Source organism: Hordeum vulgare, chromosome 6H (genome assembly GCF_904849725.1).
Source record: "Hordeum vulgare subsp. vulgare chromosome 6H, MorexV3_pseudomolecules_assembly, whole genome shotgun sequence".
Classification (NCBI taxonomy): Eukaryota; Viridiplantae; Streptophyta; class Magnoliopsida; order Poales; family Poaceae; genus Hordeum; species Hordeum vulgare.
The window spans coordinates 535,686,086-535,758,174 of record NC_058523.1 but is presented as its reverse complement, the minus strand read 5'-3'; positions in this window follow the sequence as shown (position 1 = coordinate 535,758,174).

Sequence of the window (72,089 nt, the reverse complement as noted above, 5' to 3'; positions counted from 1 at the left end):
CCGGTGATAACTACATCGTCTGGGTCTTCTGTTGTTTTCAATGGACTTGGCGGGTTAGGCGTTTCCATGGTTTCCTTGGGCGAGCTGGGGAGATCCACTTGATCTTCAAGCTTGTCTTGGTCTGGGTTATCCTAGATTGGCACCGATTTTTCAATAGGCTCCGAAGCTGTAAGGGGAGTTGACCCGCCGGTTTTCCTTTTCTTCGCATGTGCCCTAAAAAGAGAAGGGGGTGTGTTTAAAGGAGTTGATGTTACCACCATCAGAACAAAGGTAAATATTGTCAAAGGCTTACCCGGGGACACGGATCATTGGTGGAAGTGCCGACATCACTGAGTCGCCAGATGTGGGAGGAGAACTCTGCAAAAATTATACTTCGAAGATATGAGCGAGTTACAAACGTGATCCAAAAGGACCTGAAGAAGTGTTATTAAAAGATACCTCATTTTGCCTTTTCTTGTTTCTTGTTGGTAACCCGGACACCAGGTCTCCAGAATGACTTCGAGTTTTCCGATTTCAGGCATGTTGTGCTTTCTTTAGAAGGAAATTTGGATCCAAGCAAGCATTTGGGTGTGAGAAGGGAACTTTTCCCACAAATTCGCCTGGACGGCTTAGGTGGAGAAGAAGATGAGTCGGAGGAAACAAAAATTACCTCTACGGAGTCTTCCTAGCTTTCATTGTCCTCATTCTACACAAAAGATATAGGTGTAAACACAAAACTATCAGTAAATGGATGGCGAGTTAAAGAAGATGGATTTTTTACCTCTGAAAGTACATCGCCGACTTGGGATTCATCGGCTTCCGATGGCTCTGTAACGGCGGCTTTGCCCTTGCCCTTGGACTTATTCTTTGGAGGCGGCCTAGCTTGCTTCATGGCCGACTTCTTTGGCCTCTTGGACCAGAATTTATCACATTTCTGAAATGGCATATTTTATAAGAGGTCATAGTTCAAGTAAGACGAAAGGAATAAAAACAAGAGGCGGGTTAAGTTATTTTACCTTTGGTGCCGGGTTGATCTTGCAGAACGGCTTAAGACCTATTTTGCTGCGGGTTCGCTGGTCAACTTCTTAATGATGGTTACGATATCACTCTCTGTCAGAGCCGTGTGGAAGTAGCACTGACGGTGATCTAGGGTACCGTCAAAATCACACATTAATCCGTCCCGGCGACTTAAAGGGAGGATGCGCCATTCGACCCAGCAGCGGATCAAGTCAACCCCAGTAAGGCCGTTGTTTGTTAGAGATCTTAACTCGGACAATACTGGGATAAAGTATGACTCCTCTTCTTCGGTGAGCTTGTCTGGGAGTTTAAAATTTGTTGGAAGGCGATCTGCCCTATAACCGAGAAGCTTGTTCTCGCCCTCAGGCGAAGTCTCCCGACAGTAAAACCAAGACTCGCCCCAGCCTTTGGGATGGCTTGGCATGGCGAGTGATGGGAATGGACTATCCCTACGGCGCTGAACATTGACACCTCCAAGCTCCAGACTAGGGCCATTATGAAATTCTGTTTGGCGATTCAAGTGGAAGAAGTACCAGAATAAAGGAATTGAGGGTTCCATCCGCAAGTAAGCCTCACAAAACACTTGGAACTGGCATAGATTGCTTATCGAGTTGGTCCCTAAATCCTGGAGGCATACATTCATAAAGGTCATGGCATCTCTGAGGAATTTCGATCCGGGCGGCTTAAAGCCCCGTTACGGGTGTTCAACAAAAATAACTATCTCCCCTTCCTTCGGATTGGGGACTTCTTCTCCTAACCCGGTGCGCCAACCGATAACCTCTTGAGGGTCCAGATTCCCTGTTTTCACATAGTTATTAAGTATGGCATCATTGACCTTGGGTGGGAGCCAGTCACTTTTGAAAACAGTGCCCATGCTACAAAGGGATAAAATTACGGGTAAATCAACACGCCAAGCATCTACGGAAAATGGTGAAACTAAGTTCATTTGACTCGCCAAACAATTTGCCTGATGGCTGAGGGAGTTTTTTGACCCGCCAACGAAGGTCCGGGTCAGGCTGCCAGGGCGACTTATGAAACTTTTACTACTTAAAGGAGAGGCGTTTCAGAGCATCAGTAGTATTTTGACAAGATGGTGAAGCATGAGATTATAAACAGATTTCACTTGACAAGCGATAGATTATGGATCTACCGGACAAACAGAAATGAATGCGAAAAAGGTCTGATAAAGCGGCCTGCGACTAAGATGGGAGCAATACCGTTGATCTGGTGAAACCTTTTCTAAGTATGCAAGTCAAGACCGAACAAATAAAGGTATGAAAAACATTGTTGTGCTCGTTATCATCACCGCCAACTAATCAGGAATTACGAAGCCGTTCGGGAGGTACCAAGAACACAGTAGGTATGAACCTCGAAAGAACTTGGATCCGCTCTCAATGGCGGAAAGCTGACCTGATGGATATGGCTGGAGACGTCCGAGGAGGGGTTCGCCGCGAGCGTTGCACGGATGGCGACGAAGATCTCGGGCGGACGCGAAGATCTCGGGCGGCGACGAGGTGCTCGACGGCGACAAGGTGCTCGACGGCGGCGAGGCGTTCGACGGCGACGAAATGCTCGGCTTCAACGAAGTGTTCGACGGCGACGAAGTCTTCGGGCGGCGCCGAAGCTTTCGAACGACGACGAAGTCTTCGGGTGGCGGCGGAGCTTTCGGGTGGCGATAAGGTTTTCACTGTGACGGCGAGGAAGAGAAGGGTGACAAGACGGGTAGGTGAAATGCGCCCAGTCCCTTCCTCCCGCCTATTTATCAGGTCGGGCGCTAGAATCGAGGCGACACGAGCGGGAACTGCCAAAAGATAAAGATTCGGCATGATGGCGCCCCGAAATTTTTGGGATAACGATATCGAAGGATCCGTTGGGGATTACGTCATTATCCTTTCCGGGATTCAAGGGATAAGAAGGTGCCAACAAGAAGTGGTTTGGTGACTCAAGTTTTTCCGCAACAGATGGCGGTTTAAGTGCATGGTGCATAAGAGGAGGGAAGATGAATCGCCCCTAACTGAGTAAGGATATTGGCGTGAAGGAAATTCAAGTCAATCTGGGGCCTAATGTTGGGGATATTATCTGTTGGATAACCCGCCCTAGTTGGGCCAAGTCACCAAAGCTGGCGACTCATCTAAATGTGGTTCGGGCCTTGGCCTGGTAAGGCCGAAAGTTGCATGGCGGTTTCAGACTTTCGGAAGGTGTCCATAGTAGGGAAGGTCTCCAAGCCTTGGAAAGATGGCGACTTAGAGATTGCAAGAGTCACGATTTGTGTAAAGGAAAGGACCCTTGTAAACCCTAAGGACTCGACCTGTATATAAAGGCGAGTCCCAGGAGAGAAGAGGGCAGGTTAGAAATCATCGAGTGCTAGGTCAGGCGAGTTATGCCCTCCTTGTAATCGAAACTCCATCAATACAACACAAAGCATGACGTAGGCTTTTACCTCCTCACGAGGGGCCGAACCTGGGTAAATCTCTGTCTCGCTCCCGTTCAACCCCTTTGAGTCGCCACCAAGGTGCGATGGCTCCAACACTAAGTCCTTTCACGAGGACATCTGCCGTGACAAAACCACGACACACGTACTTGTGGCACTTCCGCCTTGGTCATATCGGCGTTAAGCGCATGAAGAAGCTCCATACTGATGGACTATTAGAGTCTCTTGACTTTGAATCATTTGACACATGCGAACCGTGCCTCATGGGCAAGATGACTAAGACTCCATTCTCAGGAATAATGGAGAGAGCAACCGACTTATTGGAAATCATACATACTGATGTGTGTGGTCCAATGAACGTTGAAGCTCGCGGTGGCTATCGTTATGTTCTCACTCTCACCGATGATTTGAGTATGTATGGGTATATCTACTTGATGAAGCACAAATCTGAGACATTTGAAAAGTTCAAGGAATTTCTGAGTGAGGTCGAGAATCAACGTGGCAGAAAAATTAAGTGTCTACGATCTGATCGTGGAGGAGAATATTTGAGTCACGAGTTTGGCACACACCTAAGGAAGTGTGGAATCGTTTCACAACTGACGCCGCCTGGCACACCACAACGCAACGGAGTGTATGAATGTCGTAATCGCACTTTATTAGATATGGTACGATCTATGATGTCTCTTACCGACCTACCGCTATCATTTTGGGGCTATGCATTAGAAACTGCAGCATTCACTTTAAATAGGGCACCGTCTAAACCCGTTGAGACGACACCGTATGAACTATGGTTTGGCAAGAAACCTAAGTTGTCGTTTCTTAAAGTTTGGGGCTGCGATGCTTATGTGAAGAAACTTCAACCAGAAAAGCTCGAACCCAAAGCGGAGAAATGTGTATTCATAGGATACCCTAAGGATACTATTGGGTATACCTTCTATCTTAGATCTGAAGGTAAAACCTTAGTTGCCAAGAACGGATCCTTTCTAGAGAAAGAGTTTCTCTCGAAAGAAGTAAGTGGGAGGAAGGTAGAACTTGATGAGGTAATTACAACCCCTCTCGAACAGGATAGTAGCACAACGCGGGAAGTTGTTCCTGTGGCGCCTACACCAACTGAAGAGGAAGTTAATGATGATGATCATGAAGCTTCGGATCAAGTTACTACTGAACCGCGAAGGTCCACAAGGGCACGCTCCGCACCAGAGTGGTACGGCAACCCTGTGATGGAAATCATGTTGTTAGACAACGGTGAACCTTCGAACTATAAAGAAGCGATGGCGGGCCCGGATTCCAACAAATGGCTTGAAGCTATGAAATCCGACATAGGATCCATGTATGAGAACAAAGTATGGACTTTGGTGGACTTGCCCGATGACCGGCGAGCTATAGAAAATAAATGGATCTTCAAGAAGAAGGCTGATGCAAACGGTAATGTAACCGTTTATAATGCTCGACTTGTCGCAAAGGGTTTTCGACAAATTCAATGAGTTGACTACGAAGGAGACTTTCTCTCCCGTAGCGAAGCTGAAATCAGTCCGAATCATGTTAGCAATTTGCCGCCTTTTATGATTATGAAATTTGGCAAATGGACGTCAAAATAGCGTTCCTCAATGGGAACCTTAAGGAAGAGTTGTATATGATGCAACCAGAATGTTTTGTCGACCCTAAGGGTGCTAACAAAGTGTGTAAGCTCCAGCGCTCCATCTATGGGCTGGTGCAAGCATCTCGGAGTTGGAACATTTGCTTTAATGAGGTGATTAAAGCGTTTGGGTTCATACAGGTCTACGGAGAAGCCTGTCTATACAAGAAAGTGAGTGGGAGCTCTGTAGCTTTCCTCATACTGTATGTGGATGACATATTATTGATGGGGAATAATATAGAGATGTTGGAGAGCATAAAGGCCTATTTGAACAAGAGTTTTTCAGTGAAGGACCTTGGAGAAGCTGCATACATATTAGGCATCAAGATCTATAGAGATAGATCGAGACGCCTCATAGGTCTTTCGCAAAGTACATAGCTTGACAAGATATTGAAGAAGTTCAATATGGAAAACTCAAAGAAAGGGTTCTTGCCAGTTTTGCAAGGTATGAGATTGAGTAAGACTCAGTCGCCGACCACGACCGCAGATAGAGAGAAGATGAGTTCTGTCCCCTACGCTTCAGCCGTGGGCTCTCTAATGTATGCCATGCTATGTACTAGACCTGATATAAACCTTGCCATAAGTTTGGTAGGGAGGTACCAAAGTGATCCCGGTATGGAACACTCGACAGCGGTCAAGAATATCCTTAAGTACCTGAAAAGGACTAAGGAAATGTTTCTCGTTTATGAGGTGACGAAGAGCTCGTCGTAAAGGGTTACGCCGACGCCAGCTTTGACACAGATCCGGATGACTCTAAGTCACAGACCGGATATGTATATGTATTGAATGGTGGGGCAGTGAGCTGGTGCAGCAGCAAGCAAGAAGTCGTGGCAGCATCTACATGTGAAGCGGAGTACATAGCTGCTTCAGAAGCGGCTCATGAAGGAATTTGGATGAAGGAGCTCATCACCGACCTTGGAGTGGTTCCAAGCGCGTCGGGTCCAATGACACTCTTCTGTGATAACACTGGGGCCATTGCCATAGCCAAGGAGCCCAGGTTTCACCGGAAGACGAAGCACATCAAACGCCGCTACAACTCCATCCAGGACCATGTCTAGAGTGGAGTAATAGATATTTGTAAAGTACACACGGATCTGAATATTGCATACCCGTTGACTAAACCTCTTCCACGAGCAAAACATGATCAACACCATAATGCTATGGGTGTTCGATACATCACAATGTAACTAGATTATCGACTCTAGTGCAAGTGGGAGATTGTTGGAAATATGCCCTAGAGGCAATAATAAAATGTTTATTATCATATTTCCTTGTTCATGATAATAGTCTATTGTTCATGCTATAATTGTATTAACGGGAAACGGTAATACATGTGTGAATAAATAGATCACAATGTGTCCCTAGCAAGCCGCTAGTTGGCTAGCTCGTTAGTCAATAGATGATCATGGTTTCCTGATCATGGGCATTAGATGTCATTGATAACGGGATCACATCATTGGGAGAATGATGTGATGGACAAGACCCAATCCTAAGCATAGCACTAGATCGTATTGTTTGTATGCTAAAGCTTTTCTAATGTCAAGTGTCTTTTCCTTCGACCGTGAGATTGTGCAACTCCCGGATACCGTAGGAGTGCTTTGGGTGTATCAAACGTCACAACGTAACTGGGTGACTATAAAGGTGCACTATGGGTACCTCCGAAAGTGTCTGTTGGGTTGCTACGAATCGAGATCGGGATTTGTCACTCCATGTGACGGAGAGGTATCTCTGGGCCCACTCGGTAGAACATCATCATGAGCTCAATGTGACTAAGGAGTTAGTCACACGATGACGTGCTACGAAACGAGTAAGGAGACTTACCCGTAACGAGATTGAACAAGGTATGGGTATACCGACGATTGAATCTCGGGCAAGTTCTATACCGACAGACAAAGGGAATCGTATACGGGATTGATTGAATCCTTGACATCGTGGTTCATCCGATGAGATCATCGCGGAGCAAGTGGGAGACACCATGGGTATCCAGACCCCGCTGATGGTTATTGGCCGGAGAGGTGTCTCGGTCATGTCTGCCTGTCTCCCGAACCCGTAGGGTCTACACACTTAAGGTTCGATGACGCTAGGGTTACAGGAAATTGTTATACGAGGTTACCGAAAGTTGTTCGGAGTCCCGGATGAGATCCTGAACGTCACGAGGAGCTCCGGAATGGTCCGTAGGTAAAGATTGATATATAGGACGGATGGTTTTGGACACCAGAAGTGTTTCGGGCGTCACCGGAAACGTACTGGACCACCGGAGGTGGCCCCGGGGGTCCACCGAAGGGGGGCAACGACCCCAAGAGGCTAGATGGGCCAAGTGCGGGAGGGAACCAGCCCCTAGGTGGGCTGGTGCACCTCCCACACCCATCCCAATGCGCAAGTGGTGGGGAGAGGGGGCAACCCTTGGCGCAAGTGGGCCTTAGGCCCACCAGGCGATGCGCCACCCCCCTCCCATCCTAGCCGTCGCCCCCCTTTCCCATCTGGTGGCCGCCGGCCCCTAGGGAGGGAACCCTAGGGGTGGCGCAGCCCTCCCCCCTCCTCCTATAAATAGAGAGGGGTTTTGGCCATTGAGGGACACGGTTTTCTCTCTCTCTCGGCGCAGCCCTACCCTTCTTCCTCCTCCTCTGTGCCGGTGCTTGGCGAAGCCCTGCGGGGGACCTCGTCTCTCCATCGACACCATGCCGTCGTGCTGCTGGAGTTCTTCCCCAACCTCTCCCTCCTCCTTGCTGGATCAAGGTGCGGGAGACGTCACCGGGCTGCATGTGTGTTGAACGCGGAGGTGCCGTAGTTCGGCACTAGATCAGAACGCTGCGAGTACGACTCCATCAACTGCGTTCTAGCAACGCTTCCGCTTAGCGATCTTCAAATGTATGAAGATGCTCTTACCCCTCTCTCGTTGCTGGTCTCTCCATAGGAAGATCTGAATATGCGTAGGAAAATTTTGAATTTATGCTACGTTACCCAACATTTTCATCATTGGTTTGAGTTTATCCCTCTACATCATGTCATCTTGCTTAAGGCGTTACTCTGTTCGTCATGAACTCAATACACTAGATGCATGCTGGATAGCGGTCGATGTGTGGAGTAATAATAGTAGATGCAGAAAGTATCGGTCTACTTGTCTCGGACGTGATGCCTATATGTATGACCATTGCCTTAGATATCGTCATGACTTTGCGCGATTCTATCAATTGCTCGACAGTAATTTGTTCACCCACCGTAATATTTGCTATTTTGAGAGAAGGCTCTAGTGAACACTATGGCCCCCGGGTCTACTTCACACCATATTTTCAGCCTTACTCTTTTACTTTGTTGCACTTTCCACCTTCAGATCTCACTTTGCAATCAATCTTGAAGGGATTGACAACCCCTTTATAGCGTTGGGTGCAAGCTCGTTTGTGTTTGCGCAGGTACTCTAGACTTGACGAGATTCTCCTACTGGATTGATACCTTGGTTCTCAAAATGAGGGAAATACTTACTGCTCCTGTGCTGCACCACCCTTTCCTCTTCAAGGGAAAAACCAACGCAAGCTCAAGAGACGACAGAAGGTTTCTGTCGACGTAGCATGGGCCTTCAAATATCTTAAAGATTGACTCCGGAGTAAGGTGCAAGGGTGGATTGAGAACACCATGTCCCCTGCAGGCAAGGAAGTTCTGGTCAAAGCAGTTGCTTAGTCGATCCCTCTTTACTCTATGTCATGCTTTAAACTGCCAAGAGGGTTATGTGAGCTCCTCAACATGTTAATTAGAAAGTTCTGGTGGGGATCTAAGGATGGCAAATGCAAACCACATTGGGTTCTTGGGAGACAATGACACAACCCAAAGGCATGGGTGGACTAGGATTCAAAGACTTTGAACTCTTCAACTTGGCCATGCTGGCTAAGCAAGTGTGGCGTCTACTGCAAGAACCTTATTCCTTGAGCGCTCGTATGTCGAAAAGCTTATATTACCCAACCATTGATATTCTATAAGCATCACTAGGAGGGCACCCGAGCCAAATCTGGAGATCCATAATTGAGGGTCGTGATGTCCTCAAGCAGGGATTGATGAGGTGAATTGGAAACGACACAACCACCAGCATATGGACACACAATTGGCTTCCTAGGGATGAGATGCTCGAGCCATATGGGTGTGTGTCTATGAACCCACCCTAGCTTGTCTTAGAATTGATAGACCCTACCTCAGACTCCTGGAATAGGCAAAGGGTAAATGAAGTTTTCATGCTGATGGACGCAAAAGTAATCGTGGGCATTCTGTTATGCACCCGCAATATAAATGACTTTTGGTGCTGGAACTTTGAGAGACATAGCTCCTTCTCGGCGAAATCTGCTTATAAAATGTTGGTGGCGACTAATCAACGACGATAGGCATGGTTGGATGGTTCTCCTGGAGCTTCAAGATAAAATGCATAGGAAGGTATTTGGAAGAAACTGTGGCAAACCGAGGTACCAGCCAAGGTGTGTATGTTCCTGTGGAGGCTATCAAAACACTTGCTACCTATAGAGGATGTGCGAGCTCGTAGGCATATGTCAGTCTCCATCTCATGTGGCTTATGTGGGATGCAAGATTCGTGGAAGCACTCTCTGTTACAGTGCACAATGTCGAGGAGCATATGTGCGCTGGTGGACAAAGATCTTGCAAACAAAATGCTGATGATCGAGGAGCCAAATGCAAAGCAATGGTTGTTTACACTAGTGGAATCTCTGCCACATGACCAATTTGTGCTCCTGTCAATTACATTGTGGTCGATCTGGTCTACATGGTGTAAGGCGATCCACGAGGGAATTTTCAAGAGTCCTCAAGCTATACATAACTTGATTAAAAGATACCTTGACGAACTAAACATAATCAAGCCAAATATGAATCGTTGGGTTGCAACTGTTTCTAATGGACTGCAGGCAGTCCCGCGCCAACCTAAAGCACCTCCCGTGGGGTATGCTAAGATACATGTAGATGCCGACGTCAGGCGAGGAAGGGGGTTCTGCTGCAGCTGTGTGTTGGGACAATAACAGTAACTACCTAGGGAGCTCCGGCCTAGTGGTGAAAGGCGTTGATGATCCAGGTTCGCTGGAGGCGATGGCTAGCAGAGAGGCCATAGCACTGACCAAAGACCTTCTCCTATGGAATTTTGTGGTTGCCTCTCATTGCAAGCAAGATGTCAAGGATATTATGTGACAGCCCAAGACCGAAGTTCCAGAAGATTCCCCTCTTTTCCGTTCTTGGCATGTGTTTATTTTTTATTTGTCGCATCATCATCACATCATGCGCATCATCTTCATTGCATCGGTATCCCGTTGCTGCCAGCTTTCAAAAGTTGCATCCGTTATTAGTTGCCGGTTCTCTCCGTGTTCGTCGTTGCCCATTCTGAGCCCAACCACACTCGCACCCGCCCGCGACATTGTTAAAACCTTGTTTTTAAAAGTGTGTATAAAACTTTCTCTGACTGGGTTGGAACTTGGTGTGCGGTCTTATTTAGTTATAGGTAGGCCGCCTGCCAAATTTCGTCGCAATCGGAGTCCGTCTGATACCCGAACGGTCGACCGTTGCGACACCGTATTCGGTCTATCGTCAGACGTTTTTCGATGTTTTAAAATTATGTTCCGGGTGTCGTTTTCCCTCTCATATCCGGCTAACCTACTCTACACAGCCACTTAGCCCGTCCCCGCGTTCGAGACTGTTCGATTCCGATCGCACGGTTGAAACCGGGGCGAAAAACTCCTAAACCTAGCCCCCCCATTGTTATAAATAGACCCCCATGCCATTTTTTAGACATCAATCCCCGCTCTCCTCGATTTGCATGCAAACCATAGCCTCCTCTCTCCTCCCCACCGCATCCTCCTCCTCGAGCCGCCGGGCCCGCCCGAGCCCAGATTCGGCCCTCCCCGGGCCCGGGTCGAGCCACCGCCGCCTTGCCCGAGGCTGCCCCGAGCCGCCCCGATCTGCAACAACCGGCACCACCAAGGACCGCCGCCCAAGCCGTCCCTCTCACCGGCGACCACAGCCAGCCGCTCCGTCGGAGTGCCGCCGCCGGCGAACGTCTTCCCAGGCCAGCTCCTCGCCCCCTCCTCTCTGATGTCGTTCTTCTTCCTCTCCTTAGCCCCTTGCGCCTCTTCCTCGCAGAGACGCCGCGCCGATCTCCTCGCCCCGGCGCCGCTTCGAGCCGCCACCCTCAGGAAGGGGGGCCCCGCCTCCAGATCCATCGATCCCGGCCCTCCCCGGAGCCCCGGCCGTCCTCGAGCCCCCCTCGCCGGAGTAGCTCCTCCGTCGCTGTGCCCTGCTACGGGAGCGAATGGGAGGACGAGCCTCCCGTGCGTTGACCGCTCGACTGGGCTGGCCTCCCCAGCGCCCCGTCGGCCTACTCCAACCGCCCGCGCCGAGCAGGCCCAGGCCAGGCGCCGGCCTGCCTCGCCCCGACCGCGACCCAGCTCCACCGCGTCGGCCCACGCGCCCTCGGCCTGCCTCTTCTCCGCCCTGGGCGATGACCCACTAAGGTGAGGCCCCACAACCCTATCTCCCGCTCTGGGAGGCATTTAGGATCCAGCGCCACCCCGTGTGTAGCCCATTAGTAATCAGATTCGGTCCGTGTAGGTTTTATTATTTTTCGGCGATTTAATTCTTTTTCAGAAAACTGCATGTTTTTTAAATGGCCGTAGTTATTAAACCGTGCATCGGATCACAATGTTTTATATATGAAACTTGTGTAGTTTTTTGCGTAGATTCATAATTTGCAACTTGCATGCATGTTTGAAGTGATTTGACTTGCCATATGCCTAGAAACGCGTGTTGTCCTAATGGGTTGCTTTTCCCGTATTAATTTTTGTGTGTGTCCGGATTGCTCAAACCCCGTAGATGAAATGCTCATGTTTTTAGGGACCTTTTGCCATCTATTTTAGAGTAGTTGTTTCCATTTTTGCATGTAGGTTTCGTTGCTAGTTTATTATATCGTGTTTAGGACATATTCTCGCATATTCGTGTGGCGATATTTTTATTTTGTAACCCCTTATGTTATATATGTTTTCGGGGTAGAAAATCCATGGAATTTAACTGTGCATTTAGTTTTAGCTCTTGAGCAAGTTAGTACGCGTGATATTTTGCCTTGTTGCCCTCTTGTCTATTTTGTGGGATTTAATCCGTGCATGATATGAATGAGTTGTCAATTAGAGATATGCCCTTGGATGTGTAGGCTAGCCTCTGGTAATTTTGGTAGCAATAGAAATCCATGTTTATGTGTTGTTTGCTTGTTCTCAACATGCTAGAAAATAATGCTGATTTGGAGATGCTGAAATATTCCAAGTCTGAAATCTGTTACATCTTGTTGATGTCTTGTCATTAGTTTATCTGGTGATATGTAGCTCTTTTGAGGTTGGTGCAATGGAGTTAGTTGTAGTCCTTAAGATTCTCTAGCTTGTTGTCAATTTTCATGTTATTTGGACCCCTGTTGCTTACAGTTTTGCTGCTGTTAATATGCCTTCAGATCAAAAACTGCACTGTCAAAACTGATATTTTTCACTAAGTCTGAAACTGTGTGTGGGATGCCATTTTGTGAGTTCCTTTCCTAGTGATTCATGCTTCCATGCTAGGTGTTATTAGTTGTATGTTGTAGTGCATCTTGACCTCTACTGTCTCATGCCTTGGTTGAGCATTTTGGATTTGTGTAGCTAGTTGTTCGAGGGCGTAGAAAATGCTATGTGGCTCATTTTGGCAGATTGTGACTAATTCTTGTTTAGCTCGTAGTTGTTGAACCGTTGCTCCGTTTTGATCGTGTCCTATATGAAACTTGCTTAGAATCTTGTGTAGTTTCATATTTTGTTGTTTCCTTCTTGGTTTGGGATGCTTGTGACTGTCGTTGCACACATATTGCATTCATGCCATCATATTTTTGCGGTGTTCGTATCTTTTGAATCATAGCTCCGTTGGAGATGTCCTCTATGTGTAAATTGATTGGAACGACGCATAGAATCACGTGAACCTATTTAGTTTGCTGTTTAACAAATATTAAAACATGTTAGTTCAGATCTGGACAGAATTATAAATTAATGTATGAGGTCAGTTCGGAGATGCTATATGTCATTTCCGACCTCATTTAATATGCCTAGATAGGTAGACTAAATACGCTTCACCTCTTTCCATGTTTAACCAACATTTAATACTGTCGTGTACCTAATCGAGATAGAACTAAATAATTCGTATGTGGAGTTCCGTCAATATGCAACTCGTTGCATATTGAACTTCACTTAACATGTAGCGTTTGATTGTTGTGAATTGTCATGCCATGTCTTGCATATATTCAAATGATCATGCATCATATGTGGATTGCATATTGTCGTGCATGTGCCGTGGTGAATATCATGTATTGATACTTGTTTCTGGTTTCCTTCGTCTCGCTAGAGTTCCGCAAGCGTATCGGAAAGTGAGGACCCGTTCGACTACGTCGGTTCATTTGCTTCACGGAGTCGTTCTTCTTCCAAGAGGGATCTCATGCAAGATGACCATTTCCCTAGATACCATTATTATCATTGCCATGCTAGTTTTATCGTTTCTATCACTATGTCTCGTGGCCTACCACCTGTTAAATATCAGCCTATCAACATTGCCATGAAAACCTTCAACCTGAGCACAACCTAGCAAACCACTGATTGGCTATGTTACCGCCTGCTTAACCATTTGATAGCGTTGCTAGTTGCAGCTGCAGTAGCTGCCATGTGCCCACATGGTTCTTTGTTATATCACCCTATTAATGCTATTTAATTTAATGCACCTATATATTGGTAAAAGGTGGAAGGCCCGGTCTTTCTAGCCTGGTGTTTTGTTCCACCTTTTGTTGGGTAACGTAGCATAAATTCAAAATTTTCCTACGCCATATTCAGATCTTCATATGGAGAGACCAGCAACGAGAGAGGGAAGAGTGCATCTTCATACCTTTGAAGATCGCTAAGCGAAAGCGTTGCTAGAACGCGGTTGATGGAGTCGTACTCGCGGCGATTCAGATCGCTGTGTGATTCCGATCTAGTGCCGAACCACGGCACCTCCGCGTTGAACACACGTGCTGCCCGGTGACGTCTCCTGCACCTTGATCGAGCAAGGAGGAGGGAGAGGTTGGGGAAGATCTCCGGCAGCACGACGGCGTGGTGTCGATGGAGAGACGAGGTATCCCGGCAGGGCTTCGCCAAGCACCATGGGACAGGAGGAAGAAGAAGAGCAGGGCTGCGCCGAGAGAGAGATGGAAAACCGTATCTCCAAAGGCCAAAAACCCCACTATATATAGGGGGAAGGGAGGGGTGGCGCCCCCTTTAGGGTTTCCCCCTTGAGGGGGGCGGCAGCCCTAGATGGGAGAGGGGGTGGCGGCCAGGGAGGAGAGGGGTTGACGCACCCCTAGGTGGGCCTTAGGCCCACCAGCGCCTAGGGTTTCCTCTCCCTCCCTCTCTGGTGCGCCTGGGCTGAGTGTGGAGGGGGGGGTGCACCAGCCCACCTAGGGGCTGGTTCCCTCCCGCACTTGGCCCATGTAGCCTTCCGGGGCTTGTGGCCCCTCCCGGTGGGCCTCCGGAACCCTTCTGGTGGTCCCGGCACTGTGCCGGTGGTGCCCGAAACATTTCCGGCGTCCAAACCCATCCATCCTATATATCAATCTTTACCCCCGGACCATTCCGGAGCTCCTCGTGACGTCTGGGATCTCATCCGGGACTCTGAACATCCTTTGGTAACCTCGTATAACAATTCCCTATAACCCTAGTGTCATCAAACCTTAAGTGTGTAGACCCTACGGGTTCGGGAGGCATGCAGACATGACCGAGACACTCTCTGGCCAATAACCATCAGCGAGATCTGGATACCCATGCTGGCTCCCACATGTTCCACGATGATCTCATCGGATGAACCACAATATTAAGGATTCAATCAATCCCGTATACAATTCCCTTTGTCTGTCGGTATAGAACTTGTCCGAGATTCAATCGTTGGTATACCTATACCTTGTTCGATCTCGTTACCGGTAAGTCTCTTTACTCGTTCGGTAGCACATCATCCCACGACTAACTCCTTAGTCACACTGAGCTCATTATGATGATGTTCTACCGAGTGGGCCCAAAGATACCTCTCCGTCACACGGAGTGACAAATCCCGATCTCAATTCGTGCCAACCCAACAGACACTTTCGGAGATACCCGTAGTGCACCTTTATAGTCACCCAGTTACGTTGTGACGTTTGATACACCCAAAGCACTCCTACGGTATCCGGGAGTTGCACAATCTCACGGTCGAAGGAAAAGACACTTGACATTAGAGAAGCTTTAGCATACGAACAATACGATCTAGTGCTATGCTTAGGATTGGGTCTTGTCCATCACATCATTCTCCCAATGATGTGATCACGTCATCAATGACATCTAATGTCCATGATCAGGAAACCATGATCATCTATTGATTAACGAGCTAGCCAACTAGAGGCTTGCTAGGGACACATTGTGATCTCTTTATTCACACATGTATTACTGTTTCTTGTTAATACAATTATAGCATGAACAATAGACGATTATCATGAACAAGGAAATATGATAATAACCATTTTATTATTGCCTCTAGGGCATATTTTCAACACCTTTGCCCCCTTAGTTTCGGCTACCGGTGTTATATTTCATAATTGAGCGCTCCTAACACGATCGGGGTTGTTATGGGGACCCCCTTGATAATTCGGTTTAGATTAAAGCTAGTCTGGCAAGGCCCAATTTTGGTTTTCCATTCGCCTAATAACCTAAATAATTGCATAGGAACTTTCCGAACCCCGAGGATAATTAATCAACCCCGGGCCAGTGCTCCTCATGAGTGTTGGTCCAAAAAGGGCAGACTGTGGGGCCACCACGGGGCAACTCGAGGTTTGGTACCTGTAGGCTTTCCCATCCGGTCGTGTCCTGAGAACGAGATACGCGTCTCCTATAGGGTTCGTCGACTCGTCGGGCGGCCTTGCTGGATTAGTTTTACCTTTTACAAAATATCTTGTGCATCGGGATTCCGGTGATGCTTTGGGTAATCTCAGGGTTGAGGTTTTCCACTAAGGAGTCTGACGAGATCGCGAGCTTCATGATCGAGGATTTCTATGCGGCTTGTGGTAATTTGTGATGGACTAGTTGGAGCACCCCTGTAGGGTTAAATCTTTCGGAAAGTTGTGCCCGCGGTTATGTGGCAACGTGGAAACTTTGTTTAACACTGGTTCTAGACAACTTGAAGTTAACTTAATTAAAATATGCCAACTGAGTGCGTAACCGTGACTGTCTCTTTCGCGAGTTCCTTCTCCGATGGAGGACACGATGGGGTTATGTTTGACGTAGGTAGGTGTTCAGGATCATTCAGTAGTTCACGTCCGCTATGCGTAGATCATCCCCCTCTTTATTCTTGTACTCGTAAGTTAGCCACCAAATAAATGCTTAGTCGCTTGCTGCAGCCTCACCACTTAACCATAACTCACCCATTAAGCTTTGCTAGTCTTGATACCTTTGGAAATGAGATTGTTGAGTCCCCTGTGGCTCACAGATTACTACAACACCAGTTGCAGGTACAGGTAAAGGTTACTTGATGCGAGCGCGTTGATTGTTCATTTGGAGTTTCTTCTTCTTCTTCATCGTTCTAGGATGGGTTCCAGGCCGGCAGTCTGGGATAGCAAGGATGGACGTCGTTCTCTTTTCTCGTTTGTTTTTCGTCCGTAGTCGGACCCTGCTCTTCTTCGTGATATTCATGTATTGTACTGATGTGACTCTGATGTAGCATGTAACGATATCCATTCTTGCGAAACGACGAGTGCGCTTCTATCTCTGACGAGGCCCTCGTGCCAATTTAAGGATAGGATCGCATCTTGGGCGTTACATATTAACAACAACTCCCGAGGGCAATATGGTGCAATAGTTAGTGAGATTAATCTCCGAGTTGCTCAATTTCAGTGTATTTTTTCTTTTGAGAGTCATGTTGTGAATTATGAAGCATATAGCTAAGCCAGGTTCGCCTTTACGAGAGGTCTGGGACGCCACGTCTGGTTTGGCCAACCCCATGACCAAACTTGTATCCCACTTTCTGTAGGCCTTGAGTAATAAAACTAGCTTTTCCCCCTAAAAAAGCTATGACACGCCAAACTCTTCATTTGTTTTCTCTCACGAAGGCTTTACGACATGCAGATTTCACCAAGCTCCTTGTGACATTATGCACCATCAACCACAAGTGAATTTTTCAAGAGATACTCCTTGAAGGAGTTTTAGATGGGCAAACCAAACACACAGTTGATATCACCCCTTGCAGTCCCTGTTCGACGCCAAAGGTGGATCCCGCCACCTAATGAAGCAGCAAAGATTAGAGTGGACGATGTTGCGTCACGTGAATTGTTGGAAGGTCATTCAGTGCGGTTTGTAGAGATTCCACATGCAAGTACTTGAGGGCTTCATCGGTCAAGTGCTTTGGGATCACTGGTCCGTCTACCCTGAAGGCATTGGCTTGCAGAGAAGCACTAGATCTAACTTTTGATCTTGCGTTAACAGATGTCCAAGTGGCCTTTGATTGCCAATGCATGGAGAACGACATCCTAAGAAGCACATGCGGCATGCATGCAAGTACCATCGAGGATATCAACCTTACGAATTTTTGTCTAAAAAAATAACTAGCCGAATGTTATTGTCAAAAAAGACCACATGGGGTATGAAATGAGAGAAAAGACCACCATTTTTCGTGGCGGCAGGCGCGCCAGGTGACGCGTGGCACCTGCCGCCACGGGCCGAGGCGGCTGGGCCCCGCCGCCACCCGGCGAGGCGGCCGGCCGGGCAGGTGGCACCTGCCGCCACCACTCCAGGCAGCATGCTGTGCATGGCAGCAATGTATGACGCCGTAATGGGCAGCCACCCATGCATGCATGCATGTACGTGTACGAGCTCGAGGCATGCATGTGAGCATGGACAGCCTGCCGCCTGGAGTGGTGGCGGCAGGTGTCACCTGCCCGGCCGGCCGCTTCGCCGGGTGGCGGCGGGCCCCAGCCGCCTCGGCCCGTGGCGGCAGGTGCCACGCGTCACCTGGCGCGCCTGCCGCCATGAAAAATGGAGGTCTTTTTTCTCATTTCATACCACATGTGGTCTTTTTTGACAATAACATTCGGCTAGTGGTCTTTTTGGACAAAAATTCCAACCTTACATCAATAGATATACTTCGGTGTTCCTTCATCTTCGAAGGAAGAGAAACACATATTGAGGCACATAACCTCGCTAAACACATTTTAGGTCTTTTACGATGCCATGCATGGCTTCTTAATACTACAGACCCAATTTGTATCCCTATGAAATTGTTTAATGATTAATAAAGTGGAGTGTGCTTAAACTAAAAAAGGTTATCTTATAGCAGATAAGGCAAAAGCCCAAAAAGAAAAAAGAGACTGATCTTGATGTCAACGTTGATTTTTCCAACGAAATGAAGAAGTTTTGGAGTCGAGCAAGCGTAGATTTAATATGTTGATGGAAGGTGTGTGGGATACGACCCATATCACATTCTGGTGCTCGAAGGTGTGGGATACGACCCATATCACAGTCCGGTGCCATAGCTTGCACACAGGCATAGGTGTGTCCCTCGCGGAAGCAGAAAACACGTTTTTTATTTTATTTTCAAGAGGCGTCTTCACGTAAAGCAATATGTGTCTCTCGCGGAAGCAAAAAAACGTGTTTCTCATGCAATTTATTTTCCTCGAAAACTTATAGAAAATTGGAAAGAAAGCAAAAAATACAAAGAAAAGCATCTAAAACACAAAAACGCACACAGAAAAATAAAAACAATAAAATCATGAGGAAGTGACTAGCACATGACACATGGTGGCGCGCTCTCGGCCCACCAAAAATCACCCTTGCATGGCTCCGGAAGGGGTAACCCATGGTTAGTTGCTTGTCATGTATGCTGCTTCTAAAAAGATAAAAATAAAGATTGTGCCAAGCCGGTACTCATGTCCCGCCTTGAGGCCCAAGCACAATCATTTAGCCCGGTTGGTACATGGCACCTCACGTGTCGGGCGGGTGTTCTTCTAGAGCCGCCCGTGAAGCACGGTTTGTTTGGCCAGCTATAGTTGAGACCAACTCAAGCAGAGTCCCAATGATGGTTACATAGTGATTTTGAACCAAAATGACACTTATCATAGCTCCAAAACGGCCACATAATTCTCTCTATTTGAAGATTGGGCGAGGTGATATGGCGCTCCCACCAACTACTCAAATATTGATGTCATGAACATTTTAGAACACGTGTTTTCTTTCACTACCGCCCACATTCCTGCACCCCTCTGTATGGTGCCATCGCCACCACTCGGACCATCGTGATTTTGCCCCGATCGTCTTCCCCGAACCATTCTCCTCCCATGCTTCGCCAGAGGACTGCTGTGACAAGTAGCGATTGAGCGAGAATCTCAATTTTGTGTGTAGAGTTTTAAAAATGGAATCTCGGTGGCTTGCATTCGAACACTGTTGTAGTAGGACTAGTTGAAATGATGGATTCTCCTCGTACATTGCCATTTCTCTTTCAAATCTTTTTTTACGAACTCCTCTCATGTCAAGTTTTATCTAACCCGATATCTCTTGACATTACCAACACGTTTTAGCCATTCGCTATGCACTTGAGTTTCTGCAGGTATGCGCTAAATATGTTCAAACCATCTGAGACGATGTTGGACAAACTTCTTCAATCAGTGCTACCTCAACTATATCTCGTATATCATTGTTCCAGAGCCGATTCTTTCTTGTGTGGCCATACATCCATCTCAACATGTGCATCTCCGCTACACTAACTGTTGAACATGTTGCCATTTTGTCGGCCAACACTCAACACCATAACATTGCGGGATTGCCTTAACAGTCTTGTATGTGCCTGTGGGACTTGCTACAAAACAATCTTCAAAAATTTCTTGCACGTGGCACACATTCCAAGATACCACGACTTTTTACCAACAGGCTCAAAACATGCCCTACAACACAGCTTCCTCGAAAAAATCACTCAGACAGCCCTAAACAATAAATACATTTATGCAGGCAAAATGGAAAGCAGTGACAAACTACTCCCGCACCCTTTAAAGAAAAACTACTCCGGCACATCTTCACATACGCTGACAACATTACGGTGATCATCTTTGCAAAGAAATTCCAACGCAACACTCCGACCATCGGCAATACGGTCCTCCGACTTGACGCGCGCTCGCATAGGTTCAGCTGTTCTCGGCCATGGATCGATCTTCAATGCTTTAAGAACCATAGCATTGTGGAGAATATGAAGCACCAGCTCCAGTTGATCTTTCTCACCGATGAATCCGCTTATATTCACCAAACTGAGATGTGAGTGTGGGCATGAAGGGAGACTCCTCAGCTCACCGTCTTCATGACGGTACCGTTTGTGTAAAACACAGTCGATCACCATCTAAGCATGGGAACCATTTTGTTAGTACCACAATCAGGAATGACCAAACAAACTTGTACAACTTATACAAGAAAAGAAACAATATCAACTTAAAGGAGAGAGATAAAAAAAATTTTAAACGAGGCAAAAGATTTGCCAATTTCATTAATTAAGGAGAAGGTTTAGACAAAAGCCGGCAAGCGGCGAAAAAGAAAAGAACTACTCCCGCCACATTAGGCGACTCAAGTGCTTGGCTCCCGCCAAAGCCCAGAGATGAGCCTCAGCTTTAATCCTGTTGATGACGATGGAGGTTGTTGCCGCCGTGTTCCTGAAAATTCTAGCGTTACGCTCTTTCCAGATTTCCCATGAGACAAGCATCATAACCGATGCGATGGCCTTCCGGTTTGGACCTCCAGCAGTCGTCGCCTTCTGCCAGCAGGCACTGACTGATTCTTCATGCCTCCATATCATTGATGAACGGTCTTGGATGCCCAGCCAGGCAGTGATCGCGTTCCAGACCCGTTCAGAGAAACGGCATTGGAATAGTAGATGAACGGCGGATTCATGCACTTGCTTGCAAAGCGGGCAGAGCCCGCAGTTTGGCCACCCCCGCCGTATCAGGCGGTCAGCCGTCCAAACACGGTTCTGAACAATTAACCAGGAAAAGAATTTGCACTTTGGGGGCGCCCAGTTCTTCCAAATCATGGCCACATTTGGGCTGAACGTTAGCCCCGCAAATTGGGCCATGTACGCCGACTTGGCGGAGTATTCCCTGCTGGTTGTGAATTTCCAAGTTATAGTGTCTTGCGTATGTTGCGTGAGAGTCACAGCAGATATCATCTCCCAGAGAGCAGCAAACTGTTGAATATGAGGAAGAGTGATGCCCTGTTGGAATTGTATGTGGCGAATCCAGAAGTTGTTATCCAGCGCTTTTCTCACAGTACATGCCCTTCTTTTAGAAATAGCAAAAATCTCGGGCGCAATATCCTTGGGCCGAAGACCAAGCAGCCAGGATGATTCCCAGAAACTCGTTTTGGTCCCATCACCAACGGCCACCGTCGTGGCAGCGGCAAAAAGGTGCTTGTCGCCGTCCGAACAAGGCGTTTCCATACCAGCCCAACTTTTTTCCGGGTCGGCCCACTCGAACCACAGCCAACGAAGGCGCAGCGCTGCCGCGAATTTCTCCAGATCTAGCACGCCAAGACCCCCGTAAATCTTGGGCTTGCAGACTAGGTTCCAGTTAACCTTGCATTTGCCGCCTGACACTTTCTCACAGCCCGCCCAAAGGTAGGCTCGTCGCAGACTATCGATCTTCTTCCTGACCTCAACAGGGAGATCAAGGGGTGTGAGGTGATAAATCGCGATGGCTATGAGGACGGCCTTGACGAGGACAATGCGCCCAGGGGCGGCAACGTGCTTGGCCGACTAGGGGGTAGTTTGCTAGCCACCTTATCCTCCAAATATTGAAAATGAATGCGTTTGAGCCTCCGGATCGAAAGTGGAAGGCCAGATATCTCATTGGGAAGGTGGTCCGTACCGCTGGGAAGGCCTGCAGGATATCGTCAAGATCAATGTTTGTGCATCGAATGGGCGCCACTAGGCTTTTGTTGCAGTTGGTGACCAAGCCAGTGACAACCCCAAAGGAGCTGAGCGTGGAAGCTAAGAACTGGATATCCTCTTTGATTGGCGCCATAAAAATGGCCGCATCATCCGCATATAGAGAAGCCCGGATTGGGCGTCTGCGGATAGGTTGCAAATTCCCTTGGTCGGTAGCCTTTTGGAGTATGTGATGGAGCGTATCGATGGCAAGGACGAAAAGAAGGGGAGAGAGGGGGTCTCCCTGGCGTAGACCGCGGCCATGCATGATAGGGTCACCCGCAACCCCATTGAGCAAGACTCTGGAGGAGGCCGAGGAGAGGAGGACTGAGACCCAATCACAGAAACGGCTTGGAAAGTGGTGGTGCCTTAATAAATCCATCAAATAGTCCCATCGAACCGAGTCAAAGGCTTTCTTGATGTCTAGCTTGAAGAGCAAGGTTGGGGAGTTGGTGCGGTGGAGACGCCGCGCCAGGTTGCGGACGTACATAAAGTTGTCATGAATGCTTCTTCCTCTGATGAAAGCGCTTTGCGTGTTGGAAACAATTTCTGACATATGAGGAGCAAGGCGGGAAGCCATCATCTTTGCAATTATCTTTGCGACCGCATGGATGAGGCTTATGGGTCTGAAGTCGGAAATGTCCTCCGTCCCGTCCTTTTTGGGGAGGAGAGCAATATTCGCCGAGTTGAGCCAGTGTAGGTTAGCGACATGGAGTGTTGAAAAACTGTTTATCACTTTCATCAACTTAGGCTTGATAATGTCCCAGCATTCTTTGAAAAAAATCCCGGTGAAGCCATCCGGGCCCGGGGCTTTATCGCTAGGAAGATCATTGATGGCAGCCCTGACCTCCTCCTCAGAGAACAAAGCCCCTAATCCTGAGAGATCTGTCGTAGCCGGTGGGATGCAGGACCAGTTGAAGTCCTTGTCTCGTGTAGGCCCCTTTCCCATGGTTCTTGTAAAGTGTTGTTTGATGATCTCTTTTTTCTGTTCATGGTCCGTGACCCAGCCATTGTTGTGCTTGAGCCGGTGAATGAAGTTCTTCCTACGTCGGTGGTTAACCCTGAGGTGAAAAAAACATGTGTTCGCATCTCCCTCTTTGAGACCGTTTATTCTTGAGCTTTGCTTTTTCCTTGCTCGTTCAAGGACCGCAAAGGCCACCACTTTTCTTTTGAGCTCCTTTCTCAGGTTCCGCTCATCCAAGCTGAGTGGCCTTTGATCTTGTGCCACGTCAAGCCGGAGGATGATCTGAAGGGCCATGTGCAGTTGCACCTTATGGTTGGAGAAGAGCGATTTGCTCCAAGTTCGGAGTCGCTGGCTCGCACGTTTCAACTTGTGAAACAGGAGCTGGTATGGTTCAGTATGCCTTAGCTCCTCGTTCCAGGCATCCTGGACCGTCTTCTTGAAATTTGGCATCTTAACCTAGAAATTTTCAAAGCGAAAAGATTTCGGCCGAATAGGCCCCTTGTCACACGCGAGGAGAAGCGGGCACTGATCGGAGAGTGAGGAGGAAAGGGCATGAAGGATATGGGCGCCGGACGCAATATCCCAGTCTTCGTTGCAGAAAAAATTGTCCAACTTGCTCAAGGTTGGGTTGGCCTGCTCGTTGCTCCAGGTAAATTTCCTATTTTGGAGGTGAATTTCTTTTAGCTCACATGAGTTGAGCGTATTCCGGAAGCGCACGAGGCGACTCCGATCAACATTTGAGCGGTTTTTGTCTTGGGCCCGATAAATTTGGTTGAAATCACCCGTAACCAACCAACTCGTACCTTGCTGAGGTTTCAGTTGCACCAGCTCCTGAAAGAATGCATCTTTAAGATTGCTACTGGTAGGGCCATACACCGTTGTCAGCTTAAAAGCGGTGCTGGTAGCGAGAAGGGTGATTGTTGCAGAAAGGTTGAAGGATCCGGTGGAAATGTTGTCCATCCTTATGATGTCTTCATTCCAAAGCAGAAGGATACCACCCCTTGTGCCTTCGGCGGGCTTTTCCGCAAAGCATTTCAGCCTCTGGCCCCCAAGGAAAGCAGCAAGGAAGGGATCAACCGCAGCCAGCTTGGTTTCTTGGAGACAAACGATGTTGCATGATGTCGCAGCGATTGTTTCGTGTACAGTAGCACGGCGGTTTGGACAGTTAAGACCACGAACATTCCAGTTTAGGATAGAAGGGAAGCTCTCATTCATTGATAACATTTGGCACATCAGGGTTACATGAGAACTCGGCACAACGGGCCAAACTACAGTCAGGTGCAGCGAGCAGGGGATACAGGATCGCGTGATGGTGGTAGCTAATCATAAGAACAGGGATACATCGATGGATAGCCGGTCTGCGGCATCAGGCAGACGTCGCTGCGTCCTCACCTCCCAGGTCTTGAAGCTCTGGTCCGGCCTCCCCCCATGATCCAGGAGGGCCTCCTCAACTGCCGAGGCGAGGTCGCAGTCGAGCCTGAAGAGGGCGCGCAGCACGGCGACAGCAATGTCCGGCAGCTGGCCGCGGAAAAGGGCCACGAACTTGGAGATAGCAGCTTCAGTGATCATCTCTCCTTCCTCCACCACCCCCAGACGCTGGCAGAGGAGTCTCTCAGCCAGCAACGCAATGGGCATGTCTCTGTTCTTCGCCTGGAGCCGTGGACTATTGCGAACGAGGTGCAGCCCCGTAACTCCTCCCAGAGTTTTCCTCCTTGCGACAGGGGGCCTCGGTGGGGTAGAGCAGGGCGTTGGCAAGATTGCCGGAGACCGGGCAATGAACAGCGGAGAGCACTCCGGGCCGTCCGTCAGCAGAGAAGTGTCGATGGCAGCAGGAGCCCCGTCGGCCGTAGGGTCCGGGCAGTGAAGAGGTGTGCGAGGGCTTGGCAGCACCGGGCTGCTGCAGTGGTGCTGGGGAGAGAGCCCAGCCCAGCCAGGGGGAGCATCAGGAGTCACCTGCGATGCCAGGCACGGGGCAACGCGACGCAGCCAGACCGGAGATGCCGAGGATGGCCTCAGTTCGATGATGTCGCTGGAAGTGGTGCGTGGCGAAGGTGGTGGGGACCTTCCCCGGCTGTCCTCCGTGTGCACGTGGCCATCAGGAGCACAGGGGCGAGGTCGCCCCTCCAAGGCAGCCTCACGGTGACGAGCACGCCGGCCTGCAGCAGGAATGACCGCGCCGTCAGGTAGGCGTTTCTCCTTGGTCACATCGACCGACCTGGCGTCCGGGATGGAAGCCGAATGACGGCGTCTGTCGTCATCCGGACGGCTACGGGAGTGGCGGTCATCACGACGCCGATCATCGCGTGGGCTGCTGCCACGGTCTTCGCGTCGGGGAGCTCTCGAGCGACTTCGGAATAGGCGGTCGCGCCAGGAGGAAGGCCGGCGGTCACTGCGTCTCCCGCGATCATCATGGTCACCATCCCTATCACGATCCCCATCTCGTCGGTCGCGGTCATCACGAGAGCCAAGGAGGTCGTCAGTCTCTAGCCGATCCCGCGAGCGTGACTCGCCGTCCACAACTCCCAGACGCCACTGGAGGAGAGGTAGCGCGCGCGGACGCCGAGGGATCGACCCATCAGCATCAGGAGAGAAGTCTTCTATTAGGTCCATATGGATCAGAACACGACATTGCAGTCCTTGGCGCCCAACAGCAGGGTTGGGGGCACTGGTAGCCGGAGGTTGGTTGCAGGTGAAGGTAGCCTGAAGGACTTTAGGGATCTTGCTTGGGTCAGCCGACCAGGCCCAAACATTCAGGGTGGCGGCATCTTCACACCGGGCGGAGGCGATGTCGAAGCAGTGGAGGAAGGTGTTGGGTCCCAGGACCTGCGCCGCGACGGCGTCGTTCCAGGCGTTGAGCGGCACATTCTCGATGCAGAGGTGGACGTGGAAGTTGGCTTGAACGATGTCGGCGTGAGCATTGAGCCTCCACTTGGCAATGTGGATGTCCAGGTTGCCGTAGTCAGAGCTGTAGTAGGAGAACCGGCCTGGGGCAGCAGCAGCAATGTCCCTGTGGTGCGGGTAGTCGAACCTGACTAGGAAATCCTCAGGGAAGAAAGGGACCACCCTGATGAAGCTGCGGTCGACGCCTGCGGAGGAGGCGATGGCATCTCTGATGACTGAGGCGTAGACCGAGGGTCGGTTGCCCCCCAGCCAGACCACAGCCGCGAGCTCGGAGAGGCTGGCCGCCTGAGCATCCATGTCAGCCGTGGAGGTGATGACCGCGTGGCACTCCGCCGGCCGCAGAGCCGGGTCTCCAATCCGAGGCATTGCAGGCCCCTGGAGCAGAGGCGGAGGCGAGAGATAATCATATACATGACCTTTTAAAGCAATCCCAAATAAGTTTTTGTGCCATGACATGCCACACCGAACAGAGACACTAGATATATAGACATATACTACCTCCTTTCTAGATTATGAGGCTTGCACGTATCCCTAGATTTATAATTTGATCAAGTTAAAATAAGTTGTATAGTCTAAAAATTATATCATTAGAAAATAGACGGTTTGAAGTTTCTAATGACATATTTTTTGTGATATATAACTTGTATTACGATGGCCTATTTGTCAACCTAGGGATACGCGCAAGCCTTATAAACCGGAAAGGAGGTAGTATATATAAGCTACACGGGTGGCATGTAATTTGCCGGACCAATTAATCAGCCAGCTCTATCCATGTTAGAGATAATGGATTGTTATATGCTACAGTTTCGAATAAACTATGGCTTGAAATGTTGTGGTAACGAATCCTTGTTAATATTTACTGAATATTTTGCCCTTCCCTCCCTCGCCGAGTTCAAATGTTGGCAGATGCTTACTATTCTACTTTGCTCTGTATGTACGTTGTTTCTCGAGTATTTCTTATTCTTCATGATAGCTAAATAAGTAAATACTACAGAAGGTTGCACAGACTGGTGTTGCGCAGATAGTTAAATAAGCATGCTTGTCATTCTTAGCTTTATTCTATGTTTTTGAGGGAAGCCATCATGCCTCACTTCAATTATTAAATTAAAAGCACACTTACATCATTAATTAACAGCCGCATAATGAAACTAGGGGAATCATCCACCCAAACATTAGGGTGAAGTCCACTCTCTTTCGCTAAAGTATGAGCAACATTTCACTTGCATCCCCAGGACAATAAACATAAACAACTTTAGTAAGGCTAGAAGACTAAATGCATATATCTTGAAATATAAGTGCTGGTGCCTTTGCCAAGTAACCTCCTACAAATTGTTCACAACCCCCATAAAGCCCGACTGGATAACATATTTTTGGCATCCCAGCTGGTTGGCAAGATGTAGCCCCTGAAGAGCGGCCAACGCTTCAGCCGTTGGAGCATCCAACACAAAATTTAAGCTCTGGTTTGCAGCAGATAGGAAATGTCCCTTTTCATTGCTTATAAAACAGGACCAGTGGATCCACCGGAATGGTTTGAATGAATCTGTGTGTTTCAGTTACACAGCAGGTCTATGCAGCAGGAATTTAGTTCAATTTTTTAATGGATCTGTAGAACACTGCAGAAGTTTCTTTTGCGCACTTGATCATGTTTCGGGCTTTTTTTTTATCAGGATGGACTCAGGCTTGATAGTTGAAGCTCAGGCTTCTGTAAGCCCAGTGGAGAACCCAGCCTGGCCCAGATGGCCAGTCCTCATTCGAAGCAGAATGAACAGGTTATCAAGCACCACTGCAGCTTCTAGTTGCTGTTCGGCTTCTTGGTATTTCATTTCTCACAGAACTAATTTTTCTCTTTGTAAACTTTACGTTGTCTGTTTATCTCGTAGACGTACTACTACAATATACTGTTATAGAAATATTACTAGTTAAACCATGTCTAGTATATCTATTTAATCCAAAAAGTTAAGTACATGGAAATACTACCAATGAACTCATGTCTACATACAAGTGGAGAACTGAAAACTGAAAAGGATAAGCTTACATGCAATTCTAGTTTTTCCATCAAAGGGGCAGCCTCTAGGAGATAACCAAGGACGAGGATAGAAGTTATCCTTTTTGGATGGTCATAAATAGTCCAGTTTAATATCAAATGATGCAGAGAATGAAATTTGGAAAGCCTGCTCACTGAATCAACCCTCTGCATACAACAAATATGAAGACAATATAAAATAAATATGAACATAGCCAATGAAAATACAAAACGGCAGGGGAAATGTAAACCTCAAGTAGTGTGCAACTTAATGTGAGCATCTCAAGATGGGGGAGAGTTGTTGGGAGTTCATTGAAGATGAATCCTAGAGCAGAATGGCAAGTCAATAACTCAATCGACAGTTGCCTTAGGTTCAAAGGTGCAGCAAACTCCATTGGTATCAATGAGCCTCTATAGTGGAGTGTTGGCACTCCAAAATCTAACGCCATGTCTTCAAGTAGTGGGCAACTCACAACAAGCAAAAACTTAAGGCGATCCAGGCAATGCGGAATCCTTAAACTGGTAAGCATCTTACAGTTGGTAATACGGAAGCACTCTAGATGATTGCCTTCAGACAGCAAACGTTGAACATCTTCATTGGTGATATTAACTTCTCGCAGGCAAAGCTTAGTGAGATTCTGAAATCCCCTGTAACCAGCAGGCGGTTTTAAAGAAACAGACCAAAGCTCCAGATGGCGCAATTTTGAGTTCTTTGTATCAAGAACCTGAAGAGGGAAATTATATCTTACTATTGTGGGCCCAAAATCCAGTCCATATAATTCAAGAATGAGACCCTTCGCCTTTGATGCAATGGTATAGTTGATCAATCTATTGATATGACCCGCATATCTATCACAGAGATCATGCCTAATTCTGATGACCTCGGTCCCTACACCCTCGTGTTGCTGGAGAAGTGCACCAACACTCTTAATAAATTTGCGCCTGTTGAGTGTCATACCTCCTGCAGTATACCAGGCTCGTTCCTTGTCGGACTCTGACAAGACCGTATAATGACTAAGGTTGCCCGTAATGATAGTATCATAGGTAGTATCATACATGTCAACTAGGCATTTTCAATGAGGTGGCATAGAATTAAATGAAGAAAGAGAGGGTTCATATTAAATGATGTGCTGCTATGTGTCTTGCATGGCAATAAATGAACTACACTATGATACTAATATATGATACTATGCATTACGGATGTGGTATCATACACTAATATCATATGCATGATACTAGTATATGATACTACCCATTACAACCAGCCTAAGATCAATATAGGGGCGGCACAACCAAACATGCCGCCACTCACTCCACAAGATGCTTGTCCTGGCAGCTTCCTTCAATGACAATTTAGATGTGATAGAGCTCAAAATGTCCTATAGCACAGAGTGTGATCCAACATCAGCAAGACAAAAATAACAATGAGAGGATTGGTCGTTTTCTTCAGTTAATTTTTTTCTTTTTTTGGGGAGGAAATAGTTTGTTTCAGCTTACCTTGGGTAGACTGCTGATTCCAAGCCTGCGTTTCGTTCTCTTGGCAGATGGTCTCTGCAGGCTACCTGGTGGAAATTTCCTCTTGGTATTTGATACTGGGCTACAGTGAACCATCCCCATTGCTAAAAAGTCGGAAACTGTCCAAAAGACCCGAAGGTAGATGGATACTGGAGGGGATTGAACCTAATAGCTAGGTTGCCTAGAGGAAGGGGATTGAACCGGCCTAGGCGGCGTGGATGCGCAGTGTTGCCGTAGGCCGTGGGGCTCCTGCGACGAGGAAGCGAACGCGGCCGTCAGAGGGGTGCCACCGGCGAGTCAAGGTATAATCGATGGCGCGACCACGGACAAGGAACAGAGGAAGGAAGAGGAATAGAATCCTGAGTGAAGCTCGTGGCCGTGTTGGAGCTGGACTTTTTTTTCTTCTTCGACGGAGTGGAAGCTGAACTTCTATTTTTTAGACAAATTGAACTTTTTTATATGAAGGACTCGTCCCACCTAAAAATCTCTTCCTTTTTGAAAAGGAAAGTTAAAAATCTCTTCGTGTCCTACTTGCTACTCTTTCTTTTGTGAAAAGAATATTCGATCTATTCACCGTTGATTGCAATTTTTTGTTGGTTACTTAACAAGCTAACCGCAAACATCATGACAGTACAAAAAACACAAAAAATAATAATAATAAATACATCGATGTTCGTAGACCATCTAACAACATTTTCTCCCATACAGAGCTTCAAACTGGGACATTTGAACACTTTATTGGTAATTGTTGTCGTGGGAGAATTCTTCGTAAGGACGGGTGTGCCACCATTCGCCGTGAGGGTGCTCATCCTTAGATTACCTACATTCTGCGACAGATTATTTACCTATCGCACATGTGATGATCGACTTGGGCCGGTCCATTACATAGATTTCACATTTCGGAGCCGGTGTGTTCAAAAAAAAATTTCTTTAGTTTTGTGAACTTCTAGGAGGTTCATGAACTGTTTTTTTATTTCTTTCTTATCCTTCTTCATGTTAATTTTTTATTTTCTCTCCTTTTTCCCCTTTTGTGTTTTCTTTTCTTTTTCCATTTTTCAATTTTATTCTATAAGTATTTTTCCAAAGAATGTTCATATATTTAAAAAAACTTTGTGATTTTCATCAATTGCAAAAAAATTCAAAAAATGTTTTGTTTTAAAATTTGTTGACAAATTAAAAAATGTTTGTTTTTGAAGAATTTTCCAGAATTTAAAAATGTTATCACTTTTAGAAAAAGAATTCACAAGTTCAAACATGTTCATGTTCTCAACTTTGTTTCACAAATTCAAAAAAAATATTTGGAACTTGGGAAAATGTTCACATATCCAAATAATAATTGCTTTTTTGTACATTTTGTTCCCATTTTCAAAGAACCTTCCATGTTTTAAAAAAAGTGTGGAATCTTAATAATTTCTTGTCATTTTTAATACTGTTTGAGGTTTCAAAAGTTTTTATTGTTTCGTTAGAAAATGTTTGAATTTCAAAAGTTGTTCACATATTTCATAAATTGTTTGTAGTTTCATAAACTACTTGTGTTTTTCAAAAATATTTGGCACTTCACATTTATTAAAAGAATCAAGAAATGTTTTATTTTTTTTAGAAACTACTTGTGTTTTTCAAATATGAACACTACTAGCGGCAAGTAGCACGTGTCAGGATTGCTAGGTCACTAATTTTCCAAGAATTTCACGTTGCTTACTGAAAAAACAAGTGGCTTCACACCTGGTGGGCCGACCCAGTTGTGCGCAGAGGTTGTGAGTTCCCATTCATAAGAAACATGGGGCCTCCTGTACATCGCCTTCAGCGTCAGTTACTGCAACTGGCGCTCACGCGCCATGCTACTGGGCCGGCCCAATAATCCGAGGAAGCTTCTTAAAACATACTGTAGCAGAAAAAGGTAAAAGGTTCACTCATCGTGTAGATAATCTGAGACTAGCGGGATTCGAACTCCCCACACGAGCGCTGATGGTTGTAGGTCCTATTTGACCCTTCCTTTAGTTAAAATATATACTCAATATATACTATTTTCAAAAGAAAGTATAAAGTAAGAAAATAATTCTAAGAAACAATGAAAACAGCCACAAATTTGAGAAGGAGTTTCATACAAATTGGAAAAGGTTCGTGGAAATGGAAAAGGTTCGTCGGTTTTTAAAAGAGTTCTTCATATTTGAAAAAAATAAGTTCATCAAATTTTTTAAAGTCCATCAATTTTAAAAAGTAGTCCACAAAAATTGAAAAGTGTTCATAAAAATTTGAAAAAACAGTTCATCGATTTTAAAAAAAGTTCATCATTTTTTGAAATAGTTCATTAAATTTTAAAAAGGTTCATAGATTTTGAAAATTAGTTCATCAATTTTAAAAAAAGTTCATAAAACTAAAAAAATGCCTTCAATTTTTAAAATAGTCCATCCAATTTGAAAATTTTCATTCAATTTTTAAAATAGAATACCATGAAAAAAGGATACCATGTTTGTCCCCAAACGTTTGCCTTAGTGAAGTTTAAGATGTATTAAATTGAGCAATGAAAAGTGTACTATTTGCAAGTTAGTTATCGTTAGAAAATAATTTATTTATTTATATTTTGCAGATCATATTTTTTTCACAGAATTTATTGATAAAGCTAAGAAACCCAGGGTAATAATATTTGCAAAATAAAATCATAAGAGCAACTAAAATTTATTTAGCTATAACATATATTACATTTTTATTTTTATTGTCATCTTTAATCTGTTTCAGCTTGTGCGTGTGTACCATACCAGCCAATTCCAGTTTTGAACTACCACAGACTTGTTTCATAGCTTTCAGACTACACCATCACATGTTTATCTCTCTCTCTCATCATGATGCGTACTTGCTAGTTCCTACTACTTGTAGTGCCACTCTACTCTAATGCTGCATACATCATGGGAGTCTAGAAATGTCTGGATAATGGCAAGCTACAAAAAGGCGATGAGAATCAGGTGCACGCCTAGACACTACTACTACACATGAGAGTCGCAGGCTCCCAGCACAGGGAAAAGCCTCAGCCAATCCCTGCATTAACTTTTACCTCGTTTCTTGTTTTTTGATATGAATAAAGGAATCAATCAATAAAAGACATGTGACATGTATGTTTTTAATGACTTGAGATAAACTAGCATGACATGCAGTGGTCAATTCATTGCATGCAATGATACTAATTATTTCCTCCGTCACGGTTTAGAAGGCACAGTTAAACTTGCGTGTGTTTTCAAAATAAACAAGGTTTAAGGCGTGAAAGCAATTACTCCTATTAATTAGTACTACTCCCTCCCTCCGTCTCGGTGAATAAGTCATCTTACGAAAACCAAATAATTCAAAAACACTTAGGCACGATGCATTAACTTTCACCTCGTTTCTTGTTTTTTGACATGAATAAAGGAATCAACCAATAAAAGACGTGGGGCATGTATGCTTTTAATAACTTGACATGAATAAAGGAATCAACCAATAAAACACTTAGGTTCGTTTATTCTTTCAGTTTTCCTTTTCTTTTTTGTACTTGAAGCAAAAACATTTTTCGAATTTGAAGAACAATTTTGAAAAATTGTGAACAACTTTGGAAGCACGAGCAATTTTTTAAATCACGAACATTTTTTGAATCTTTAGAACAAACATTTAAGAAGGAGAACAATTTTGAATAACCCTGAACAAACTTAAAAGCACGAACATTTTCTGAATTTTGAGAACAAATTTTGAAATGGAGAATAATTTTGAAAAATCCAGAACAAATATGGAAGCACGAGCAATTTTTAAAGCATGAACATTTTTTGCATCTTGAGAACAAAACTTTGAAACGGGTAACAATTTTGAAATAACCCGAACAAATTTGGCAGCACGGACAATTTTATAAAGCACAAATATCTTTTTAATCTTGAGAATTTTTTTGAAACCAAGAACAATTTTGAAAACTCCTAAAATTTTGGAAGCACGAACAATTTTGAAAGAACAGGAACAAGTTTATAATTCGTGAAATTTTTTTTAAAATTGTGATTGGGTTTTTCAAAATGAGAGCATTTTTGAAACACGAACATTTTTTGAAATTTCGAAACAAAAATGTGAAAATGGGATCATTTTTCAAAATGTGAACATTTTTTGAATCTGCGGAAAAAATTGAAACTGCAAAGGTTTTTCAATATTTGAACAAATTTCCAATTCTTGAACCAAATTATAAAAATGTGAAGATTTTTTGAATTGTGAACAAAATTTAAAAGATTAGGAACATATTTAGAATTCTTGAACGAAATTTTAAAATTTTGATTGGGTTTTTGAAAATGAGGGCATTTTTTAAAACATGAATATTTTTGGAATTTATAAAAAAAATTGAAAATGGGAACATTTTCCAAAACATGAACATTTTTCGAATCTAGGAACAAATTTTGAAACCGCGAAGATTTTTCAAATTGTCAAAAAAATTAAAACATGAACAAATATCAAATTCATGGAAAAAATTAGAAAAGTGTGAACATTTTTTGAATTCTGAAATTTTTTTGAAACATCAAACATTTTTTCAATTATGAGCAAATTTTATAACATGAGCAGATTTCAAATTCGTAAACAAAAATAGAAAATTGTGAATATTTTTTGAATCACAAAGAAATTTTGAAGCAGAGAACATTTTTAGAATTGTAAGAAAAATTATAAATTATGAATAATTTCTGAATCTGTGAACAAATTTTGAAACTGAGAACATTTTTTGAATTGTGAATAAATTGTAAAACATGAACAAAAGTGAAATTCATGAACAAAATTATAAATTGCGAACACTGTTTGAATTATAAGAACATTTTTCGAAAATATGGAACATTTTTATAAAATCAACAACATTTTTTGAAAATCCAAAACATTTTTGAAATAGAAACAAAAAAAGTAAGAGAAAGAATAAAGGAAAAAAAAGGAAATAATCGGTTTAGGGAACGTTCTAGAACTTTCCGAAACAAAAAAACCGAGTGGAAACCTTACCAAAATCGGGGCGTTCCAACCTGCTCAATGGGCCAGCCCATTTAAAATCGCTCTGCTCCCCTTCCTGTGCAAAGCCCCGACACCGTTTCGCACAGAGGGACGAATAGGAAATTCCGGAAAATTGCTTAGCACATAACGATCATGAGGATGGCATAATTCTAGAGAAGGTGTGCCTTCGGCTTTGGCTAACAAAAACCATCATTGATGGCTTTACATGCAGAAATGCGAGGGAACGTATTCTAGCTTTGCCCAAGGCCCCTGAAATTTCAAGGTCGGGCCGGTTTATAAGGCCATCGAGACATATTTGTTCATCAGTGAGTGGCGGTTGTAATATTTGAAGATTGTTTTCTTTATGAGTTTCAAGCATTGTAATAGAAAAAGCGAATTAAGTAGCTCATAAGCTCACTAGAGTAGCAAAATATTTCAGTACAATGGAATGGATCGAGGGGCCCTCAGAAATATTATACCTCTTTTTATTGTCTATGTAACCATGCTTTTTAATTGATAAAGTTGATGATGTTTAAAAAAAACTTCCATAGTGCATTTATAAGATCATACAGACCTTCTTGTTTTACGTGCCTTGCATCTTGCCTGCTTCAACCACTGCTCGCGGCCATTGACCTTTCCATTTCAATGATCAACGCCTCCCCTTCCCTGTATGCCCGTCGGTGGCCTCCTCCTAAACCTAAGAATGGTTTCATACTTGAACCATACTTGAACCATACCCATTCATTTATCTCTTAAAACCATACTTGAACCATACTCATTTAGTTTCATTTTTAGCCCAACCAAAACCAAACCCATTATTTTTTCCACCCAAACCAATTTAAGCCCAAAACAGAACCATGGGTTTAAAGTTTAAACCCAATACATAACCATGAGTTTGCTTTAATGTACATATGATTGCACAAATTGACATGTTAAGAAACAAATAATATAGAAAAGGCATAAGTGCATCTACAACAGTTTAAAAACAAAGTAATCCTTGAGATACAGTTAACACACAGTAAGAGACAAAAAGAACATGCCCATGGCTGATAAGCTCACTAACAAGTGAACTTAAAATCAAATTGCTTAGCGAAAGCACAAGAAAACACTTTCGATTTTCATCTATTGTTTCTCCATAATAAATAATTACATAGTGCATTGCAGCATGCACGCGGATCAAAGATACTCGTTCTCGGTCGTAGTTGATTATTGCATATAACTAATGCCTAGAAACCGGTTTGGACCCATAGTTTATAACCGCTAATAACCAAACCGTTTAAACCCATAACCAACTATACCCAAACTGGTTTCTCCACATACCCAAACCAAAACCAAACTAAAAAAATCTCAGCCCAATAAAACCTGAACCAATCAAACCTAAAGTAAGAACCGAACCGTTACACCTCGTTTTTTAATAACCATTCCCACGTTTACCTCCTCCCCTTGGCCTACGTGGTACCGCCCATCATGTCATAGTGTCATATTCAGGGGCATCAAATATTTGAAATAACTATAGAGCATTTTGCAAGTTTTTTATTTAGCAGTGTACAATCAAAGTCATTCACATGTACAATCATACATTTATCTCTATAAACACATACACGTATATCTTATCTTTATAAGCACCGTCGAAAGACTGAGTCGGTACATTATCTTGTTTTGCATGATTAATACACTACGGGAATCAGGAAGTTTGTCGTGAGGTACTAATAGACGGCAAATGCATGTATACATACGACAAACATTTTGCCGTGAACCAACAGACGACAAAGCTTGACGGCATACTATGAATGGACAAAGAGGTACTTTACCGTCAGCTTTCCATCAGGCGGACGACAATTTTTTTACCGTTAGTGTAAACTCTTTGCCGTCTGCAAATTTAGAAAGACGACAAAAAAAGCATTTGACGGAACCGGATGCCAAACAGACGGAGTTAGTGCCTTTGTCGTCAGCCATGAGACGTTAAAGAAGAAGGCTTTGTTGTCAGCCTCCACATGCACCAGAGGGCAAAGAAGAAGCCTTTGCCGTCAAGCACGAGACGTTAAAGAAGAAGGCTTTGTTGTCAGCCTCCACATGCACCAGACGGCAAAGAAAGGGGTATTTTTTTAAACCAGGAGCTTTGTTCCTAAGAGATTCGGTCAAGACAAGCCGTGCATGGTCAATTTCATTCGAGTTAGCTATTTTCAGAAATTTATTCTTCAACATGTGTGAGGTACAATATGCAAACAAGACATTGCTCTGCTCGCCCCGCCCCATGACCCCGACGCTCGTCGTGCCGCTCTTCCGTCCTGGGATCGCTGCGCCGCCGCCTAGCCATGGTGGCCGCGCCGCCGCTTGCGCCCAGCCGTGCTCAGCCGCAACTCTACGGAAATGCCGTCATCACGCCTTGCTCGTGCATGCTTCTTCTCGCTCAGGCGCGCTCGACCGCCCGACCACATGATACGTCCATTTTGCATCATGCTTTTATATCAATATTTATTGGATTATGGGATTTTAATACACATTATGGTACAACATTTATGTCTTCTCTCTTATTTTACAAGGTTTACATGAAGAGAGAGAATGCCGGCCGCTGGAATTCTGGACTGAAAAAGGAGCAAATCTGAGAGACCTATTTTGCACAACTCCAAAAGTCATGAAAAATTACGGAGAACTGTTTTGGAATATATAAAAAAATAATGGGCGAAAAAATACCGGAGGGGACCCACCAGGAGGCCACAAGCGAGGGGGCGCGACCTACCCCCTGGTCGCGCCCTGCAAGCTTGTGGGGCCCTTGGCAGGCCTCCGGGGCCCATCTTATGCTATATGAAGGGTTTTGACCTGAAAAATTATCAAGAGAGAGCTTTCGGGACGAAGCGGCGCCGTCTCGAGGCGAAACTTTGACAGAACCAATCTAGAGCTCCGACGGAGCTATTTCGATGGAGAAACTTCCCTCCCGGAGGGGGAAATCGAAGCCATCGTCATCACCAACAATGCTCTCATCGAGAGGGGGTCAATATCCATCAACATCTTCATCAGCACCATCTCCTCTCCAAACCCTAGTTCATCTCTTGTATCCAATCTTCGTCTCAAAACCTCAGATTGGTACGTGTGGGTTGCTAGTAGTGTTGATTACTCCTTGTAGTTGACGCTAGTTGGTTTATTTGGTGGAAGATTCTATGTTTAGATCCTTAATGATTATTAATACTCCTCTGATTATGAACATGAATATGCTTTGTGAGTAGTTACGTTTGTTCCTGAGGAAATGGGATAAGTCTTGGTATAAGTAATCATGTAAATTTGTTATTCGCTCGATATTTTTGATAAGATGTATGTTGTCTCTCCTCTAGTGGTGTCATGTGACGTCGACTACATGACACTTCACCATTATTAGGGCCTAGAGGAAGGCATTGGAAAGTAATAAGTAGATGATGGGTTGCTAGAGTGACAGAAGCTTAAACCCTAGTTTATGCGTTGCTTCGTAAGGGGTTGATTTGGATCCATATGTTTAATGCTATGGTTAGATTTATCTTAATTCTTCTTTCCTAGTTGCGGATGCTTGTGAGAGAGGTTAATCATAAGTGGGATGTTTGTCCAAGTAAGGGCAGCACCCAAGCACCGGTCCACCCACATATCAAATTATCAAAGTAACGAACGCGAATCATATGAGCATGATGAAAACTAGCTTGACATAAATTCCCATGTGTCCTCGGGAGCGCTTTTCTTTATATAAGAGTTTGTTCAGGCTTGTCCTTTGCTATAAAAAGGATTGGGCCACTTTGCTGCATCATTGTTACATTTGTTACTTGCTACCCGCTACGAATTACCTTATCACAAAACTATCTGTTTGCGATAATTTTAGTGCTTGAAGAGAATACCTTAGTGAAAACTGCTTGACATTTCCTTCTACTCCTCGTTGGGTTCGACACTCTTAATTATTGAAAGGACTACGATAGATCCCCTACACTTGTGGGTAATCAATACTCTTTTCTGGCACCGTTGCTAGGGAGTGAAGCGCCTTTGGTGAGTGGAACTTGGTAAAGAAAAAATTTATATATCGTGCTGAAATTTACTGTCACTTTTCACTATGGAAAATAATCTTTTGAGGGGCTTGTTCGGGGTATGTTCACCCCAACCGGAAGCACAAAGAGATGCTCCTCAACCTGGTGCACCTAATAAATTTTTTATTATTAAATTCCTTTGAGTATGATAGAAAAACTGCTAGCTAACCCTTATGCAGGAGATGGAACACTACATCGTGATTTGCATATAATCTATGTGGAAGAGGTTTGTGGATTATTTAAGCTTGCAGGTCTGTCCGAGGATGATGTCAAGAAAAAGGTCTTTATCTTTGAAGGAAAAGGCATTGACATGGTATAGGCTATGTGATGATATTGGATCATGGAACTACAACCGACTGAAATTGGAATTTCATCACAAGTTTTATCCTATGCATCTGGTTCATCATGATCGGAATTATATTTATAATTTTTGGCCTCGTGAATGATAAAGAATCACTCAAGCTTGGGGGAGGCTTAAGTCAATGTTATATTCATGCCTCAATCATGAGCTCCCGAGAGAAATTATTATTCATATTTTTTATGCTCGGCTCTCTCGTAATGATCAATCCATGCTCGACACTTCTTGTGTTGGTTCCTTTATGAAAAAAGATATTGAATTCAAATGGGACTTATTGGAAAGAATTAAATGCAACTCTGAAGATTGGGCACTCGACGAAGGTAAGGAGTCAGGTATAAGCCTTAAGTTTGATTGTGTTAAATCCTTTATAGACACCGATGCTTTTCGTGATTTTAGCACTAAATATGGACTTGACTCTGAGGTAGTAGCTTTATTATGTGAATCCTTTGCTACTCATGTTGATCTCCCCAAGGAGAAGTGGTTTAAATATCATCCTCCCATTGAAGTTAAAGTGGTAGAACCTATTAAAGTTGAAGAAGAAACAATTATTTATAATGCTGATCCTGTTATTCCTACTTCTTATATTGAGAAACCACCCTTTCCTGTTAGGATAAAGGAACATGCTAAAGCTTCAACTGTGGTTCGTAAGAGTTGTACTAGAACACCTATACCTCGTGAGCAAATTAAAGTAGAACCTAATATTGCTTGGTTAAAGATCTCTTGGTTGATAAGATTGATGGGCATGTCATTCATTTCTGTTATGAAGCTGCTAGAATTGCTAGACCTAGTACTAACACTACTGAAATTCATAAATTTGCCGTCTGCCATGGCGGACGGCAAAGGGGGGAACCACTGACGGCAAAGGCTTTGCCGTCAATCAGCAAACGGCAAAGTAGACGGAAAAAAAAAATCCGGTGAAGAGGTTCTTTGCCGTCTGCTTTTTTAAAGCGGACGACAAAGAATCTTTGCCATGAGGGGGGAGATGGCAAATTAAATGGGACGACACATACACCAACGACCCCGTTAAGTGTTAACGGCAGGCCTCCTCTCTTTGCCGTCTGCCATCCCCCCTTTGCCATGAGGGGGCAGACGGCAAAGGGGGGAACCAGCCCCCTCTCTCCCCCCTCTTTCCCTGTGCCATCCCACCTTTGCCATGTGGGGGCAGACGCAAAGAGGGGAGAGAGAGGGGGCTGGTTCCCCCCTTTGCCATGCGGGGCAGACGGTAAAGAGGGGGAACCAGCCCCTCTCTCTCCCCTCTTTGCCATCTGCCATCCCCCCTTTTGCCATGTGGGGGCAGACGGCAAAGGGGGGAACCAGCCCCCCCTCTCTCCGCCTTTGTCGTGTGCCATCCCCCCTTTGCCATGTGGGGGCAGACGACAAAGGGGGGAACCAGCCCCATTTTAATTTATTTCTTATTATATCCAGCATTTTTCACAATAATCAGGATATATATATATATATATATATATATATATATATATATATATTTTACATAAATAAATTTCTTTCCGTACTCATAACCATATTAAAATAACTTTCATCCATAGTACATACATATTATGCAAGTTGAATCCGTACAAACCATATATTACACCAATTTCATCCACATGCATACAAAGTTTCATATATATCCATATACTACAATAATTTCAATACAAGCTTCCGTGAAGCCATGGTACAAGAAATCATCTTTAAGCATTCCATCAATATAATCCAAGCTTCCCGTGAAGTGAATGTAATCTGCAAAATGACAAATAAGAAAGTTAGAAGAATAATACTAGATGAAGAAGTATATAGGTTATTTCGGAGAGAAATTAGCTAAGTATAGGCCATTTAATAGCTAAGTTAGGTGGAATAGGTCATCATGGAGATACATAGCCTTATTATGTCATTTAGGAGAGAACTTAGCTAAGTATAGGTCATTCTAGAGCTAACTTGGATAAAATATGTCATTTTATAGCCAACTATGATTATTAATCCATTTTGACCTTACTATGTCATTTTGGAGCTAAATTAGTCATTTTAATGAGCTAACTCAGGTTCTTATGATGTTTTACCTAACTATGCTAATTATGTCATTTTGGAGGATAATTAGCTAAGTATGTCTTTGTTGGGGAAAATAACCTACGTAGAAGAAGAAAGAGAAGAATCAAGAAGAGAAGAAGCAAGAAGAGAAGAAGAAGGAGAAGAAAAAGAAGAAGAAGAAGAAGAAGAAGAAGAAGAAGAAGAAGAAGGAGGAGAAGGAGGAGGAGAAGGAGAAGAAGAAGAAAAGAAGAAGGACAAGAAGAAGGAGAAGGAGGAGGAGAAGGAGAAGGGGCTTCTCTCCTCCTTCTCCTTCTCCTTCTTCTTCCTCCTTCTCCTTCTTCTTCTTCTCTTCTTCTTCTTCTTCCATCCTTTCATTTTTCCTTTTTATTCTCCTCTTGTCCCCTTCTTCGGGCTAAATTAGCTAAGAATGCCTTTTTGGAGCGAATTCTGTCATTTCGAGGATAATTAGATAAGTATAGGTCATGTTTTATTAAATACACCATTTTGGAGCTAGCTAAGTTAATTATGTCATTTAGGTGGAAGCCTAGCTAACTATAGGTCGTTTCGGAGCTAACTTGGGTAAAATAGGTCATTCTGGGGCAAACTATGCTTATTAAGCCATTCTGCATCTAGCTAGGCTAATTATAGGCCATTTAATACCTAAGTTAGGGGGAATAGGTCATCTTGCAGCTACGTAAGCCTTATTATGTCATTTAGGAGAGAACTTAGCTAACTATAGGTCATTTTTTATTAAATAGGTCATTTTGGAGCTAACTAAGCTAATTATGTCATTTTGTAGGATAATTAGCCAATTTAGTCTTTCTTGGATGAGTCTAAGCTACGTAGAAGAAGAGAAAGAGAAGAAGCAAGAAGAGAAGAAGAAGTAAAAGAAGAAGAAGAAGGAGGAGGAGGAGGAGGAGAAGGAGAAGGAAGAGGAGAAGAGGAAGAAAAGAAGAAGGAGAAGGAGAAGGAGGAAGAAGGAGGAAGAAGAAGGAGAAGGAGGAGCTCCTTCTCCTTCTTCTACTCCTTCTTCTCCTTCTTCTTATCCTCCTCCTTCTCTTCTTCTTCTTCTTCTTCCTTCCTTTCATTTTTCCTCTTTCTTCTCCTCTTGCCCCCTTCTTCGGGCTAAATTAGCTAAGAATGCCTTTTTGGAGTTAATTATGTCATTTCGAGGATAATTAGCTAAGTATAGGTCATGTTTTATTAAATAGACCATTTTGGAGCTAACTAAGATAATTATGTCATTTAGGTGGTACCCTAGCTAACTATAGGTCGTTTCGGAGCTAACTTGGGTAAAATAGGTCATTCCGTAGCAAACTCTGCTTATTAAGCCATTTTAGAGCTACCTAGGCTAATTATAGGCCATTTAATACCTAAGTTAGGGGGAATAGGTCATTTTGCAGCTACGTAAGCCTTATTATGTCATTTAGGAGAGAACTTAGCTAACGATAGGTCATTTTTTATTAAATAGGTCATTTTGGAGCTAACTAAGCTAATTATGTCATTTTGTAGTATAATTAGCCAATTTAGTGTTTCTTGGATGAGTCTAAGCTACGTAGAAGAAGAGAAAGAGAAGAAGCAAGAAGAAAAGAAGAAGTAAAAGAAGAAGAAGGAGGAGGAGGAGGAGGAGGAGGAGGAGGAGAAGGAGAAGGAAGAGGAGAAGAAGAAGAAAAGAAGAAGGAGAAGGAGAAGGAGGAAGAAGGAGGAAGAAGAAGCAGAAGGACGAGCTCCTTCTCCTTCTTCTCCTCCTTCTCCTTCTTCTTATCCTCCTCCTTCTCTTCTTCTTCTTCTTCTTCCTTCCTTTCATTTTTCCTCTTTCTTCTCCTCTTGTCCCCTTCTTCGGGCTAAATTAGCTAAGAATGACTTTTTGGAGCTAATTATGTCATTTCGAGTATAATTAGCTAAGTATAGGTCATGTTTTATTGAATAGACCATTTTGGAGCTAACTAAGCTAATTATGTCATTTAGGTGGAACCTAGCTAACTATAGGCCGTTTCGGAGCTAACTTGGGTAAAATAGGTCATTGCGGAGCAAACTTTGCTTATTAAGAGAGTTTGGATCTAGCTAGGCTAATTATAGGCCATTTAATACCTAAGTTAGGGGGAATAGGTCATCTTGCACCTACGTAAGCCTTATTATGTCATTTAGGAGAGAACTTAGCTAACTATAGGTCATTTTGGAGCTAACTAAGCTAATTAAGTCATTTTGTAGGATAATTAGCCAATTTAGCCTTTCTTGGATGAGTCTAAGTTACGTAGAAGAAGAGAAAGAGAAGAAGGAGTAAAAGAAGGAGGAGGAGGAGGAGGAGGAGAAGGAGAAGGAAGAGGAGCAGAAGAAGAAAAGAAGAAGGAGAAGGAGAAGGAGGAAGAAGGAGGAAGAAGAAGGAGAGGAGGAGCTCCTTCTCCTTCTTCTCCTTCTTCTTATCCTCCTCCTTCTCTTCTTTTTGTTCTTCTCTTATTCTTCTTCTTCCTTCCTTTCATTTTTCCTCTTTCTTCTCCTCTTGTCCCCTTCTTCGGGATAAATTAGCTAAGAAATCCTTTTTGGAGCTAATTATGTCATTTCGAGGACAATTAGCTAAGTATAGGTCATGTTTTATTAAATAGACTATTTTGGAGCTAACTAAGCTAATTATGTCATTTAGGTGGAACCCTAGCTAACTATAGGCCGTTTCGGAGCTAACTTGGGTAAAATAGGTCATTCCGGAGCAAACTATGCTTATTAAGCCATTTTGAATCTAGCTAGGCTAATTATAGGCCATTTAATACCTACGTTAGGGGGAATAGGTCATCTTGCAGCTACGTAAGCCTTATTATGTCATTTAGGAGAGAACTTAGCTAATTATAGGTCATTTTTTATTAAATAGCTCATTTTGGAGCTAACTAAGCTAATTATGTCATTTTGTAGGATAATTAGCCAATTTAGCCTTTCTTGGATGAGTCTAAGCTACGTAGAAGAAGAGAAAGAGAAGAAGAAGTAAAAGAAGAAGGAGGAGGAGGAGAAGGATAAGGAAGAGGAGAAGAAGAAGAAAATAATAAGGAGAAGGAGAAGGAGGAAGAAGAAGGAGAAGGAGGAGCTCCTTCTCCTTCTTCTCCTCCTTCTTATCCTCCTCCTTCTCTTCTTCTTCTTCTCTTCTTCTTCTTCTTCCTTCCTTTAATTTTTCCTCTTTCTTCTCCTCTTGTCCCCTTCTTCGGGCTAAATTAGCTAAGAATGCCTTTTTGGAGCTAATTATGATATTTCGAGGATAATTAGCTAAGTATAGGTCATGTTTCATTAAATAGACCATTTAGGAGCTAACTAAGCTAATTATGTCATTTAGGTGGAACCCTAGCTAACTATAGGCCGTTTCGGAGCTAACTTGGGTAAAATAGGTCATTCCGGAGCAAATTATACTTATTAAGCCATTTTGGATCTAGCTAGGCTAATTATAGGCCATTTAATACCTAAGTTAGGGGGAATAGGTCATCTTGCAGCTAGGTAAGCCTTATTATGTCATTTAGGAGACAACTTAGCTAACTATAGGTCATTTTTATTAAATATGTCATTTTGGAGCTAACTAAGCTAATTATGTCATTTTGTAGGATAATTAGCCAATTTAGCCTTTCTTGGATGAGTCTAAGCTACGTAGAAGAAGAGAACGAGAAGAAGTAAAAGAGGAAGGAGGAGGAGGAAGAGAATGAGATGGAAGAGGAGAAGAAGAAGAAAAGAAGAAGGAGAAGGAGAAGGAGAATTAGGAAGGAGGAAGAAGAAGGAGAAGGAGGAGCTCCTTCTCCTTCTTCTCCTCCTTCTTCTCCTAATTCTTATCCTCCTCCTTCTCTTCTTCTTCTTCTTCTCTTCTTCTTCTTCTTCCTTCCTTTCATTTTTCCTCTTTCTTCTCCTCTTTTCCCCTTCTTCGGGCTAAATTAGCAAAGAATGCCCTTTTGGAGCTAATTATGTCATTTCGAGCATAATTAGCTAAGTACAGGTCATGTTTTATTAAATAGACCATTTTGGAGCTAAATAAGCTAATTATGTCATTTAGGTGGAACCCTGGCTAACTATAGGCCGTTTCGGAGCTAACTTGGGTAAAATAGGTCATTCCGGAGTCAACTATGCTTATTAAGCCATTTTGGATCTAGCTAGGCTAATTATATGCCATTTAATACCTAAGTTAGGGGGAATAGGTCATCTTGGAGCTACGTAAGCCTTATTATGTCATTTAGGAAAGAACTTAGCTAACTATAGGTCATTTTTTATTAAATAGGTCATTTTGGAGCTAACTAAGCTAATTATGTCATTTTGTAGGATAATTAGCCAATTTAGCCTTTCTTGGATGAGTCTAAGCTACGTAGAAGAAGAGAAAGAGAAGAAGAAGTAAAAGAAGGAGGAGGAGGAGGAGGAGGAAGAGGAGAAGAAGAAGAAAAGAAGAAGGAGAAGGAGAAGGATGAAGAAGAAGGAGAAGGAGGAGCTCCTTCTCCTTCTTCCCCTCCTTCTTCTCCTTCTTATCCTCCTCCTTCTCTTCTTCTTCTTCTCTTCTTCTTCTTAATTCCTTTCATTTTTCCTCTTTCTTCTCCTCTTCTCCCCTTCTTTGGGCTAAATTAGCTAAGAATGCCTTTTTGGAGCTAATTATGTCATTTCGAGGATAATTAGCTAAGTATAGGTCATGTTTTATTAAATAGACCATTTTTGAGCTAACTAAGCAAATTATGTCATTTAGGTGGAACCCTAGCTAACTATAAGCCGTTTCAGAGCTAACTTGGGTATAATAGGTCATTCCGGAGCAAACTATGCTTATTAAGCCATTTTGGATCTAGCTAGGCTAATTATAGGCCATTTAATACCTAAGTTAGGGGGAATAGGTCATCTTGCAGCTACGTAAGCCTTATTATGTTCTTTAGGAGACAACTTAGCTAACTATAGGTCATTTTGGGGCTAACTAAGCTAATTATGTCATTTTGTAGGATAATTAGCCAATTTAGCCTTTCTTGGATGAGTCTAAGCTACGTAGAAGAAGAGAAAGAGAAGAAGTAAAAGAAGAAGGAGATGGAGGAGGAGAATGAGATGGAAGAGAAGAAGAAGAAGAAAAGAAGAAGGAGAAGGAGAAGGAGAAGTAGGAAGAAGGAGGAAGATGAAGGAGAAGGAGGAGCTCCTTCTCCTTCATCTCCTCCTTCTTCTCCTTCTTCTTATCCTCCTCCTTCTCTTCTTCTTCTCTTCTTCTTCTTCCTTCCTTTCATTTTTCCTCTTTCTTCTCCTCTTGTCCCCTTCTTCGGGCTAAATTAGCTAAGAATGCCCTTTTAGAACTAATTATGTTATTTCGAGGATAATTAGCTAAGTATAGGTCATGTTTTATTAAATAGACCATTTTGGAGCTAAATAAGCTAATTATGTCATTTAGGTGGAACCCTAGCTAACTATAGGCCGTTTCGGAGCTAACTTGGGTAAAATAGGTCATTCCGGAGTCAACTATGCTTATTAAGCCATTTTGGATCTAGCTAGGCTAATTATAGGCCATTTAATACCTAAGTTAGGGGGAATAGGTCATCTTGGAGCTACGTAAGCCTTATTATGTCATTTAGGAAAGAACTTAGCTAACTATAGGTCATTTTTTATTAAATAGGTCATTTTGGAGCTAACTAAGCTAATTATGTCATTTTGTAGGATAATTAGCCAATTTAGCCTTTCTTGGATGAGTCTAAGCTACGTAGAAGAAGAGAAAGAGAAGAATAAGTAAAAGAAGGAGGAGGAGGAGGAGGAAGAGGAGAAGAAGAAGAAAAGAAGAAGGAGAAGGAGAAGGATGAAGAAGAAGGAGAAGGAGGAGCTCCTTCTCCTTCTTCTCCTCCTTCTTCTCCTTCTTATCCTCCTCCTTCTCTTCTTCTTCTTCTCTTCTTCTTCTTACTTCCTTTCATTTTTCCTCTTTCTTCTCCTCTTGTCCCCTTCTTCGGGCTAAATTAGCTAAGAATGCCTTTTTGGAGCTAATTATGTCATTTCGAGGATAATTAGCTAAGTATAGGTCATGTTTTATTAAATAGACCATTTTTGAGCTAACTAAGCTAATTATGTCATTTAGGTGGAACCCTAGCTAACTATAGGCCGTTTCGGAGCTAACTTGGGTATAATAGGTTATTCCGAAGCAAACTATGCTTATTAAGCCATTTTGGATCTAGCTAGGCTAATTATAGGCCATTTAATACCTAAGTTAGGGGGAATAGGTCATCTTGCAGCTACGTAAGCCTTATTATGTCATTTAAGAGAGAACTTAGCTAACTATAGGTCATTTTTTATTAAATAGGTCATTTTGGAGCTAACTAAGCTAATTATGTCATTTTGTAGGATGATTAGCCAATTTAGCCTTTCTTGGATGAGTCTAAGCTATGTAGAAGAAGAGAAAGAGAAGAAGAAGTAAAAGAAGAAGGAGGAGGAGGAGGAGGAGGAGGAGAAGGAGAAGGAAGAGGAGAAGAAGAAGAAAAGAAGAAGGAGAAGGAGAAGGAGGAAGAAGGAGGAAGAAGAAGGAGAAGGAGGAGCTCCTTCTCCTTCTTCTCCTGTTTCTTCTCCTTATTCTTATCCTCCTCCTTCTCTTCTCCTTCTTCCTTCCTTCCTTTCATTTGTCCTCTTTCTTCTCCTCTTGTCCCCTTCTTCGGGCTAAATTAGCTAACAATGCCTTTTTGGAGCTAATTATGTCATTTCGAGGATAATTAGCTAAGTATAGGTCATTTTTTATTAAATAGACCATTTTGGAGCTAACTAAGCTAATTATGTCATTTAGGTGGAACCCTAGCTAACTATAGGCCGTTTTGGAGCTAACTTCGGTATAATAGGTCATTCCGGAGCAAACTATGCTTATTAAGCCATTTTGGATCTAGCTAGGCTAATTATAGGCCATTTAATACCTAAGTTAGGGGGAATAGGTCATCTTGCAGCTACGTAAGCCTTATTATGTCATTTAGGAGAGAACTTAGCTAACTATAGGTCATTTTTTATTTAATAGGTCATTTTGGAGCTAATTAAGCTAATTATGTCATTTTGTAGGATAATTAGCCAATTTAACCATTTTGGAGCTAACTAAGCTAATTATGTCATTTAGATGGAAGTCTAGCTGTTTTTTATTTAAACACTAGAAATAACATACCATTATCATCATCACGGCGGTGAAGCATGGTGGCTCTGGCTTGTTTCACATGGAGAAGGCTGCCCTGGAGAAGGCTCCACTGTAGAAGGGTCGTGCGGTGCGTTTCGGGAGATATTCTGCACCAAACATCGTTTGAATGTGTCGTTAGCATGAGGACACTCTTAAGATCACCGCACTGAAATGAAACTCACCGTCCCCGCCACGTTAATGACTGGCATCGGTGGAGGGACTTGGCCGCTCTTCTCGCACATAGACTGTACATTTGGTTTCGACAAGTCAATGAAACGGACATTCAAATGCAAGATTTGAAATAACATGAAGAAGAAACTTACCACGAAGAGCTCGTATATGGCCCTGTTAGACGCATCATTCCGTGCCCTCTCCGCCTCCACCAATGCAGTCGTCGTCTCCTCCAGCTCCCTAATCTCCTTATCCTTCTCCGCCATAGCCACCTGCATTGCCTCTCTCTTTCTGAATAGCAGCCTGCAACACAACTCATTGTTAGCAATGTAATCATATTGGTTCCAACGCACAACATAATGCGGAAAGATAGCTGATTCCATTAAACTAACCTCGATGGCGAGCTCGATTGGCCGTGGACGACGTGTTATCTCCGGACAAGAGCTCGTTTGGCGTGCCTTTATCTGCCGGAGAGTGCTAGCACAACGTATAAGGCCGTCTCCAATGGCGATCGAGCCATGGGGCCTCCCATTGCCAGCTATCATCACCAGCTCTGGATCAATAGGCCCCTCGCTCGGGTTAAAGTCTTCCCCTTTCCTCGCCTTCCCGTGATCTCTGTACTTCACGAGCTTGTGGTGGGAGGAGATGTTGGTGAAGTTTTCTGGATGCTCGAGGTCAGACTCAGAGAATGCCTTGACCTTCTTGTACGAGGCAGTATGAGCCATCGCATACAGGTCGTACATCTGTGGCACCTCCGTCTTATTGTGACGCGCCTAAAAGAGAGAGAGAGGAAAAATGTATTAGTAAAGGGCTCAAGATAGCATTAAGAATGAATTGCATGAGGCATGAAGCAAACCACATACCCAGTTCTCGCCAAATTGGATTAAGTCGACGCTCCCTTGATGGTGTGGCACACCAACCATTTTGCCACGCCTCTCCTTGGCGTTGTTCTGGCTGGCCTCCCACGTTTCGGAGCACCACTGATCCACCAAGGCCTCCCAACAATCCATCTTATCCACACACCATCTCGGGGGCACCTAAGTTAATAAAGAGAAATTTGAGCGCGTAAGAACCAAATCAAGGAAACTAACTACAAAGCCTTAATAATATGTAATTACCTTCATGTAACGCTCCTTCTCCATCTTAGCATCACGGCACTTCGCCTTGTCACTCCTAATACGCCGCGTGGCATAGTAGTCTCGAACAGCCTGCACCCGAGCCTCGTGCCGAAAGTTTTGAAGTAGGCGGCGACATTCGGTTTCGATAACCTTTGCCGCGTCCTCCTCGTATCCCTCCTCACACCTGTAGTAGGTCTGCAAACGAGACAACACCGATTAGTACAATAAATAGCTATGGTTGATTTATAATTGTGTGAAGGAGAAATTACATAGAACTTTCGGATCACCATGTCCGCCCTCGTGTCGCACAAAACACCGTCGATCTCCACCTCCGGCGGGGCCGGGGCACCCAATTAGTGCTCCCAGGTCATTCCTACCTCTCGCTCCCGACCGGGCAACGTAACAAACCCTGGGAAGTTTTTACGGCAAAGCACACCAAGGACGTTGTTGGGCTTGCGGACACCCTTGGCAACAATCCAACCCGTACAATATGACAAATTAAAGCCAAAACATTAGATATTTGAGAAAACGCGAAGGCAAAGAGTAAATTAACTTACTTGTCCCCATTTGGCCTAATCGACCACCTCTGCTCGGGGGTCGCCGACACGAGCGGGAGCCCCGAACTACCACGCTGGTAGACGGTAGCCCCCTCACCCAGCTCCTCGTCGCTACCAGCATGGCCACTTGGCTCAGCCCAGGTATCCCACTGGGTCTCTTGGGACGTACCCTCATCCCTGCTTTGCTCCGGAGTCGCCTGGAATGAAGCCTCTGGGACACGAGTCTCGTGGGTCGAAGGCTCGTCGACCTGAGGCTCGTCGACCTGAGGCTCGTGAACCGGAGACCGTGTAGCCTCCACCTCAGACGAATCCACCCTAGAAGTCCTCTGCTCAGGTGAATCAGCTCTGGGTGGTGGCGGAGACCGTGTAGCCTCCACCTCAGAAGGCGTGGCAGCCACCGCCCTACCTCTCCCTCGGCCACGTGTACCTTTAGTACAACATAAATACCAACATGAGTAATAAAATGTATATAAATACCAATATGCATACAACATGAGTATAACATAAATACCAACATGAATACAACGTGTACCTTTAGTACCTCTCGGCTTAGCGGGGGGTCGACCTCCTCTCACGGGGGGCGCTCCTTGCAGAGTAGAGAGCAACGCTCTGCGAAGAGGCGAGGGAGGAATGGAAGTACCCATCCCATCACCCGCCGACGAAGAAGGAGCCGCAGAGTGCTTTCGACCCTTTCCCACCATCTTTCAACACCTGTCTAGCTACCTATGGGGGCACAAGAAATAAATATATAATTCATCATCTATATTCATACGCTAATCAAGTTTGTCAGTTTTATTACGTCCATGCAACCTACACGCTAATAGGTAAAGATAGGTCCTAATCCCACCCGAGTATGTGTAGATTGGGTTCGTTTTCCCATGCTCTGCTCCAGATGCGACGCAGAATTTCGGCAGCACCTCCCCGCTGTTCTCCTGATACACGTCTCGGCAATAAGCAGAGAGGATGTGTACCCAGAGAACAACAGGGGAGGCACTGGCGAAATTCTGCATCGGATCCGGAGTACAACATACGGGAAAACAAACCCAATCTACACATACTCGGGCTATCCATGGATAATGTTGGACCATTCGAAAGGATGGCGGTTATAAATATGCAAAGAAATGCATATTTATAGATGTCGCCCTTTCGAACGAGAGATGCATACTGGTCACGCATACTCATGATTGAAGAAACCTATAGCTAGCAAGTTTCATCGACACGAAGACCGGGACAAAGCAAATTAAGGGGGTAGGAGGAGAAGTCATTTGTGCTCACCAACAAACGCAAGGGCGGAGCTCGTCCAACGCACGTGGAGGTCGTCGAACAACTGCACATTGAAATTCACACGATCAACACAAATATGATGTTTTTATAATTAACATAACTATGTGACCTAACTCATAACTATGTGGGTCAGTATCGTCGGGGGTCGAGGGTCACTGGCGTCGGGGGTTGGGGTCGTTTCGGTCAACAAGGGGCCGAAGAGGTGTCGGGGCTCGGGAGTTGGGGTCAGTGGCGTCGGGGGTCGGGGTAGGGGGTCGGGGGTCGAGGGTGAGTGTCGTCGGAGGTCGGGGGTTGGGGGTCAGTGGCGTCGGGGGTCGGGGGGTCGGGGGTTCGCGTACTACGTCATCTCCTCCAACCTCATCAGCTACCTGATCGGCCCGCTCGGGGAGAGCACGGCCACCTCCGCCGCCGTCAACGCCTGGTCTGGCGCCGCGTCCATGTTTCAAAATTTCATTGTTTTGTCCGGTGGAAGCACACACACCACAACATAGTGCTTCCCACGTCGATGTGCTCATGAATCAGCTGGACCGGGTCGATCTTCGAAGATAGAATAATGTGCTCAACCCTAAACCTTTTTCTTTTCTAATGACACCACTTTTTTCTTGAAACACATCATCAATACTCCCGAGTCAAAAAAAAATATTGTTTTTTAGCCTTTCCGATGAAGAGGTACTGTGAGAAAAAATATTTTTTGTAGATAATAAGTGTCACATGTGTGACACAGAACACATCGGCGTTTTCAAACTTCAAATACCACTAAATAGAAACAAAACAAAAAAAACACATCATGCTTGACAACTAATGTTATCATCCTCGTGTCATTAATTTTACCATAAACAATTGGCATATACAGTATAATCTAACAAACTAATTACCACAAACTAATTACCATGAAACTAAAAATGACAAAAGAGAAAAAAAACAAAAAGAAATTTACCTAGGGAGGAGGGGCGGCGCAGGGAGGAGGGGCAGGGACGAGGGGCGACGCAGGGAGGAGGGGCACCGCAGGGAGGAGGGGCGGCGCAGGGTGGTGGCGGGAAGGAGGGGCGGCGCAGGAGGGGCGGTGCAGGAGGGGCGGTGCAGGGTGGGGGAGGCGCTGGGTGGGGGAGGCGCCAGGGGAGGGGGCGGCGCACGGGAGGAGGGGCGGCGCAGGGAGGAGGGGCGGCACGGGGCAGGGAGGAGGGGCGGCGCAGGGAGGAGGGGCGGCACGGGGCAGGCGCGGCGCGGGGCAGCGGCGTAGGACGTCGGCAGGCGGCGAGGCGCGCGGTGGGGGATTCGAGCAACGGGGTGGGCTACGTGGGAAGCCTCGGTTGGAGGGGGCGAGCATGAGTGTGTTCGGTGGGCTGCCGCGCCTTTGTCGTCCGCCGCGCTCCTAGGCGGATGGCAAAGGCCCCCAGGCAGACGACAAAGGGGAGGGGTGGGTGGGGTGGGGTTTCGGCCGTTTGGGGGGGCCTTTGTCGTCTGCCCTCCCTTTGTCGTCCGCACAAGGCTTCTTTGCCGTCCGCCAGCGGACGGCAAAGAGGTGGCCGACGGCAAAATAAAATTTTTCCATCAGCCACCTCTTTGTCGTCAGCACTCTGACAGCTGACGGCAAAGAGTACCTTTGCCATGTGTCAGCTGACGGCAAAGGCCAAGCAGACGGCAAATTTCTAAATTCTAATAGTGTAAAGGTAAACATAGACCTATTGTTGGTGTGCCTGTTGTTTTTGTTAAAATAGGAGATCATTGTTGTCATGGCTTATGTCATGTCGGTGCTAGTGTGAGTGCAATTCCCTTTATCCTATACCAAGAAATTATGAATGATATTGCACCAGCTGAATTAGAGGAAATTGATGTTACCATCAAGCTTACTAATAGAGATGCTATTGCACCAGTTGGGATTGTTAGAGATGTTGAAGTCTTGTGTGGGAAAATAAAGTATCCTACTGATTTCCTTGTTCTTGGTTCCCCACAAGATGATTTTTGCCCCATTATATTCCGTAGACCCTTCTTGAATACTGTTAATGCTAAGATTGATTGTGAAAAAGAAACGATTATTGTAAGTTTTGGGGATGCATCTCATGAGTTCAATTTCTCTAAATTTTGTAGACAACCCCATGACAAAGAATTGCCTAGTAAAGATGAAATTATTGGTCTCGCTTCTATTGCTATGCCTCCCACCAATCCCCTAGAACAATATTTGCTAGACCATGAAAATGATATGTATATGAATGAAAGGAATGAAATAGATAAGATTTTCTTTGATCAACAGCCTATTCTGAAACACAACCTGCCTATTGAAATACTCGGGGATCCTCCTCCACTCAAGGGTGATCCCGTGTTTGAGCTTAAACAATTACGTGATACTCTGAAGTATGCTTATCTTGATGACTAAGAGATATATCATGTTATTATTAGTGCTAACCTTTTAGATCATGAAGAAAAGAGATTATTGAAAACACTGAGGAAGCACCGTGCCGCTATTAGATATACTCTTGATGATCTTAAGGGCATTAGTCCCACTCTATGTCAACACAAAATCAATATGGACCCTAATGGTAAACCAGTTGTTGATCACCAACGACGATTAAATCCTAAAATGAAGGAAGTGGTAAGAAATGAAATACTAAAGCTTCTCGAGGCAGGTATAATTTATCCTATTGCTCATAGTAGATAGGTTAGTCCCGTTCATTGTGTCCCTAAAAAGGGAGGTATTACCGTTGTTCCTAATAATAAATATGAATTCATCCCGCAAAGAATTGTTACAAGATATAGAATGGTAATTGATTTCAGGAAATTAAATAAGGCTACTAGGAAGGATCATTACCCGCTACCTTTTATTGATCAAATGCTAGAAAGACTATCCAAACATACACAATTTCTGCTTTCTAGATGGTTACTATGGTTTCTCTCAAATACCTGTATCAAAAGAGGATCAAGAGAAGACCACTTTTACTTGCCCTTTCGGTACCTTTGCTTATAGACGTATGCCTTTTGGTTTATGCAATGCACATGCTACCTTTTAAAAATGTATGATGGCTATATTCTCTAACTTTTGTGAAAAGATTGTTGAGGTTTTCGTGTATGATTTTTCTGTTTATGGAACTTCTTTTGATGATTGCTTGAGCAACCTTGATCGAGTTTTGCAGATATGTGAAGAAACTAATCTTGTCTTGAATTGGGAGAAGTCCCACTTTATGGTTAATGAAGACATTGTCTTGGGACACAAAATCTCCGAAAGAGGTATTGAAGTTGATAAAGCTAAAGTTGATGCTGTTGAAAAAATGTCGTGTCCAACAGATATCAAAGGTATAAGAAGTTTCCTTGGTCATGCTGGTTTCTATAGGAGATTTATTAAGGACTTCTCTAAAATTTCTAAGCCTCTCACTAATATATTGCAAAAGGATGTTCCATTCATTTTTGACGATGATTGTGTAGAATCATTTGAAATTCTTAAGAACGCCTTGATCACTACACGAGTTGTTCAACCACCTGATTGGAACCTACCCTTTGAAATTATATGTGATGCTAGTGATTATGCTGTTGGTGTTTATCTAGGACAAAGAGTTGATAAGAAATTAAATGTCATCCATTAAGGTAGTAAAACTCTAGACAGTGCTCAAAGAAACTGCGCTACAGCTCAAAAGGTATTTTTAGCAGTTGTGCTTGCTTGCGATAAGTTTAGACCTTATATTATTGATTCCAAAGTAACTATTCACACTAATCACACTCCTATTAAGTACCTTATGGAAATAAAGATGCTAAACCTAGACTTATTAGATGGGTTCTTCTGCTACAAGAATTTGATCTGTATATTATTGATAGAAAGGGCGTTGATAACCCCGTAGCAGATAACTTGTCTAGATTAGAGAATGTTCTTGATGACCCACTACCAATTGATGATAGCTTCCCTGATGAACAATCAGTTTTCATAAATGCTTCACGCAATGCTTCTTGGTATGCTAATTATGCTAACTACATCGTTGCTAAATTAATACCGCCTAGCTTCACATACCAACAAAAGAAAAAGTTCTTCTATGATTTAGGACATTATTTTTGGGACAATCCACACCTTTATAAAGAAGGAGTAGATGGTATTATTAGACATTGTGTACCTGATCGTGAACAGGGACAGATCCTACACAAGTGTCACTCTGAGATCTACAGATGACATCACGCTGGAGATAGAACTACACACAAGGTATTACAATCTGGTTTTTATTGGCCTACTCTCTTCAAGGATGCTTGTAAGTTTGTCTTGTCTTGTGATGAATGTCAAAGAATTGGTAATATTAGTAGACGTCAGGAAATTCCTATGAATTACTATCTCGTTATTGAACCATTTGATGTTTGGGGTTTTGATTATATGGGACCTTTTCCAAAATCCAACGGGTATACTCATATTCTAGTTGTTGTTGATTATTTTACTAAGTGGGTAGAAGATATTCCAACTAGTAGTGCTGATCATAACACTTGTATTAAAATGTTGAAAGAAGTTATTTTCCCTAGATTTGGAGTCCCTAGATATTTAATGACTGATGGTGGTTCACACTTTATTCATGGTGCTTTACGTAAATTGTTTTCTAGGTATGATGTTAATCATAGAATTGCATCTCCTTATCATCCTCAGTCTAGTGGGCAAATAGAATTGAGCAATAGGGAAATAAAGTTGATATTGCAAAAGACCGTTAACAGATCTATAAAGAATTGGTCTAAGAAACTTGATGATGCATTATGGGCTTATATAACCGCTTACAAAAACCATATGGGTATGTCTCCGTATAAAATGATTTATGGTAAAACATGTCACTTACCTCTAGAGCTAAAACATAAAGCTTATTGGGCAATTAAAGAGCTTAACTATGATTTCAAACTTGCTGGTGAGAAGAGGTTATTTGACATTAGCTCACTTGATGAATGGAGAACCCAGGCCTGTGAGAATTTCAAGTTGTTTTAAGAAAAGGTTAAGAGATGGCATGATAGAAGGATACAAAAATGTGAATTCAATGTAGGTGATCATGTCTTGCTATACAACTCTCATTTAAGATTTTTTTGTACGAAAACTTCTCTCTAAATGGGAAGGGCCTTACATTATCGAGGAAGTATATCATTCCGGTGCCATCAAGATCAACAACGCCGAAGGCACAAATCCGAAAGTGGTGAATGGACAAAGAATCAAACATTATATGTCAGGTACTCCCATAAATGTTGAAACTAATATTATCAATACCATAACGCCGGAAGAGTACATTAGGGAGACCCATCAGAACGTCTCGGACCCCGAAAAGGAATAGGTATGTGCTACGGTAAGCAAACCAACTCCAAAACATCTTCAATGGCATTTTTTGTCAGTTTTGGAATATTTAAAAAATTAGGAAAATTTAAAGCAGTCTGAAGCATGCACAAGGAGGCGACAAGCCTCGTCGCGCCCTGCAGGCTTGTGGCCACCCCGTGCACCCTCCGGACTCTGTTTTCTTGTGGAATACTCCTTCGGGTCGGCAAAAATTCATTATATAATCTTCCGAAGGCTTTGACCTTCGTATCTCGACAATATCTCCTGTTTTCGTTTTGAGCTGTTTCTGCAGCAGATTTAGAGTAAGAAGTCTTAGCAAGAGTCTATTGGGGAGAACCTTGCCGTTCACCACTTCGGGCAGGTCACGGAGGAAAAGGTGGAAGCTGACTTGAAGAGGATAGATGCTATGGAGGAAGACCAAGAAGTTACCTCTCGTTTGCAACCTGAAGCCATGTTGGAAGAACTTCAGAGCTTAGCAATTCCGAATTCGATTATCCCTCCCAATGCCAAATTTCTTACTTATGAAAATATGAAAAAGAGTGTTGCTTTTCCCCCACAACAATGGAACATCCATGGGTTATGGGAGCTCTAACCGTCACCGGAAAACTACACAAGGAAATAATGGATCTCACACGGCGAAATAATAAGCTTGAGGAGGAGAATCACATTCCGAGGGGCATCATCGCCAAGAATATAACACCACCACCTCCAAAGAAGGACAACTGAACACATGGGTATGGGAACTCCCCTTGGCTTGTGCCAAGCTTGGGGGAGGTGCCCCGGTATCGTATCACCATCACGCCTTTTACCTTTTTCATTTTTCTTCGTTCGATAGTTTTAGTTATATCTTGATCTAGTAGAATAAAGTTTTAGTGTGATCTAGTTTTAAGTTTTTCTTTTTTGTTTCCCCTATGTAAGCAAGTCTGAGAGTTATATAATAAAGAGTAGTTTTGTGTTGAGGGTGTTGCTTGCTTGCTATGATCTTGAGAAAAAGAAATAGAAAGAAGTATAGAATAAAAGCAAAAGAGCATACATAATGATCTTATGGGGAGTGATGACTTCACATATAAAAAGTATGTCGGTTGAAATTTGTTGTGAGTTCACAAACAAAGCTATTGGTCATTGTTACAAATAAAAGGAAGTAATAAAGAAAGAGAGGTTCACATATAAATATATTATCTTAGACATCTTTTATGATTGTGAGCACTCATTAAAATATTATATGATAAAAGGTTGATGTTGAAGAAGGAAGACAACGTAATGAGTTATGTTTGCTTATTTTCGAATAGAAGTTATATGGTTGTATATCCTTCAACGTGTGTCACTTGCTTCCACCTCATATTAGCCAAAAACTCATGCTCCAAGTAGAGACATTACTTGTGCATCCAAAAAACCTTTAACCCACTTTTTCCTTGAGAGTCCACCATACCTACCTATGGATTGAGTAAGATCCTTCAAGTAACTTGTCATCGGTGCAAGCAATAAAAATTGCTCTTTAAATATGTGTGATTTATTAGTGTGAGGAAAATAAACTTTATGCGAACTTGTGATATTGAAGAAATAAAAGTGAAGGACGACATAATAAAGTTCTTTATCACAAGGGGCAATATAAAGTGACATTCTTTTGCATTAAGGATTTCTGCATCCAACTATAAAAGTGCATGACAACATCTGCTTCCCTCTCCGATGGGGCCTATCTATTACCTTTACTTTCTGGTACTTACCTTTATGTAAGAGTCATGGTGATCTTCACAATTTCCTTTATTTCGCCTTTATCTTTTGGCAAGCGTCATGTGTTGGGGAATGATCTAGACAAATATATCCACTCAGGTGTGGGTGATCATGAGTTATTATTGTTGACATTACCCTTGAGGTAAATAGTTGGGAGGCAAAACTATAAGCCCCTATCTTTCTCTCTGTCTGATTGAAGGTTTGACCTCATAGGTACCACGTGAGTGTTAGCAATTATGAAAGACTATAAGATGATTGAGTATGTAGATTTTCTTTACAAGCTCTTATATTGACTCTTTCCTACGTTGCGATAAATTGTAATTGCTTCAATGACTAAAATCATAGTTCGTTAGTTCACAATAGAGTTCTTGATTCATATTTTGCCTTGTGAATGAACTCTTACTATAGCATAAGATATTCTATGTCAATATGTGTTCCTGTTCCAAAGATAACCATGATGCCTTCATGTCTGTATTTTATTTTATCGACACCTCTATCTCTAAACATGTGGGCATATTCATCGATCTCGGCTTTCGCTTGAGGACAAGCAAGGTCTAAGTTGGGGGGAGTTGATACGCCCATTTGGCATCATGTTTTTATATCAATATTTATTGCATTATGGGCTGTTAATACACATTATGGTACAATACTTATGACTATTCTCTCTTATTTTACAAGGTTTACATGAAGAGGGAGAATGCCCGAGCTGGAATTCTGGACTGCAAAAGGAGAAAATCTAAGACACATATTCTGCACAGCTCCAAAAGTCCTGAAAAGTTACGGAGAATTATTTTGAAATATATAAAAAATAGTGGACGAAAGAAATACCGGAGGGGACCCACTAGGAGGCCACAAGCCAAGGGGTGCGGCCTACCCCCCTGGTCGCTCCCTGCAAGCTTGTGGGCCCCCTGGCAGGCCTCCGGTTCCCATCTTCTTCTATACGAAGGGTTTTGACCTGGAAAAAAAAATCAAGAGAGAGCTTTCGGGATGAAGCGCCGTCATCTCAAGGTTGAACTTCGACAGAACCAATCTAGAGCTCCGGCGGAGCTATTCCGCCAGGGAAACTTCCCTCCCGGAGGAGGAAATAGAAGCCATCGTCATCACCAACGATCCTCTCATCGAGAGGGGGTCAATCTCCATCAACACCATCTCCTCTCCAAACCCTAGTTCATCTCTTGTATCCGATCTTTGTCTCAAAACCTCAGATTGGTACCTGTGGGTTGCTAGTAGTGTTGATTACTCCTTGTAGTTGATGCTAGTTGGTTTATTTGGTGGAAGATTCTATGTTCGGATCCTTAATGATTATTAATACTCTGATTATGAACATGAATATGTTTTGTGAGTAGTTACGTTTGTTCCTGAGGACATGTGATAAGTCTTGTTATAAGTAATCATGTGAATTTGGTATTCGTTCGATATTTTGATAAGATGTATGTTGTCTCTCCTCTAGTGGTGTCATGTGTACATCGACTACATGACACTTCACCATTATTAGGGCCTAGAGGAAGGCATTGGAAAGTAATAAGTAGATGATGGGTTGCTAGAGTGACAGAAGCTTAAACCCTAGTTTATGCGTTGCTTCGTAAGGGGCTGATTTGGATCCATATGTTTAATGCTATGGTTAGATTTATCTTAATTCTTCTTTCGTAGTTGCGGATGCTTGCGAGAGAGGTTAATCATAAGTGGGATGTTTGTACAAGTAAGGGCAAGACCCAAGCACCGGTCCACCGACATATCAAATTAGCAAAGTAACAAACGGGAATCATATGAGCATGATGAAAACTAGCTTGACATAAATTCCCATGTGTCCTCGGGAGCACTTTTCTTTATATAAGAGTTTGTTCAGGCTTGTCCTTTGCTATAAAAAGGATTGGGCCACTTTGCTGCACCATTGTTACTTTTTTTACTTGCTACCCGCTACGAATTACCTTATCACAAAACTATCTATTACCGATAATTTCAGTGCTCTCAGAGAATACCTTACTGAAAACCGCTTGTCATTTACTTCTGCTCCTTGTTGGGTTCGACACTCTTACTTATCGAAAGGACTAGATAGATCCCCTACACTTGTGGGTCATCACCGCACCGCTCCCAACTCTCCGCCCGTGTTGCTCGCCCGCCTTGCACATCGTCCTCTTCCTAGTAGGGCCAGGCGGCGACGGGCAGCCCCTCAGTAGCTGCACAGGCCAGGTGGCGAAGGGGAGGCTGTAGGAGCTCGTGGAGGAGAGAAAGGGACAGACGGAGGAGCTCGCGAAGCGGATGGGCTCGCGCGGATACAGGAACTTGCGGTGCCGACGGTGGAGGAGAATGCGCGGCCGAAGGAGCTCGGGGGGACGACCGGAGGAGCTCAGGCGGAGGAGGTCCCGATGGGCTTCGGTGCAAGACGGGGGAGAGGAAGAAAGACTTGTGCGGCGACTGGCTGAGCGGTGGCCGGGGCGGTGTGCGGCGGAGCGGTAGCGGCAACAGGTGGGGCGAAGGGCGGTGGCACACGGTGGCGCGATCGGCGGTGGTTTCCTGCAGGTGCAGGAGAAAGAGAGAAAGGGAGGGAGGCAAGAGAGAGAGAGAGAAAGAGAGAGAGAGAGACGAGGGTATAAGATGTACGTGCTGGGTACGGATCTGGTGAGTGGTGGGGATGGGCTGCGCGCTGGGTGAATCCATGTGTGGGATGTGCGTCTCACATGTTGCCCAGTCATCAATCCGTGTGCTTGATCCGTGTAGTGTGCTTTCTCTTTGGTGTGTGCGAAACGGAATACAGACGACAAAGAGCATATTTTACCGTCTACCGAAAAGACACTAATAGCAAAGATTCTTTGCCGTTTGCCAAAACAAATATTGATGGCAAAGATTCTTTGTTGTGTGTCATTTTTATTGTAGACGGCAAAGTGGTCTCTTTGCCGTCCGTTTTCATTTTTGCAGGCGGCAAAGTTTTTTTTACTGTCACTTTTTCTTTGTCGTCTGCTGATGATGGCAAACCATTTCTTTGTCGTTTGCCAGATGAAAAGCTGACGGCAAAAACGCTCCCTGACGGTAAATTAGTTGTTTCCCGTATTGATACGTCCATTTATATTTCAGAGCTTTGGAACCAGCACTTCATATAGGTCGCTTGGGAGATCCGTGAGTATATAGACATTATTTGCATGTTTTTGCTACAGTTTAACCACTTGAAATCACTACAACAAGACCCCACCTATAGCAACGCATTTTTTCGTATCTAGAAGCTCATATATGCGTTGCTAACGTCTTTACCAACGATTTGAGATGTGTTGCCTTATCCAGTGTTGCTAGCGCATAATGCAACGGTTATACTTTCATTGGTAAAAATGATCGTGGCAAGAGTACAACACATATAACCGATTTTTGCAACTCGTATGCGTTGGTGATTAATGTACAAGAATCCAAATCTCGCAACAAAGAATTTGCAATGCTTCAGGTGTTTTACATATAGAATGTGAATAATATTTTATATATTTCCAGCAATTAACTTAGTGCTCCACATAATGGTGATAAGTATGTATATCAAGTCAGAAGAAAAATGTACGATGAAAAAATATATACTCATGGGAGTAAGAAATCATATATTAAAAAAATGTTGAATTACAATAGTTGATATTACATGAGGAATATCATCCAAATGTGATGCATAATATAAATATTTCCTTGACACTCAAACTTCCATCAAAATATCTATAATTTAACTAAAACTTAACCGAGCGACATTATCCAAGAGGAACAACATGCCTACAACTTAATTAAAACTGATAACCGCCATCATAACTAAAACTGAAAACAATCATCATCAACATCATCATGAACCAGAACATCATTATCTCTGCTGTATACTTGCGAGACACCCATATAATCGTCCATATACCTTTTGAATCTACAAAGAAAATAACAAAATGATCTGTTAATACACAATGCATTGACATGATGCAGATAGTGATGGGTTGCCCAACAAACAATACTTCTTACACAGGATCATTACTTCAGAAATATTGTGCCCGACGAGATTATGACTAGTAAAAAGAAAAGTTGTAACCTGGAAGTATTCCCTTAACACTGAATATACTACTTCAGATCACAAAACAATTATAAATACACTCATGAAAATATAAACAGATGTGGTTGTAGCCTATTGACTCATCTATCAAGGATTAATGGGTTAGCAGCATATACGCATTTTTAAAAAAGTTGACGCTCCCTTGATATATAATACTAATAATTACCTATTTAGTAGAATACTTCCTCTGTTCCTAAATATAAATGTTTTTAGAGGTTTAACTAGAAGACTACATACGGATGTATATAGACATATTTTAAAGTGTAGATTCATTCATTTTTCTCTCTATGCGGCTCCTTAGTGAAATCTTTAAAAAGACTTATATTTAGGAACGGAGGGAGTCGAAATCAGTGTATGAATGTAAATCAACGGTGGAAGTCAGTCTGTAGGCCTATCAGTATTCGTCACTGAATTACACAAGGGCTAAAAACATTTGACACAGATTAGTTGTAGTAGAATCGAGAGTGCATACCTAGACGCCCACACGAGAAAAGAAGGCAGAGGTTAGAGAAAGGGAGAGAGAGAGAGGACGAAGCCAAGGGAGGGGATTCACTTACCGGACGAGAGGAGGACGACATGGCCACCGGCGGCGGTGTCGACCCCCGAAACCCTAGCCATGAGGCGAAGATCGCGGGTGGGCTTTGGTGGCCGCAAGCATCGAATCCGGACGGATGGGAGGGCGCCGCGGTGTGAGGGAACCTTGGGCTGTGCTTCACAATGGAGGGATTTACTGGACATCGCCTGAATCAGCCGCCGCAGGTGGCCCAACGAGGATCTACATCAAGAGAGAGAGAGAGAGATGGGGGTGTGAGAGGGATGGATGGGTCGGGGATGGGCGGATTTGGTAGCCTCCGGGGCTGCGAGGTGGGATGAAGGGAGGGGAGGGGAGGGCCGGCGACGAGGTGGAAGGGGGAGGGTGACGAGCCAGTTGATGGAGGCAAGGTGGGAGGAAGAGGGTGACGAGACGGTTGATGGAGGCGAGGTGGGAGGAGGAGGGTGACGAGACGGTTGGTGGCAGCGATTTGGGTGAGATGACGGGCATCACGGGTTCTAATTCTCTTGGGTCCCTCTTTGTTTTTTTTCAGATGTTCACGGTAGGGCCAAGATCTGCAATCTACAATGCATATCTGCAACCTTTAATTTGCGTATCTATTGTGATATTACAACGTATAGCCAAAATGTTGTAAAATTTGTGTTGCTTTAGATGAGGTATCCTTGTAGTGAATACTCCCTCCGTTTTTAAATATAAGTCTTTTTAAAGATTTCAATAGAAGACTACATACATAACAAAATGAATGAATCTACACTTTAAAGTATGTTTATATACATGTGTATCTAGTTTTATAATGAAACATCTAAAGGGACTTATATTTAGGAACGGGGGAAGTATTTCGTATATGAGGTTGAGTATACAACGAGTGGGAGACGGGGACGGCACAACATTGCGTGTAGGAGCAAGGTAAATACTTTGACAAGTGTAGGTGCGGGATGGTGTGACGGAGTCAAGGTGGTTAGAGCATTTACAACCACATTCCTCGTATTCGTCTCAAACGTCTCGACAGATCGTTCGATCATTGATCGATCACGAAATTTTGATTTAGTTGGCCGTCTTAAACGGACCTCAAACGCCAGGTTGATCGGCACCCCTCATATCTAATCTAAATATAGTGCGGATATGAAATGCCCGGGCACGCATGTAATTTTTTCCTAGCCCGTGCTGGCCCGCATCGGTCCCTCATAAATTCTATCCCATCGGCTCGCCATACCAAACCCTAGTCATTTCATTCCACTTCCCATCACTCCCATCCGCCACCCAAGCTCACCTCCGGCAATCCTCGGCCTTCTCCGACATGGAGGGCAGCGGATCCGAGTCCATCTCCAGATCCGTCGACCACAAGCTCATCCCACGCGACTCCGATGAGGTGATGGCGGTCCGGCTTGCGCTCCGCCGCTCCTGGGAGGCCGATGACAATGATCAGACTCGCAACGTTAGGAATCCAATGCGTCCGAATAATCGGTGCTTGGGTTCGATGTCGCTGCCTCATCGAAGGCGGTGTGGTCCGTCTGGTGTCCGAACGCCGGGACAGACGCATAACCGCTCCGCTGGCATGCTGGGACGCACCATGGGCTTCTACGAACGCTAACATGGTGCGGCATGCCCGTCATGCGAGGTGACGAAGGCCCTCACGGTGGTGGACGTTGGAGAGGCGGAGTCACACTCTCCGACGGCCCGTATGGTGCGGGCTCCACAACCGCGTCGTGATGGAAATCGGTTCCTCCCAGAAAGGATCTGTCATCGACCTCAAAGTCCACCAACACCGCGTGGGTTACGGGCCCCGACTAGAAAAAGTAGGACATGGGAGACGACGAGAGCTGGACTTCCGTGAGCCAGCTATTGCCCCATGAAAATGTATTACTTAAGACGTGATCGGTCAATGTCTGCGGACATCTTATTTACAAAGGGATCATGCTGTTTTTATTTAAGACGTGATCGGTCAATGTCCGTTGGGCCGCCCCGTTGGCTTGCTCACGCTCCCGTCCGCGTCCCGGTGGCTTCGTGCATGCGGCAGCGCACGCTCGCGCCTGCGCCCGTTCCTGCACGCCCGGCAGCGCCTGCGCGCACGGTGACCCGCGCCCTAGCGGCTGCGCGTGCTCGCATCCGCGCCCGTGGATGCGCTCCCCAAGGGCTACGCGCACGGCGGCGTGTGCCCTGGCGGCCAGCGCGAGTGCGCGACGTGAGTTACAGTCTTGCACGACGCGTGCGAGCTCCGGTGCTCCACGGGCGACAACCCTAGTGTGGCGTCCGAGTTCTTTGCCGCGATTTTCTTGTCAGGTCGTTGCATGTGGGGTCAAGTGGAGGTGCCTGGTCGTGACCGGACAACCTAAATTTGAGACGGTTTAAGATGCACTGGTGAGTTCGGGCATTTATGGAATATATGGGGTCTGATTGGATCAATTTTTATTGGAAACTAAAAGATCTACAGGCGGACATTGCAAATATGATTCCCTAAACGACCGCGGACGCGTTTGATCAGTGACTGGGCATGTTCTATGTTTGTCCGTCCGTGCAACCATACTCCTTATTTTTTTCCTCATATGTCCAATCACTTGCACATGATTATCGAAGAGGAAGAGAAAAAAAAAAGAATAAATAAAGAAAAAAATGATGATCCAGGGTGGGGTCGCGTCCGCGAGCCCTCATATCATTCCCATATTTGAGAAGGTTATGAGGGTTTGCGAACAGTCCGGACGTATAGGGATGATACGGATGTCTGACTCGGTCATTTTTTCTTCTCTCTCCTGTACGGTCACTAACCGGGCGCATCCGTACGCGTGCGAGGGATTATTTGAGGCACCCGACTGTAGATGCTCTAACCCAACGGTCGTTTCGATTTATGATCTGATTGTAGATTTCCTTTTTCTTTTTAGTAGTCTTGGGAAGGCCGGATGACGCAGTTAATTTGATTGAGTAAAAAAAATCGTCAGGTGACTGAGAGCATGGTTAATAGAATAGTCAGCTAGTGGCTGTAAGCTATTATGATATTATTTATAGCTCATCTTATATCTAATATGTGTAATAGTTTATTGAAAAAACGTATTTTTTTTATTATATGACCCATCTTTCACTCTCACACAAAATATCTAGGAGCACGTGCTAGAACTGGCTCTTAACTAAAAACCCGCTTAGTAGCTTCTTTCTTTTTTTCTCTTTCCTTTAATAAAAAAAAAAATAATTTTTTTTATAGTCAGCTGATTCAGCTCTACTAGCTCTAATAGATAGTCCACCATTTATTTTAAGCGAAAATTTTACGTTCAGCCGACGGACCGCACGCGAGCAATCCGCCGACTCCTTTGTACGCCGCGTGTTTCTTTTTCTGTAACTTTATCTGTGTTGCAAAATTTTCCTCCGCAACAATACACAAGTTGCAAAACATAGAATCGAAGAAAACGCCGAAGCGCGCGCGAAGAAAAAAAACTACAACAAAGCGATTGTTTCAGAAACTCAAACGTTGTTTCAGGAATTACCGGGTGCCCAGCCGAAGCACGCGCGAAGAAAAAAAACTGCAACAAAGCGATTGTTTCAGAAACTCGAGCGTTGTTTCAGGAATTACCGTGTACCCAGCCGAAGCGCGCGCGAAGAAAAAAACTGTAACAAAGCGATTGTTTCAGAAACTCGAGCGTTGTTTCAGGAATTACCGTGTACCCAGCCGAAGCGCGCGCGAAGAAAAAAACTGCAACAAAGTGATTGTTTCAGAAACTCGAGCGTTGTTTCAGGAATTACCGGATACCCAGCCGAAGCGCGCGCGAAGAAAAAACTGCAACAAAGCGATTGTTTCAGAAACTCGAGCGTTGTTTCAGGAATTACCGGATACCCAGCCGAAGCGCGCGCGAAGAAAAAAACTGCAACAAAGCGATTATTTCAGAAACTCGAGCGTTGTTTCAGGAATTACCGGATACCCAGCCGAAGCGCGCGAAGAAAAAAAAACTGTAATAAAGCGATTGTTTCAGAAACCAGAGCATCGTTTTAGAAATTAGGCCAAAGCCCCACGTACGGATCAGATGGATGAGATCGGATGGATGCACCAAATCAAACGACTGTGAATGTGACGGATCATTGAAAATAATCCATCGATGAATGCGTAGCGTTGCCCTTATTTTAACAAAATGCTACTACTTGCAAAATTAAACATTCCAACTCATTATAGCACACCATTGTACGAGAGTTGAGAGGCAGATGAAAACGTCGTGGCGGTAGTTTTTCAATAAAGTCTTATCCCGACGACAGCGATTGGATATGCGTACAGTAGGATATTTCGTCCTCAAACCTCCTCCACACGCACGCACGCACGGTCAAGTCGTCGTTTCCGGCCCCGATTGATCGACGGCGACTGGACGCGCGCGACCGCAACCGGTACGTGCCGGGCCATGTATCGGCCACGGTCGGTCGTCGACATTAGTTGCCGCTCGGTGGCCGCGCATGCATGTCTCTGTCCTCCACATGGCCGTGCACCGTTCGCCCTTCCTTTTTCTTGTCGCCGTGGACGTTCCGCCGGTGCCTCGTTCAAGAAAACGGCCCTTCCACGGCTCGACCACTCGGCTGTGCGGTGCATTGGCGGTTGCGAGTGCATCCAGGTGGTGGTTCGGCCGACCTCATCGACCGACCGATCGGAGTAGCAGAATCGATCACCTGAGCGGTTGGACGCCGTAAAGCATTCCACAAATTTTCTTCCGCGTCCGATCTGATATGGATATAGGAGGAGTTAGTTGCATACATTTGACAACAATGCGAATCAACTGAATGAAATTCGTGCAAACATGGTTGAATTTTATGTAAACATGACGAATTTTATAAAAACACAACAGATTTCAATACACGTCGACAAAAATAAGACCACCCCTAAACCTATGCTAAGGCGTCGGCGCCCGACGTCCAAGCCAATGTCGTCCTCATCCGCTGTCTTTATGATCACCGACGATAAGACTGATGGAGTAAAGGTGCGGTCTCGAGTGAGGAAGAATATGACACCTGAGACGGACTATCCCACATGGGACACCAGCCCTGCCGCCTCCTGTGCCCTACTCACCCTCGAAGGAGTCTGCACCCCGTTCGTCGTCGGTGAACGTGAGGTCCACGAGAGAATGGTGGTGCCTTGGCTGTCGTTGTCCCATCGGGCTGCTTGATGGTTAATCGGTGGTGTGTAGCAGGCGTAGCTGGCGTTGTTTTCCTCCGCGATCGCATGCAACCACGCCTTCGCAAGGAAACACACGACACGAGCTACAATCAAACTTAATAAATATGACCCCCTAAATGTTTACGGACGTGCCCGATGAGTGATTTGGTGAGTCCTTTATTTGTCCGTCCATGCAACCGCACTACTCATTTTCTTCCTTATATGTTAGGTCATTTGCACATAATTGTTGGAAAAAAGAGAAAAAAATATATGAATAAAGAAAAAAAATGGTCTGAAATGGGATCGCGTTCTACGCGACAGGCTGACCGAATGGGTCCGGTCATGTCCGCATGCACTTATATCCTCCCTATATTTATCCTTAGTACTCCCTCCGTCTCAAAATTCTTGTCTTAGTTTTGTCTAGGAATGGATGTATCTAAATACTAAAATTTGACTAGATACATTCATATCTAGATAAATATAAGACAAGAATTTTGGAACGGAGGGAGTATAAGGATTCCCGGACAGATCAGGCGTATAAGAATGATATGACGAATCCGATTGAATCATTTTTTCTTTTCTATTCCCTTCGATTATTGACCGACACATCCACAAACATATGAAAGATCATTTGAGACGTTTAATTGTAGATGCTCTAAGCTACCACACTGACTAAAGGAGAAATCAGTAATGGTAGAACCTTCCGTGATCAACATGTCACGTGTCGCTATCTCGGCGTTGCTTTCTCCGACCGCGATACGGCGGAGCGTGCCGGGACAAGGATTTGGGCGCGTGGAAAAGTTGCCTTGCCGTAGCCCGTAGCCAGGACACTTCTTCACTGATCTTTGTAACGCAAGGGCGTCTAGTGCTGAAAGCTGGATCCCGGCCTCTTTCACCTTTTGTCTTTATTTACTGAAAGCTGGATCTGAGATTGATCATGCTACGGCCTATGCGCAGGGCAGGGAGGAGTCGAAAAGTAACAATGAGGAGGTACCACGAAGATCGTCTCTAGCTAGCGCTCGTTGATGTAGTACGTACCTAGTTGGAGTCTGGATCTCACAGTTTGTTCTGGGGCCTTGCTTTCGTCGCACGACTGACGTACGACTGCGTTTCCAGCTGCGGCGAATTGGCGAGAACTAGCACAAATGCCCGTGCGTTGCAACGGGAGAAAAATAAAAAAAGGCACGTACGTAAGGTCTTTGATTATAAAATATGTACAAAGAAAGAACCTAGTGCAAGTATATCATGTCCAAAGATTATAACATTTTCCAAATATTGATGCTTAAGTTAACATGTTACAATACAAATAGTCAATACGAAATAAAGACAAATATTGATTAGCATTGTATCCTAAATAGTTATTTTTTTTAATATTTAATATGTAAAATAACAACATATTCAAACTCTACACATTTTTCTAATCAAGTTTCATATATAACATGTTTAAATTGAATTTACGGTTTAAAAGATATTGTTATTTGAAAATACATATTTATTCTGAATGAACTTCGAGGTTATTAACACATATGTGAGGGGCGTATGTAAAAAATTTCAAAAACGATTCGTTCTGAATATAATTTGGACTGCGGGTTATTTAGCACGAAAGTAAGGGGGTTTTGTGTAAAATATAAAAAAAACGGTTCAGCCTCACTTAAAAACGTACCGTGGGTTAATTAGATGAAACTACAATGGTATTTTTGTAAAAATACCACGACGGACGCCAGAAGCAGCGGGTGGGGAGATTTGTTGGCCGGGGCTTGGTGATCGATCGGGTAGGCAACCGGCCGGAGCTGATGGAAGTTTTAAAATGGTCTGTAGACGCAACCCTCCAGAATTGCCCCTTTTTCAGTGTGCACTGCTTGCTTTGCCCAGCTTTAAATAAGAAAGAACAAATTTGAACCGTCGGGTGAATGCTTGAGGCATAAGAAACCCATTTCGTCCGTCGCCGTCCGTTTGGATCCATGCGGATAGAAAAATTGGCCCAACACGTTGATCCAAACGGACGCGCGTCCGTTTTTCGTCCACGCATGGACTCATTTCCAACTTAATTTTGAGCTTAATTTAGGTCGGCGCGGACGCGGACGACGCACGCGTGCTCCTTTCCCTAGCCCGTCAGTTGGTGGCACATTGGTCATTCTCCATCCCTACCGACACCTAGGCCTCACCTCGCCCCTTCCCCGTTGCCGCCGGCGCCCAGTTCCGGTGCCTCGGCCCCAGGCGCCGACACCTACCCACGCCGTCGGCCGCATCGCCGCTGGGCCACCACACCTTCTCCGACCCCAATTCGACGTCGCCGATCAGCTTCGTCGTCCACGCCCGCAAGCCGTTCGATAGTTTGCCTCAAGGTACAAATGGACTGCGTTGACGAGTTCTTTTTCATAATGTTCTCTGCGACTCCGACGATTCCTCATCCGACGATGAGCAGGTGGTGCTTGTCGTGTTGGTCCATGACCACCTTAATAGGCAGCGATCGTTCTGGGGCTTGATTCCGGGGCATGTTCCGGCGTTGAATCGCAACTGAGAGAGCGGTCATTTCCTTCTATAGAAGGACTACTTTGACACTACCAATCCGTTGTTCAAACATCAGAAATTCCGGTGGCGTTTCCGTATGGCTAGGCATGTTTTCAACCGGATTGGGGAGGGGGTGGTCGGATATGATGACTACTTCGAGTGCAAAGAGGATGTCATTGGAAAGATTAGCTTCTCATCTTATCAGAAATGCGCTACAGCTATCCGGATACTTGCTTACGTAGTACCCGGTGATCTTACCGATGAGTACTACTACCTCTTGAGCTTGCGTTGGTTTTTCCTTGAAGATGAAAGGGTGATGTAGCAAAGTAGATAAGTATTTTCCGCGGTTTGTTGAGAACCAAGGTATCAATCCAGTAGGAGTAACAAGCAAGGCCCCAATAGTAGTACCTACACAAACAATCAAACACTTGCACCCAACGCTATAAAGGGATTGTCAATCCCTTTAGAGTTATTTGCAAAATTGAGATCTGATAGAGATAGATATAAAAGATTGCGGAAACAAAAGTAAATAAATTACAACAAAGTAGTTTTGGTATTTTTGGTTTATAGATCTGAAAATATTATATGAAAAATAGACCCTGGGGCCATAGGTTTCACTAGAGGCTTCTCTCATAAAGAAAAATAACAAAGTGGGTGAACAAATTACTGTCGAGCAATTGATATAAAAGAGAATAATTATGAAGATATCTAAGGCAATGATTATGCATATAGGCATCACGTCCGTGTCAAGTAGACCGAAACGATTATGCATCTACTACTATTACTTCACACATCGATCGACTCCTACCTGCATCTAGAGTATTAAGTTCATGAAGAGCAGAGTAACGCATTAAGTAAGATGACATGATGTAGAGGGATAAACTCAAGCAATATGATGAAAACCCCATCCTTTTATCCTTGATGGCAACAATACAATACGTGCCTCGCTAGCCCTACTTTGTCATTGGGTGAGGACACCACAAGATTGAACCCAAAACTAAGCACTTCCACATTGCAAGAATTACCAATCTAGTTGGCCAAACCAAACCAATAATTCGAAGAGACTTGCAAAGATATGAAATCATCATATAAGAATTCAGAAGAGACTCAAATAATGTTCATAGATAATCTGAACATAAACTCACAATTCATCGGATCTCGACAAACACACCGCAAAAGAGTATTACATCGGATAGATCTCCATGAAGATCATGAAGAACATGGTGTTGAAGATAAAAAAGAGAGAAGCCATCTAGTTACTAGCTATGGACCCGTAGGTGTGGTGAACTAGTCACATATCATCGGAGGGGCAATGGAGTTGATGTAAATGCCCCCCCATGATCAATTCCCTTTCCGACAGATTACCACAAAAGGCTCCCAGATTGGAACTCATGACAACAGAGGCTCCCGACGGCGTAAAAGTATTTTTCATAGATCTTTTTGGCAATACGGGAATATTTAGGAATTTATAGGACAAAGAATAGGTGTAGGAGACATGCAGGGGGCCCACAAGCCAGGGGTGCCCTGCACACTTGTGGCCTCCCGGCAAATGTCGTGCCCCCTACTCCAACTCTCATGGGTGTCTTCTGGTCCAAGAAAAATCTTTCCGGATATTTTGTTCCGTTTGGACTCCGTTTAATATTCCTTATTTGGAATACTCAAAAACGTGGAAAAACAGAAATTGGCACTAGGCTCTAGACCAATAGGTTAGTCCCAAAAATAATATAAAACAACATATAAATGCATATGAAACATCGAA